Raw genomic sequence first — 72,089 nt, forward strand, 5'->3', positions numbered from 1 at the left:
ATCCACGGGAAGGAAGAAAAAGGAAATCTTTGACTGCCTAAATCATCCCGAGTTTGCACAAACATTTTGTATGTGGAGCGACAACAAAGCGGGATCCCGTTTGTTAAGTGAGAAGTGCAGAAGACAAACAGGCTGAGCTCGCACTTTCTTGTTCTTGTAGTTTTACAGCAACATTAAGTCTTGGTCTCTTTGCAGCGGAAGGTGTTTCTTGGTGAACAGCTGGTGCCTTTCACTTTGGAATTGAGTGAGGGATCGGGATTTTGCTTTGATGGTGCTCCACATACAAAATATTCGCTGCAAACTCGGGATGATTTAGGCAGTCAAAGATCACCTTTTTCCTTCCCGTGGATCAATCCGGCCCATCGCCTTCACCTTTCACTATTTTTCAATTGGGAAGGGAAACAGTTTGAACGGAGGTTTGCAGTCACACAGATCTGATTCCCTTTTGCAGTTATGGAGTTCACAAACACGTTTCTCAAGCCGTTTTCCACTGTTAGGATCCAACAACCACACAGTTAACAATGTCCGAATCCCAAAACTAAAATATGACAATATCAGAATCAGAAACAAAAGCGATATGATTCAAAAGACTAGAAAAGATTGGCTTTGTCAATAGACACATCCCACTGGGAAACAAATATGGTGGTTTGATGCTCACTTTTTTGGAAAATCCTTCCCAGTATGCACTGCGCAATGACGGGAAGTTCGAGATTCTTGATGCGTGTATTGTCAAGAGGAGACAAGTTGCCCTCTCTTGACAACTGGCCACCAAATACCCGGGTATTTTTAATAACCTTTCTTACAAAATTTCTGGTGCTTTCTACTTATGATAATGTTGATTGAAAACAATTCTTGAAGAGTGCTGTATAACCTGCGTGATATATGTATCGTTGACTACACTCCAACCTATACAGAACAATGTTTTTTATCTGTTGTGTTATGATGATATGTTGTCATTACACTTGGATTCAACATGTATACACTTTTGGATATTTAGTTTTTAATTATCACATGTTTTAGGTCAGCCCTGATGAAGACTAAGTAGTTGAAACACATTGTCATGACAATTAATAAATACGCCGCAAACGAGAATACCTTCTCTGCTATCCTTTTTTCTGCTTAACAAGAATTCAAGACCTGGAGTTGTATTTTCTTTCATTCACACTAAAACAGAAAACACTCTGACCACCTTTTGATGTCATGTCCAGTGTTGGGCATTTTACTTCAAAAAAGTAATTAGGTACTGTTACAAATTACTTCCCACATAAAGCAAGTTAGCTACCATGTACCATGCTGTAAAATTAATTCATTACACAGTAAAGTAATTTTCCAGTTATTTTTGTATGTTATGTACTATTGCCCGACAATTCGAGTTTGACTTTGATGCAGTGGCTCCGTCTCCATGTTGGCTGGAGCTCAGGCTCACTGCACCAGGGCTCGGGGTCAACAGCAGCGAGAGGTGTGTTACATGTGACGATGTGAGGCACAGATTCGAGTGACTTGAGGCAAACACGGACAGAATTTTTTTCCCAGGGCAGAGTTACACTTAACATACACGTTCTTGCCCTTTATATCAAAGAGTGCGAAACAGTGTTGGTATTTCCAGTTTGAAAACGCTGCTTTTAAATGTCCATGGCTCGTCGTTGCCATTGTCGCATTCTCGTTGAGTTTGTCTCATTTAGCCTGAAGTGTGCGTGAGCAAAGACTCCACCCACCAAACTTCTTAGGCCCCATCCACACTAGTACGTATTCAAGTCATTTTCGTTGTGGATGCAGTGTTCATCCACACTAATCCGATGGAAAACAGCTCCAGAGATGGAACGATCTGGTGCTGCCAGCTCCCACGAATTCATCTGAGTAGGGATCTGATCGGGCTTTGTGTGGACGCCTGAAAAGGTTGATACACTGATTTAGGAGTTCTAGTTGCCGTCTTTATAGTTGCTGGTGCCCAGAGTCAGGACTAAACAAGGGGAGGCAGCTTTTCAGGTTCACTCAGCTAAAACGTGGAACCGTCTGAACATGTGAGACAGACTCTTCTTTGACGCTGTTTAAATCCAGGCTCAAAACGGTTCTGTTTCACTGTGCATATGACTGAAAGGTTTTCATTCCGCACTCTTCTCTCTAATTTATGTCTCTTTTTTAAATTTGTATCTTTATGATTTATGTTTTGATTTGTTTTTATTGTGATTTTAATGTTTTTCTTATTCTGTAAAGCACTTTGAATTACTTTGTGTACCAATTGTGCTGTACAAATAAACTTGCCTTGCCTTTATTGGACCACGTCACTGTGACATGCACCTTCCTGATTCGCTGGATTTGTGACATCGGTCATGTGACGCTATTGCGGAAAACAGTTTAAACAAACCATAGACAAATGGGAAACAGCGTAACTAGAATTACTTTCTACGTCCACGCTTGCCATCTTCCTCTGCTCAAAATCGCTTCCTTGTTTTTATCGCCCACGTGACATCGTGATGTCATGATGTTGTGATGACCTGACGCCAGTCTAGTCATGTGACTAGCGTTTCAGGCGGTTTTGCGTTATGGAAGGCTTTGATTGCGGACACAGAAACGACATGTCTGGATGCAAATCGTTTCCGATACGGTGATTCATTTCAGTGTAAACGTAACCTTAGCCAATCATGTTGGCTCTGCTCTGTCCCTCACTCTCTCTCCCCGCTCCTGCTGATGATGTGTTTCTGTTCGCTGCATGATGCCTGACACCGCGGCACCTCATTCAACCCAACTGTAACGGTAACTGCATTATAACGTTGGGGAGTCTAATTAATTAGATTACTCCATTACCGAAAATGTAGCGCCGTTATTCTTTTAAACACCGTTATTCCCAACACTGGTCATGTCATAATACAGGAACGTGCTGCACTGTGTTTGTAAACTCCACGCACCTTCACAAGAATCATTTGGATGATTTCAGCCGTGGAATTGCCTAAAGGTCAGATTTAACTGTAAACTTAAAAACTACTGTTTCATGACCCACTCCATGAACCCACTTTTATTCTCTGGCTTTTAACACTGTGTGAGTTGTGTTGTCCTCTGTGTCTTTTATTTATTTTACTTATTTACTGCAATTTTATGATGTTTATGTTTTTATTTTTTGATTTGACTGGTTTTATTGTTTTAGGACTTGTATGACCAAATTTTTGCAATTTACCTTTTTGTTGTCTTCATTTTCTGATCTCTGTGCAGCACTTTCGAAACTGCTTCGAAATGTGCTATAGAAATAGAGTGGATCTGGATTTGGATTGGAATGACATCACAAGGTGGAACAGAGCATTTTGCACTTTGGAAGTGTAGACAGATTAGTAATAAATCTGACTCAATGATATGTGAATGAAACACAACACAATGAGGTTTATGATTTTGACGTTTAATTCATTAATAGAGTTGTGTTTAGAGTGATTTGTGTATGTCTGAATAATCTTTATTGTCCTGCTTTTGAACCTGCTTCTTCAATATAAACTTTTTTGCTCCACACCAAAAGTTGTGGACTCGAGCAGATCAGCTGGGAGCCGTACAAGATGAAATCTCAAACCTTGTGACAGTCCATTTTACAGAGCAAGGTGAGCTTCAGATTGTTGTCGGATTAAAAGACTTCAAGCCATAAGATCAATGTGGCAAGTTTGTGGCCCAAATAAGTGGCAAGGTGTCCTCAGGCCTTGTATCCACTGCACATTTTTCTTTTCGCCACATACACTAAAAAAATGGTCTGAAAGGCGTTGCTCAAATCGCAAACACAAATATGACAATAACATGACTTTTTACTATTCTCTGTCCAGCATGTTTACATCTTACAAAGGTCGCCTGCATGTTTTAATCAGGTTGAGGAAACATGATTTTGTCATAATCTCCGGTGAAGCTCCTCCCTCTGGAATTCCCCTCCCCAAAACATTTGGAGGGAAAATTCAACAGTAGCAGGACATCGGACAGATACAGGAGCAGAGGAAACGCAGTGTGGAGCAGAAGGATTATGAGAGCTGATCTGGAGGTAAGACTTTATACTTTACTTGATGTTTCTCTGGCCTAGAATATAATCATTGTTAAAACACGTTTGTGGTGTTTTATTTGAAATTAGGGTTAGGGTTAGCAGTGTTGGGAAGGTTACTTTTAAAATGTAGTTTGTAACGTAATCTGAATACCTTGGATTATTTGATATTGTCGTGCTTTTTAAAACTACATGAATGTAGCCACCACATCCTGAAAAGTCTCTTCAAATTGTCTGTTGAGCCCAAGTCTCCATGAACAGGTAATTGTTTGCGGTAGAAGAAGCAAAGACTAGGATATCTTAACGTAAGAAGTTTTCTCTGTTAAAAGACAATAAAAAGCCCAGTCTTTCCTTAACCATATTAAAAATATTATTGATAGAGAAATGCTTTCTATATGAGATCACTTTTGCATTAAATTATGTCCACCTACTGTTAGCTGTCATATTGTTTAGACCTGGTTTAATCCTGGTTTAGACCTGGTTTAGACCTGGTTTTAGTCCTAGTTTAGTCCTAGTTTGGTCCTGGTTTTAGTCCTGGTGTTAGTCAGGGTTTAATCCTGGTTTAGACCTGGTTTTAGTACTGGTTTTAGTCTGGGTTTACTCCTGGTTTAGACCTGGTTTTAGTCCTAGTTTAGTCCTAGTTTGGTCCTGGTTTTAGTCCTGGTGTTAGTTCTGGTTTAGTGGAGCACAGGAGGAAGCGTGGTCTATGCATACGTGAGAAAACACGGTCCACACACGGGAGGACGGCGGTGTTCACTCTGTACAGAAGGAGACGTGGTCTGCACGTCAATTGTAGTCAATTTTATATTTGTTATTTTTTTAGACCTCACGTCAGGAGACATGGGCGGTAGGTGTACCCCCGCGTACCACGCCCACCACACACCCGTCCCTCTCTTCTTGGAATACAAAATGATGTCTGAATTTCCAAAACACAATTGCGTTTTTACCTGTGCTCTGCTGACTCTGTTCTACTGGCTCCTCGACCTCGTCCATTGTCAGTGTTGGGGAGTAACAGATTACATGTACCGGAGTTACGTAATCAGAGTACAAATTATGAGTAACTGTATTCAGTTACAGTTACTGTTTCCATGAGTAGTAATTGGATTACAGTTACTGTATTGAAATACATGGATTACACGGCGGTATTTTCCTGTTTTAACATTTTGGGCTATATCCCCCCTTTTTTTTGTTTTTTTTGGTAATTCCACTCATTGCCGGAAACTAAACCAGGTCTAAACTAGATCTAAACCAGGTCTAATCCAGGTCTAAACTAGATCTAAACTAGATCTAAACCAGGACTAAACCAGGTCTAAACTAGATCTAAACTAGATCTAAACCAGGTCTAAAACCAGGTCTAAAACCAGGACTAAACAGGACTAAACCAGGACTAAAACCAGGTCTAAACTAGATCTAACCAAGGTCTAAAACAGGTCTAAACCAGGGCTAAAACCAGGACTAAACCAGGTCTAAACCACGACTAAAAAAGGGCTAAAACAGGTCTAAAAACAGGACTAAACCAGGACTAAACCATGCTGGGCGGACATGTCTCCTCATCTTCTATCAATAATATCTTTAATACGGTTAAGTAAAGAGTCTTTTAGCAGACTAAACATCTTACGTTACGATATCCTAGTCTTTCAAGTAAAAAATCAAGTAATCCAAAGTATTCAGATTACGTTACTCACTTTAAGTAATTTAATTAATTACGTTACAAACTACATTTTGGGGCATGTAATCTGTAATCTGTAGGGGAATACATTTTAAAAGTAACCTTCCCAACACTGTCCATTGTGAGACTGACGCGACCAACGTTAACAAGACGTTTACATGGCTCTTGGGTTCCCGGCAGTGAGTTGAATTACCGAAATAATAAAAAAGTGATATAGCCCAAAATGTGAAAACAGGAAAATACCGGCGTGTAATTCATTTATTTCAACAAAGTAACTGTTAATCCAATTCCCACTTCATTTAAACAGTAACTGTAACCGAATACAGTTACTCAGAATTTGATCTGATTACGTAACGTTGGTACATGTGATCCGTTACTCCCCAACACTGTCTACAAGAGTGTGACAGTTGTACTAAGCTTTGAATGTGTTGCTTCCAGAGTCATCTACAAATTTCATCTTAAATAAAGTTATTACTCAAATTAGACTTCCTCAATACACACAAAAACAAAACATAATGTGAATAAACATGATTGTGTGCCACACAAATCTGGTGCCTTTTTTTTTCCTTGAGATTGCTCCCGCTGTAGCTTCAGCAACAAAAAGCTCAGACAGCCTTGTTGCTAAGCGCCTGCTCCCTGCCAAGTCACCGCCGCGAGTGGGAGCGGGTGTCTCACTCCTGTTTGACTCTTCAGTTTCGCACTTAGATTTCACTTAGAATATTATCCCTGGTTGCAGAGTAACTGCCATAGCTGCCGGCCTCGATGAGTTTCATTTGGTTGCAACAGGACACTTCCTTAGTCCACTTTTATTTAGTCTTTGAGCTGCACAGGAGTTACACTGAAGCTGCTGACTGTTTTTCCAGACTATTGAGCGCACCTGAATATAAACCGCATCAACTAAACTTTAACAAAATTTTAAAATTGTACATATATAGGCCACACCTGAATATAACCCGCAGGTGTCCACATCTTCAAGAACGTTTTCAAGTTCAGGCCGTCTGCTTTTATCGCCTCTGAAAGCTTTTGTTGTCTTTTTGAGTCAGTTCGTCACACTGCCGTCGCCAGCGTCTCACCATCGGCTCATTGATGCCGAGCTCACGTGCAGCAGCTCTGGTTCATTCTTCGACATCCAGATCAGTTGCCGTTGACTTAAAAGCTGCGTCATCTGCATTTCTTCGTGTGTTTTCCATGAGGAGGGTCAAACTGGAATCTTTCTTGGTGCATCAGCCGCGTCTCTCCCCACGCTCTATTTGACATGTCTCCTGCAGAAAGAGTCTCTGTTCTGTCCTTGGAGGATTTCAGCAGATTTCAGTGTGGATGGAGTGGATGTCCGGCTACTGAAGTTTGAGCGGTTTCTTAGGTAGTTAGTTAGTTTATTTTCTTTGGTCAATTAACATAATCATACATCATATTACAATTATTTAACACACAAAAAAAATGATGCTGTTAATGCATATCTCTAAGGTTATTCTACCAACCGAAGGGGTTTAGGCTGAAGTTTAACACTTGTTTTGCCAAACTCTATAAACATATAGAACATAATACAAGAACTATTTACAGAAAACAACACAGAACTCATCTTTTGAGTGCAGGAAAGAAAATGTCCCTAAATATTTTAGTATATACTTACACAATACTGAACACAATCCAATATACATTGATGTTCATACACACACACACACACTGATTATGTACATGTTAATATTTATACCTGTTGGTTTATAAATACACTTAAATATATAAATATAATTGAGGGATACAGTTATTCTGTACACTTATTCTGTATTCTGGGCTAAAATATGATTTGTTGTATTTCTCTATATTGCTCTATAATTCTGGTCTTATATATATATTTTTATTTGTAAATTGTTTTAGAGCTTTTTAAAGTTTCATCTAGACTATTCCACAGATGAGCTTTCTGAAAGAGGCCTGATCCTCTCAGACTGTACTCACTATCTCTGGGTTTGAACTAGGGATGGGCATGATTAGTCGATTAATCGATAATTGATCATTAAGAATTTCATCGATTACGTTCATTTTAATCGACAAACTGAAGGTAGGTTGCTGTGACACTAACAGTTGGTCAGTCTGCAACGTGCCGAAGCACAAATGCGTATTTAACGATGACTTGTACAAGAAATTCCACGCTTTCCGTTGCGTTCGGGACAAGTGTGAGGCCATGTGCACAGTGTATAAAGCAGCACATATGTCTTGGTGTCCAGTGGGAAAAAGCTCACCCACCGAAAACATGAAAAAGCTTTTTGTTCACTTGGTTTATGCAAATGAGCCATGCGGTTTTAAGTTTCGTTTCTGTGAGACTTGTGCAAAGCTGCATTAAACACATTATAATGTCAAACGGCTGATGTGGCTCTAGAGTCGTTGCGGTTTATGTCGTAAAGTTGAATTTATTTATGCAGATTAGTACTGCAGATAGTAATAATAATGATGATAATTTTCATATAAAAACGTTAATGATTCATCGATAATCATTCTCCCAATGATCGATTAAGAAAATGTAATCGAATGCCCATCCAGTTTGAACATCTCTTGTCCTTATTGTTACGTGCCTTAAACATTTCTTCTCGTCATTTACGCTCACGGGTAAGATGTATCCCCCTCACTAATGTTCATTTAGCATCATAACTTATTTTATCACACGGCGATAAACTGTTTGAGTGCACTGACAATATCATGTGAGAGATCTTCTGCACTCAGGCTGCGCGTACCTGCTGTGTTGCCAAACTAGGGGTGGGCGATATATCGATATTTTAAATATATCAAGATAGTTTTTAAACTCGATATGAATTCTATATCGTATATATCGATATAATGCTTATATTCAATTCTGATTTCGCCGCTTCACTTGTTTGTCTTCTCTCTCGTCACCTCCGCCGAAAGTTGGTGCTAGTGAAGAACTTCAAGCACCACGAACCTTTTCCACCATTTACAGACAAGAACATCAGCAGCACATCCTCATGTTTCACCGAGTCGCGTCCTTTAGCCCGAAAGAAGCTGAACGAGCTGAGCTGCATGAGAAGTGCTGTTTATGCAAATGAGCCATGCGCTTAAGTTTTGTTTCTGTAAAATGTAAACACACGTGCGCAAAACTGCATTAAACACGTTATTATCGCAAACGGGCTGATGTGGCTCTAGAGTCGTTGTGCTTTATATATTGTAAAGTTTAGCAATGTAAAGTTTATTTATGCAGAATATTTAAATTAATAATCTGTTGCAGTGTCACTTGTACAATAGTGTTTGGAAACGTTGGGTTTGATCTGCAGTGGATTGTGGGATTAAACCTCAGAGCTCCTCACTGCTGGATAATAACATGGATCTATTGAAATAATAATAACATCCTGAGCTTCTTCTGCTAAATGAGCTCATGGCTCTGGTTCTGGTCTGGATAACAGTTAATGCAAAGATGAACTTGTGTTGAGTTGTTTTATTTATGAATGAAAAGAAGAAAATATGTATTATTTCTTTCATTTTACAGTTAAATTATTATTTATGTAATTAGGGTTTTTTGTAATCTTAAATGTTCTTAAATGTTAAACTGTCGACCTCTTACACTTAAATTTTAAAAAAAGGACCTTGTGGAATTTGGCAGATTTGTTTTAGGGGGTTATTTTTTCTTGAACATATATCAAGATGTATATCGTATATCGAGATATAGCAAAATATATCGAGATATATTTTTTGATCCATATCGCCCAGCCCTATGCCAAACCATAGACCGTATATATGAATGGACAATGTGCCAAACGAACAGAACAATAATAATCTGTCCATATATCAGCCGCATCGTTTTATCTGCCGCAGGGTTTAAAGCGTGAGAAAAAAGTAGCAGCTTATAGTCCGGAAATTGCGGCACTTTCCCCATACATGTAGCCGACCGTATATTAAAGATCAAATACCAATATCCGTCCAGCACTTTACTCTCATCTGATCCGCTACATGTCCAGGAGCAGGTATAGAGTCGCACACTCACACGCACACATACAGAGGCGCACTGACCTTCACGCCGTTAAACCAGGTCTATCCAATCTCACAGTGCCCCCGGAGGCACCCATAAAACACGCGACTGTGACACCTCAGGGTGCAGGCCACAGGGCGCGAGTTATTGTGCTGTAAAAGAAGAAAAAAGAAGTTATGATTGGCTGCTGGGATCATATATACTGAAAACTGCAATCACAATAAATAAAACAAAATGTAATGCACTTTGTGAATGTTTTGAAGAACCTATTTATTCATGTGAGTGTAATGAACATGCTTACAATTATATTTTACTTCTCCAACAGAACTGAGGCACATGGGTTATAGTGAAATCCTGTGAAATCGGGTTGGGTGAGTAAATTTGCACCCAGTCAAATTAGTCTTAACCTGTTCCTCTCTGTCTACAAATTAACACTTGGAATATTTAGATAACCTATTTAATCTATTTAGATCACTTTTAATTGTTTTGAAAATGCCATATTAGCTGAAAATAATGTATCAACATTTTGGTCAATTTTGATGCTCTGGGGTCCCTCTTTCTTTGCTCCCTTCACTTCTTTTAAAATGGCCGTGTCGGAGCATGGGTGACGTCGGCTTGTGGGCGGAGCTTGTACATGAGGCATGAGCTCACACTGCGAACCACAAGGACGGATTGAATCGTCCTCGAGAGAGATGGATGACAGATCAAACTACTGTGTTTTTAATGAGGGAATGTTGTAACATGGTAGAAAGCTCAAATTGTGTTTTTTGTTTGTTTGTTTATTCTTTTTATTATATCTTTCAATTATAGTATGACAAAAAGTTGTTGTTTTTTTTTATTTTGGAGATCTCAGAAAAGAAAAGAAAAAACAGGTTTAATAATACAGTAGAAATACAGTAATATACATTATAAAATGCATTATAATAAAGGTTATGTAATAAAATTGTATTAAATAGTAACAATATCCAAATCTCTCAATACAATATTTTCACAATGTGCATCTCACGGTACGATATTTATTGCAATATTTGGTGAAGGCAATATTGTGAATGTAATAAAGTTTCCTTCCAAAATGCCTTGTCAATTTATGTGGCCATATCGGTTTGTCAAAGCCTGATCCCTGATCTCAGAAACTCAGCAGGACCGGGCCTGGTCAGTACTTGGATGGGAGACACTGGGAACACCAGGTGCCACATGGGGGCGCCAGATGCAAAAACTGTCATTGTGTCCTTAGGCAAGTCACTTGACTCACATTGCCTAATATGAAAGTGGTGTGTGAGTGAGTGCTGGTGGTGGTTGGAGGGACTGATGGCCCAGTTTGGCAACTGCGCTTCAGTCAGTCTGCCCCAGGGCCAGTGTTGGGAGTAACGCGTTATAAAAGTAACGAATTACAGTAATGCATTACTTTTTGCTGTAACGCAGTAATGTAAGGCATTACAGGGGAAAAAATAGTAATATTTTACTCGGTACAAATGTGAGTAACGCGCGTTACAATGTTTTTTTTAACCTGGATTGAAGTGGTGGGTTTTTCTTCATACAAATTCGCTAAAATCACCTCGATATCAGCAGCGGTGAAACGCCGGAGATGCGCCCTCGTAGACCTTCAGGTAACCGCGGGCAAAAGGACTGACAAAGAACTCCACGCTGTTTAGACCTGGTTTAGACCTGGGTCGGTTCTGGTTTAGACCCCTTTTTACACTCGTCCCTCCCTCTATCGCAGTTCACTTTTCGCTGTCTCGCAGATTTTATTTATTTTTTGTGCAATTTTGCATGCCCTGTTTTTTTTTTTACATTGTATGAATGCGTATTGCGTTCCTCCCGCTGCGTCCTGACTGGCCAAGGGCAACTCAACTGTCTCCTGCTACATGTCACACAAAAAGTTGGTACAGAATGTGTTGCAGCTGAGGTGCGGAGCAGAGCCCACTCCTTTCTCCTGCGGTCACCTTCGAGCCCTTCCCTACAGTGAGTCCTGTTTTAGTCCTAGTTCAGTTCTGGTTTAGTTCTAGTTCACTTCTGGTTTAGTCCTGGTTCAGCTCTGGTTTAGTCCTGGTTTAGACCTGGTTTAGTCCTGGTTCAGTCCATATACGGCGCAAAAGTTATTTTGGTGAGAGTAACTTAAAGTAATGCAATAGTAATGTAATGCCTTACATTTTAAATGCAGTAATATTGTAATGTAACGAATTACTTTGAAATGACAGTAATAGGTAATAAATAACGCATTACAGTTTCAAAGTAACTTGCCCAACAGTGCCCAGGGCAGCTGTGGCTACAACAGCAGCTTACCACCACTGAGTGTGGAGTGACTGAATAATGTTCTGTAAAGCATCTTTGTGACAAATGTCTGTGAAAAGTACTATATAAACACAAACTTGCTTGCTTTTAAGCCTTAATAACAGAGCTTTATTTCTTCATGTAGTCTACACTGAAATGAAGCAAAAGAACATGGCCATTGTTGTTCCCTCAGTTTTTTTGGGTTTTTGTTTTTTTTAGCTTTTGCTGCACCACAACAATGAATCCAAGCAAACAGACTTGCAAGTCGATATACTGTCATGGCCCCAATGCTGTGAGACTTCTGACAATACGATACCGTGATATATCAGTTATTGTTACATCAATAACTACAATATAATAATAATAATAGTTTTCTATTTAAAGAATTAGCAGTCTTGGCATTGCCTTGATTTCAAACCATTTGTTTCTCAGCTCACAGGTGATAACAGTGGGATGAGACACGTTTTAAATAGGACTAAAACAGTAGCTTCTACATAGCTACATAGATTGCTCTTTGGTATTGGCCAAGAAATAATGTCAGATTTAAACAGCGGAAAAGGCCTGCACAGTGAATATCCAGGTACAGTACCTATTCCCTGGTATCTGTATTCCCCATTTGACTGGGAACAGGGGGATTGGGAAACATGGATTCGAACCCCCAAACATCCAAGTTGGTTATTAGCCAGACATGACTTGCAATCGTTTCTAATTTAACTTGTTTATGCAGTTCTGTTTAATTGGACTCTGTTAAGCATATTACTATAGCAAATATACCATTGCATACTCAAACCTAAACCAAGCCTGTTTAACATTCTGGTTCCTTGGCCCTATGGAAAAGCCAAAGCACGGCTGATAAATAATGCAGAGGTGTGTGGTTTCCTCACAGACTATTACAGTTTAACCTGACACAGTAATGCATAAATGATCATTTCCTTTGGAAATATGATCCATCACCAATCTCTGACAGGATCTTCCTATAGGATCAATGCATACGGAATATCAGCCGTGGCTAATTACACTGCTGGGTACATATATAGGTATCACAAGAAATCAGACTTGAGACTTATAGACCCTTCCAGGACTGTTGTGTTTAGAATAGAATCGCCTTGTTTTATCACATTAATTTTATGGAGGCAGCAGTAAGAAACAAAATAAAATGGTTGTTATTCATTATCGTTACCATTGCCAACGAGTTTAAAAGGGCTTATATTACGCAATTTATTTATTTATTTTTTTTTTATAATGATGTCTCCTCATCAAAAACATACCTGGAGTTATGTTTTGTTTCATTCACATAATCCTGCATATTTAGGCTGAGTTCTTCTCTCAAACATGACGTCACGTGGCAGTACAGGAAGTGCTCTACTGTGTTTCTAAATTCTAAGCAAGCCGGACATCCTGTCTGGTAATCGCGCCTGTGACCTTCTAGATATGACTAAACTTCTAGATATGGTTAAACAAACACTTTTTTGTATAGATTTATTTCAGTTAAGTTGTGAACTGTGGGAAAAACAGGAACAGAGATACATAACATGCAGATAATAACACAATTTTAAGTGGAACTAAACGCTAAGTGGTAGGGGTGTATCTTATCATAAAAGTCCTCACAATAATATCAATCAATAATATATCGAATTACATGTCTCTTTGCTTAAATTAAGAGTTATGGTGCAGTAATACCTAAAAAAAAGACATAGGGAACTACATAGACCATGATCCTTTGCTCCATTTCAGTGTAGATTACATGGAGAAATAACAGTTCTAAGCACTTTTAAGTCTTAGTTGTTTAGATTAAGTCTTGTCAAGGCATTTTAAGAGGAAAAAGTAGCATAACAGTTTTGTTCGTACCCTCTACAAAATATTGCAATAAATATTGTACCGTGAGGTTCATATCGTGATGATATCGTATCGTGAGGATATTGTTACAACTCTTTTAGGTGGGTATATGGTGTTTTGATAGCAATATTTATCAACTTTAGCGCTAACTAGGTATATCTACAGTTTTGTGGTCAAAAACAGTCCAAGTGTGCTGCCTTCAGTGGCTACTACACTTGTGCACATCACACGGGACTGCCCTGATTACAGACGGTGCTTCTGAATACAAAAACCTGGCTGCAGAAGTGGAAACCTGTACCTATCACTGCTCCTTATTCCTCTCCCCCCTCCACGCTCTCCTTTAGCCCTCCATGTACTGCCCAAATGATCACCTCTACTTTTTATCATTTAAATGTTCAATGTGCCTGTTTGATAGTACAGTTGAGTTGCGCGAGTATTGGCTCAGTCCAATCGATACAGTCAAGTCAACGGTCAAAGAAGAGTAAGCCAATCACAGCATCTGACATCATGCCAAACTACAACAATATTTTACATCCTGCTCTATGTTCAGACTTCTGCCTTCCAATCTAAATCTTTTCTGCATGGGTACTCCACTGTATGGCACCGCTCTCTGTCAATCATAAAACAGGAATGAGAAGGGAGCTGTAGATCCACCTGTGTATGGCAAGCCCAACCATCACTCATGAATGAATGAAAAACTCACAGCTTGGTGCTGTAATATTTGAGGTGAAAGATTTTTGTCAAATTCTCGATTCTAACACTGCAACAAAAGAGCAGTTTAGTAGCAGCAGAAGCAAAAATGGGTGGGGTGGAGCAAGGACTATGGACTTATCCTTCTTTTTTGGTTACACATACCTTTTTTAACCATTTCGCATATGCTGTGTGTCTTCACCACCCGAAGCCACTATAACGGTGTACTAACTGATGTCAGCAAATACTTCAGAGCTTCTGTGGGCTCTGCACTAGGTATTCTTAAAGATGGGGATATATGTATATGCAATGCACAGTGCGTTCCAGGGTTTAGTCAATAATACACCATCAGGTTCATTTGTGCTTGCCTTGTCATTTGCAATTTTACCTTTTGAATATTTCATAGCAAATTGCAAAGTTATCACTATAGGAAAAGACTGGCATCATTATCATATTCTAGCATCTGCAACTCAAAATGATTCTCAGTGTCTTGTGTGGCCCCTTCATGCTTGTATGCATGTTTGACAACATCATGGCATCCTCCTAATGAGATGATGGATGTACCCAAACATAATGTCCCAGAGGTGTTTAAGTCAGGTCATTGTGATGGCCATTCAGTCCTTCATCCTCCAGGTTCTGCCTCCAGACTCTTGCTACATGAGGCATTGTCGTGCATCAGGAGGAACCCAGGACCTACTGCACCAGCGTAGGGTCTGCCCAGGGGCACCAGTGGCAGACTTACCAATTCTGGTGTCATCCAGCAAATGCCAATCAAGCTCCACGGTGCTGGGCAGTGAGCACAGGGCCCACTACAGGAAGTGATGCCCTCAAGTTGCCCTCATGGAGTCTGTTTCTGGTTGTTTGTGCAGAGACATTCACACCAGTGGCTTGCTGTAAATCATTCTGTAGAACACGAACAGTTTTCAGCCCATTCCTCTTTGCACAAAGGAGCAGATATCGGTTCTGCTGATGGGTTGAGGACCTTTTAAGGCCCTGTCCAGTTCTCCTAGAGGAACTGCCTGTCTCCTGAAATCTCATCTTTGTTCTGGAGATTGTGCTGGGAGACACATTAAATCTCCGTGCAATGACACTTCTGGATGTGTCATCCTGGAGAAGTTTGACAATCTGTGCAGCATCTGTAGGGTTAATGTCCTCATACTCTTGCCAAAGCAGCACTAATGGAAAACCAGCCAAAAAAAGACAGAGAGGGAGAAACTTGAAATGACCTCCAGTCGTGTTTTAGGGATTGTCTCACTGTTACTGATCTAGTGCACTATTGTTGATTGTGTGATGTTGATTACAACATCACATAATGGGTTCTATGATCTGCATATTGATGTGCAAAAAATAAAGAACATTGATTTTCTGTGTTTGTGTTTATCAACTTTATACAGTCATTTCTCAACTGCTGTCGGGAAATGGTGCCTACTGTTTGTATTTGTGTTAGGGGACTTGGACCTTTGGGACAGGGGATAAAAAAAGCCCATCCTGAGTGAGTTCTGCACTGGAGCAGGTCTGAGCTGAATATGAGGAGGACTGTGCTGTGGCTTTTGGCCTCTCTGGGCCTGGTCTGTTTCACCGCTGTCACTGATGCTGCCCAACTGTAAGTATGCATTATATATATATTGATTTAAATCAAATCTTTAGCAAAAAATACATAAATAAACACATTCACAGACATTGACTAAAGGAATTAGTGGTGATTTGTGTATTAGTAAATATTTATTGCATCAACTTAAGATCAAAATGAAGGGTCAGCTGAGGTGGATTGATATAGATATAAGATAGAATTGTTTCTAAATGATTGTGCCTGCTTATATTTAAAGAAAACTAAGTAATTACAACTTAACCCATTAATGTCCAAATATTTCCCAAAGATGTAATTATGAAATGTGCCATTTGTAGTACTTTGGCATTATCACGTATTATTTTTATGAAAATTGTCAAAAAGACACCAGACCTCTCGGAAGCGAGGTGGAGATGCACTGTCTTGCCCAGTGGCTTTTCCACGAAGCCCCTCCACGGGGTGTGGATTGCACGGGCTGGTCCCTATCCCCCCAGGCGGAGGCCGGCCTTCTGCTTAAGAGCCTCCCTGGCCCGGGGAGCTCGGACTTGCAAACCTACAGACTGCCAGCCGTGGGACAGGCGTCCGGACCCAAACACGGCCCCTGACATCCCTTAACTGGGGCATGGGGGGCCACAGCCGGGACTCGCCCTCCTGGTGCATGCGATGAAATAATTTATATCCCCCTCCCCTGATGTATTTTGAAAAGTTTGTTTGGACCTACTATCTATGGTTCGCTTTCTCAGCAGAGGGAGCATACCAGAGTTTGGTCAAGGGGACCAAGACCTCAAAAAAAAAAAAAAAAAAAAAAAAAAGAGGTGGTCTCGGTCTGCTTGATTTTGTGATTTTATTTAGATCAATTTAGATCTGGGTGCGACTGAAGCTTTCACACCAACAAAAATGAACCAAACTTAGAGCTTCTGGTTTGAAAGGAATGTTTGGTGCGCACCAACTGCTGTCAGTGTAAAAGCACCCTTAAACTGCAGTAGCTGGACCTGACCAATAGCAAGTAGAGAATCTTGACTGTAGCTAAAGGACCCCTGCTTCTAGAGGTCTTTAGATGTTCCTCAGACTTACCCATCATCCAGCTAGAGAACCTTGGATGTTCTTCATATATCTTTAGGTTCTAGAGGTGTTTGGAGGTTCTTTAGACTTATTGCACCTAGAGAACTTTGGATGTTCTTCATATTTTTCTCTAGAGGGCTTTAAAAGTTCCTAAAATTTGCCCTAGGAGCAAGTAGAACACCTTGACATGTCCACTGTGCAGCTAGAGAATCCTGGAAAATCTTCAAATTTCTCTTTAGGTTTATAGTACCTTGGAGGTTCCTCAGACTCAGTTTTTATAGACTCTAGAGGACATTGAATGTTCTTCAAATTTGTCCATCATGCAGCAAGAGGAATGTTCTTCAGACCTGTCCCTAGGTGTTCTTCAGATTTCTCTTTACAGGTTCTGGAGGTCTTTGGTTGTTTCTCAGTATGGCCCATGGCAGAATTAAAAACGTATTTGGATAATTTTTTACAGAATGGTAATGTCTGCCCCAAACCTGCTGCGTGTGGGAACAGTAGAAAACATATTTGTAGAGTGTCAGGACTGTGCTGGACATGCACCCATGACTGTGACAATCTCTGTCTGGAACTTTCCAACAAAAAACACACAATTCAAGTCCACAACTGTGCAACTTGATGCGGCCAACAAATACCAAGCTCTTGCAGAACTTGTGGTAAAGAATAATTCATTTTCATGCATAATATCCTGACTTTTTATAAATCGTATTTCAAATACTTTTAATTGTTTAATTCCCCACTGTCAGATCCCCCCAAACAATTTTAACAAGGATCCTACAGTCAAACAATTCGTGTACCTACAAGCAGCGTTCCCAGGATACACTTTGGAGAAGGTGGTCTTAATCTCGTTTCAATCGGGATACTTGTTCATTCAAACAGACAAGACCCTGTACACCCCTGAAAGTACTGGTAACTGTGACAATTCTTTAAATTGTTTGAAAACTATTACACAGTATAATTTTCAAACTCCATATTATAAAAATATATTATTTTCTCAAAGTTAATTTCAGGATTTTTGCTCTGACACCGGGCATGAAACCAATAACGCAAGATGAGGCAACAGGTCAGCGTGTCTCTGTTGCTGTGGAGATTGTGGTATGTACTTTTGTATTCTTACTTAAAAGTGCTGTATGTAACTTTTTTTTGGTGGAGGGTCCACCACCTGCTTGTGTGCATGAAGATGTTATTGTACTGTAGTTATTGTCTAGCTTTGGCATATTCCACAACATGGCATTAAACCTATGTAGCTTGCACAAACCGTCCATGACAAGGCTTCGGAAGTTTGTAAATTCTATAACTGCAAAAGGGAATCAGACCTGTGTGACTGCAAACCTCTGTTCAAACTGGTTCCCTTCCCAAAACAAAATCCAAAACTCAGGGTGTTCTATTTCAGTCCAGCCATAGCAATAAACATGATCGTGTTTTGCAAAAAGCTTTCTTTTCTTGTGGCTACTCTCTGCAATCTCTGGTGGCACATCTTCAGGTTCAACATTTGCCATCACCCCCAAGCACGCACTTTCTTGTTCAACTGACTTTACAGCAACATCGTGTCCTGGTCGTTTTGCAGTGGAAGGTGTTTATTGGCGAACAGCTGGTGCCTTTCTCTTCAACTTTGACTTTTTACGTTCGTAACCAAGGTTAAGCGAGGGATCGGAATTTTGCTTTGTTGGCGCTCCACATATAAAATGTTCACGCAAACTTGGGATGATTTCTTAAGACGTGCTCACACCAAACACAAATGGCGAGAATAAATCATGTGAAACACCCCTACTTTACTGCTTGACTTTTTTGAGTCATTCGCTTCATCCGAGCATCCTGGTCGCTTGAGTTTGGGAATTTGGTGGCGGGCTGACCAGACCGGGACTGAGACGGGGGCTGAGACCGGGACCAGAGTGGGACCAGAGCGAGCTCCAAGCTTCGACTCCAAACCTTTGCGAGCTCGGAGCTGAGCAAACCGGGACCAGATCAGACCAGGACCAGACCAGGACTGAGACTGGGACCAGGCCGGTTCAGTCCTGGCTTAAACCTGGTTCAGTCCTGGTTTAGACCTGGTTTAGTACTGGATTAGTTCTGCTTCAGTCCTGGTTTAGTTCTGGTTCAGTCCGTATGCGGCGCAAAAGTCCGGCATCGCAGACCAGGACGAAGTCCAGGACCAGACCTGGACCCGGACTGAGACCGGGGTCATATAAATAAAGGAGAGTGGGACCTAGTGTAGAGCCCCTCCCTTTTGGGAATTAATGTGTCGCAAATTCGTGCTGCTCATTTCGCCTATTTGCGCCGCTCAAAATGTGCAAATCGCACCACTAAATTCACATCATTTGCACCGCAGAACTTTATTTGCATGTCAACGCGCCTTTACATTGACATGTAAATCGTTCGCCTTGTTCGCGCCATTCGTGTTTGGTGTGAGCACCTCTTTAGGCATCCAAAGGTTACCTTTTTTGTCCTTCCTGTCTATTAATACTGCCCATCGCCTTTGTCTTTCACTATTTTTCAATTCCGTTGGGAAGGGAAACAGTTTGAATGGAGGTTTGCAGTTACACCCATCTGATTCCCTTTTGCAATTATGGAGTTGAGTTTGCAAACTTCTGAAGTCTGTTTTCGGCTGTTAGGACATCCAACAACCACACAATTATGATGTCTGAATTCCATAATTAAAACATGACAATAACAGAACCAGAAACAAAAGCGATATGATTCAAGACTTGAAAATATTTACTTTGACAACAAACGCATCCCACTGGGAAATCAAACATGGAGGTTTGATGCTCACTTTTTCAGAGGATCCTTCCCAGTATGCATTGTGCTATGACCGGAAGTCCGAAATTCGGGATGCATGTATTGCTGTTGTATGTTGTTGTTGAATGCCCCCCTCCCAGTTCCAAAGTGTTCCTTTCAGTACTCACCTATTCTGACTGTGAAAGTTGTTGTTGTTTTCTTCAGACACCTGAGGACGTTGTCATCCCACTGGATCCTGTCTCACTAACTTCTGGGATGCACACTGGGTCATACAATCTTGGTGAACTAATCAGGTCAGTCATTATAATGGGGTTACATTAATTGGATTTCTTTGGCTACATATTTAATAGTTTTTGTAATTTATTCTGTGTCCATGGGTAGTGTTGGCCAATGGAAAATTGTGGCCCGCTTGCAAAGCAACCCCCAGGAAACTTACTCTGCAGAGTTTGAAGTAAAAAAATATGGTAATTTTCACATGAGCTCAAAAAGACATTGGGTATTTTAGACTAAGCACAGAGATATGTTTAATTTTTATTATTGTATTTTCAGTGCTGCCCAGTTATGAAGTGAAGCTGACATCTGAGAGTCCTTTCTACTATTATGACACTGAGTCTTTCAGAATCAACGTTAAAGCCACGTCAGTAGTCAAATAATTTTGTTAACATATAATGGCGAATCGTTTGGTCTTCAAATGCTGTTAGTTATTTGTGAATCATGGACCTCTTTATGGTTTTAGTTATTTGTTTGGAAAAGAAGTCGACGGCATGGCCTATGTTGTGTTTGGAGTCATGAAAGATGGAAATAGAAAAGTCTTCCCTTCCTCACTGCAAAGAATACCGGTGGGTGTAACATTTTTAGATGCTGCCAGTTACATTTTGTACTCCACAAATATGCTACATGAACCTTAAAAACCAGCCCAAACTCAGTGCTTGTAATGGATATAGCATTCGGAGTCCTAGAAGGGTCCACTTTTGGAGACCCACACCCGCCCCCACCTGCGCAGTACAGCAGCACACCCGCCCGCTAACCCGTGATTATTATCAAAGTTAACGGCACGGTGGCTGAGTGGCCAGCACTCATGCCTCACTGCAAGAAGGTTCCGGGTTCGATCCCTGGGTCGCCTGGGCCATTCTGTGTGGAATTTGCATGTTTCTCCCCGTGTCTGGATGGGTTTCTTCCGGGCGCTCCGGTTTCCCCCATCAAACCAAAACATACTACTACATAGATCTCCAGGAAGAATCACTCTTCACTTGCGTCTAAAAAGTGTGTGGAATTCGATTTGGTATGCATGCCAGGTTTCTGTGTACTGTATGTATGTGACGTAAACGCGTACACGACCTGAGCAGATCTGACCAGAGTTTTGTGTCTTGGGCAGTGTAGACGGAAACGCTACAGTGGAGCGTATTCAACTTTTCCAGGGTGGTTCAAGGGAGGGTGGTTTCAGGCTTTTGCGTTTTTAAGCCCCAAAAACATAGTCACCGTCTAAACAAAAGGCACTTCTAATAAAATATTTTGTCATTTTTACCTGCAAGCGTTTTCGTGTAAACAGGCCCTGAGCCAGAAGGACTAAAACAGGACTAAACCAGAACTGAACCAGGACTGACTATCACGATGGGCCCGGTGTTGTGCCCGTGTAGACCGTCGGGTGACCGCAGGTGAAAGGACCGGCACAGAGCTCTGCGCCCTGTTCCTGTTCTCCTTCTGTCTCAAGTCCAAGATTAGTCCTGGTTTAGACCTGATTTAGTCTTGATTTAGACCTGGTTTAGTCCTGACCCGCCCGTGTGTAATCACTACCTGCCCGCAAAATTCCAGAACGTTAAAACCCGCCCATTTCAGCAACTATTTGCAGGTACAGACTGGGTGCAGGACTCTGATAGCATTTGCATATGAAATAGCTGAGTAAACACATGGGTCCGGTCAAGCAGTAACGGAGGGAAACGGGCAGATTTTTTACATTCAAATGTCTCTTATTCAGAAACTAGAGGGACTATTGAAATAAGTAAAGTATCAGAATGTAGGAAAGAGTTAACACTCCAACAGGGTAAAGTTAAACCTGTGATATTCTTTCAAGTTGTTGACAAAAAATTTAAAAACTCATGTCGGTAACGGAGGGAATGAAATATGCAGCACTTTTTGGTCAATAAATCCAAACAGTGATAACTCTTGGTTCTCACTTACATATCCTTAACAAACTGGTTTGAATATTTGCTTCATATAGTTTTCTACCATATGGTACAAGATTAGGTTGAAAAACCTCTTACTTTTTGAGTAATGAGATTTTTTATTAAGAAAGGTCATGGAGGGAAAAGTAACGGAGGGAAAATTGTGCAAACAAGTAGAAGGTGCATGATTTTACATAATTTGTCACTTTTTTCTTCCGAATACTTTAATATTACTTCAAAATGAAAGGAAACTATTTCTATAAAATATGTCAGTCCTTCCAAGCAAATTTTTATCATTTTAAATGTTTTTATTTTTATTTTTTAAATCATGTATCTTCATCAACAGTTCAAAGATGGAATAACACAAGATATGATGAAATACATCCATTTATTTACATGATTTGCAGGTCTTTGAAATTTGGGAAATAATTTTTCTTCCATGTTTCATACATGGTCTGTTTAAAACGTATGTAAATTTAGAACCAAAAATGGTACAGAAAAAAGGTAAACAGTTTCATAAACTAGAGTACATATCTGTTGAATATATATTTTTATATCAGCTGCATTAACTTGAATTTTTGGCCTTGCTGTATACTTCTGCTTGACTGGGCCCATATACAAGAGGTGTCTGACCCTTTAGATTTCTGAGGGTAAGGGAGAGGCCACCCTGGAAAAGCAGCACATCCTCAATATTTTCCCAAACATCGACGATCTGGTTGGAGGATCTTTATTTGTGACAGCCATGGTGTACACAGAAAGCGGTGAGCCCAAAAGTCAAAATGTGCAAAAATGTTATGTTATTATGTGCCTAATTCCCTCTTATATTTACCGTGCCTTTCTTTCATGCAGGAAGTGAAATGGTTGAAGGAGAGTTAAGAAACATGCAAATTGTTAGAACACCGTACTTCATCAACTTTGATAAAACACCTAAATATTTCAAGGCCGGGATGTCATTTCCTGTCACGGTAACAACTTTGTACAGTATAAATCTCAATGTTTATACTTCTAAGCACATCTTTAACTTTAAGATGTTACTTGTAAATATCAGGTTACTGTTACTAACCCTGATAAGAGTCCAGCAGAGGGCGTCCCAGTCGTGGTGGAGCCCGGTACTGTCCACGGCACCACTCGTTCCAATGGCAGGACCACCCTCAGTGTCAACACCAGGGCAACTGATACAGTTCTGACCATCAGTGTACGTAAACATTGGGAACACGCTAGAATCATTAGGGGGTTTTCACTTCATTTAATTTCCATTTAATTTCCAAATAGATTAATTGTTATCAAATTTTAGGCAAAGACCAATGATAACCGCTTGCCCGCTGAAAGACAGAAAACAGCATCAATGGTGGCCAGACGTTATGAAACAACAAGCAGAAATTACATTCACATAAGTGAGTTTCAGCTGTTTTTCAAGATCAATGCCACATACCACTGTGGTACGGCATTATCAGACTGGGAAGTCAAGAGGGTTGAACTGTTTGTGGTTGCCAGTCACAGTAGCTCACTCAACAACAAATGAGTTTGTTGAGGCACAACTTTTGAATGGAGGGCTTTTTATTTGGTTGGCATTTTGTTTTGTTTTGTTTTTTGTGTAATATATTTTTTTCTTCTCTGTTGTAGCTGTATTGTCAACAGATGTTAGGTTAGGAACTGATCTTAATGTCCATCTAAGCTTAAATGGTGCAACCCAACAATTTGAAATTACATATCTGGTGAGTGACGTTTTAAAACTTAACATTTATTAATTCTTTCACAAGGAGATATGAAAATATAAATCCACCTATTTGTAGATCTTGAGTAGGGGCCAGCTGGTCGACTTTGGGAGACAACTTTCAGTTGGTCAAGTGACTCTTGCTGTAAATATCCCGGTTACCAAAAAAATGCTACCATCATTTCGCCTCATTGCGTACTACCATCCTACTCCCACTGAGGTGGTGTCCGACTCTGTTTGGGTAGATGTCGATGACTCTTGTATGGGCACGGTAAGGTACACCCAAAGACTACAACCTTATGTTTTTAGCATTCAAATAACTGAAAGTCCAGTGCCTTCTTATGAAATATGAAACTTAAGTTAACTTAACTTGTTTAAGGACTTAAACAAGTTTGAAACTGGACTAAGGTAGGACATGTGTAAGTTGTATTGTTTTCGTCCTTTACCTTCATATCAATAAGCTCATAGAAACTGTGGCATCAAATGTATTTAATAAGTGTATACTTTATACAGGTACTCTTCTATTTACCATACATACATGCAAGCCTCTACTACATAATCACATAATGATGGTCACAGCTAATAGTTCAGGAAATAAGATATTATGTAGTGCCAGAACACACTCATATAGGTTGATTGACTACCTTAAGATGGGCTTATAGTGTGCAATTTTTGGGCTGATTTTGGCACAAATCTTAACTTTAGCTTTTTAAATTGGGCCAAATTTAGGCTCCCCTATGGGTTAATCTTGTGCAGTGTCCATATGAAAAAATAGTGCTCACAAGAAAAGATGGTATCGCTTGGGACAACACACACTTGTCGAAAGCTTCATGTGAGTGTGTGCGTTTGAGAATTTTAATGTCTTAAAATATTACTAAATTGCACGGAGTAAGCCCTGCATTAGAAACAAACAATGAAATAAAGTTTTTAAATGAATTATGGTTTTGTTTTTCAGCTGAAGCTAGAACCAAAGAGACTGTTCCCGTCGTACGAGCCACGGAGGACATTTGAGATGACGGTCACTGGAGACCCGGGCGCCACCGTGGCAATGGTGGCTGTGGACAAAGGTGTTTACGTCCTGAACAACAAACACATCCTCACACAGAAAAAGGCAAGTTTTAATTTAAAATAGGGCTGGGTAAAAATAAAAAATATTAATCACATTAATCGCACTCAAACTTATGCGATTAATTGCATGTTATGCCGCTGTCACACCTTGACGATTTAGCCAGCGTATGCCGACGTATGAAAAATTGGGCAAATATGCTGATGTAAGTGGGATAAGTTCTAGGTATGTATTGTATTAGTTATGAGCACACTGAAGTACGCTGGCATACGACGACATACGGCAAGGTCGTCGAAAAATTTCGAGCATGCTGAAAATTTCTCGACGTATGTCAGCATATGTTTATACGTCCTGCATACGCGGGCCATAAGTTTTAGGTAAGTTATGCGATCGTTGACACACGTGGCAGTGTTTAGGAGAATCGGTATAAAAATGGAGAAGAAACCGTCAGTACTCCTCCAGACTTTGTGCTCCCATATATCATGAGCTGATGCAAAACACTTGATCAGAGAATACTTCAGCCATAGAGGATATCAGACAGTGGGAAAATGTCCTCACTGAGAGCCGTGGGAAACAGTCATTTACATTTTAAAAAAGAGCATCATGTAGGAGATCTGCGGAGAACACCATACAGCCTAAATAAATAACCAATCAATTCATTGTGCCAGCTCAATAAGAAGACTTTATTACTCACCCTGTATTAACCATAGAATTTGTCCTCTGCAAATAATGACACCCAGTCGACAAAACCGCGCTATTAATCCATTTGAGTCGTTCTTTGAAAGTAAAAAGGCGAGAGTTGCACGTGTGTTTGTTTATGTTCAGCACAGTGAAGCTGCAGATTAGCGATAGTGACTCTACTTCCTGTGTACTTTATCTCCAGTCTGTATGCTTTAAAAACCATGTATTTGAAGTATTGTACCTCATTTCACAAATAATAATACACAGTTTTGTCTTGTTTCTAAACTAGAAGTGCAGTGGTGAGTGGTTTTACTGCAGACAGGAAACAGCTGACGCCATCACGTTCACAACTTTAGAGCCTGTGATCTGCAGCCAGATCCCGCTGCTCTATAGGCGACCTACCGACCTATCAATCGATCTATTGCATTCAGCACCATGTACAGAGAGAGATTGATATGATGATATATCATATGATATGATTTAAATTGTCGAGTGGCAGTCTTTTAATAGGCGACGACACATGATCGTTGGTGATACGCTGCCGTGCGCTATGCATAGGTTAGACTGTCGTTAGGCATAAATTGTGGACGCTGGCAACACGCCAATAAGTAAGGTATAAGTTATCTATAAGTTATCAAAACATTCTATATAAGTTACTAAGTTAAGTTGGGGCGGCAGTAGCTCAGTTGGTAGAGCATTCGCCCACTGATCTGAAGGTTGGCCTTTCAAATCCAGCTCTCGACATAAACATCACAGGTTGAGCGTTCAGATCCACTGACCCACAGGTTGGCTGGTGTGATTCCAGCTCCCACAGATGAATGCTGCTGTTGTATCCTTGGGCAAGACACTTAACCCACCTTGCCCACAGTGTCTGCGTACACTGGTGTGTAAATGTGTGTGTGAATGAGTGAGTGGTTCCTTGTTTGTAAAGCGCTTCAAGTGCCTTGAAGGTGGAAAAGCGCTATAGAAAAATGTGACCATTTACCATTTACTAATATGCTATGTATATGTCCAACTTGTTATGAATACGATATGTATACACCCAAAACTGAAAAAAAACTTAGATGTTCTGCATTTTAGGGAAAATCTGGTACGTCGGCATACGCTGGCTAAATCATCAAGGCGTGACAGGGCCTTTATATGCAAAAACAATGAATTAAAAAGTAGAGTATAATGCACTTTTATTGGAAATGTAAACGAAAGTGCCACACATCTGTTGTGCAAACAGCATTTTTTATACATATGTTTATACTTATTTTTGGAATCTTACTCAAAAAAAGAACCAATTTCAGTGCAGTTTGTCAATTCCTAGAATTTAACATACTGAACTGAATTGAAAAGTAAAGTGCATGTGATCAGCTGCTGTAAAATAAAGTATTCAGTGTAAATCTCCACTGAAAAAATATAATCAAACCAAATACAACACTGAAATGTATTTGCCACTGCCAGAGCATGAATGTTTTCCTGTATGACAGAAAGATTCTCAGTCAAAAACAGTAACCAGAAAACAGAACACACAACCAGAAAACACTTTGAGTGCAGTTTGTCAATTCCTACAACTTTTTTTTTTTAAGAATGCGATCGCTGGCACAGGCTTCTCGCGGAGCTCTGACATTTTGCATCTTACGTGGTCGGCCGTAGCCTTGTTCCACTTGTTTCATTGAATGATTTGCATCAACAGAGGGTGTTGCATTTAGGTGGTATTTCAGACTCGTGAAATTCCAGTGATAAGACAGTTCAGTGTTGTAGTGTTACAAATAACTTTGGCTGTGTCGACTGTGCCGTCTGGAAGAACTTTAACATGAAAATGACCATGTAAAAGTTCCTTAACCTTCTCCATGTTTGTTTATCCCGCTTTCTTTCTCTCCATTTTCTATGAGCACTGCAGCAGTAAGCAATTCTTGGCTCGCTCGCAGTGGACTTTTTGCAAAATAAAAGCCAGTGAGCAACAGATGTTTACAATAAAAAATATATATATATTAAAAACTGCGTTAAAATAATTTAAAAATAAAGCGTTAATGTGCCCGGCCCTATTTTAAAGTCTTCTAAGCCACCATACCAACTTTATTTACAAAGAACTTTGAAAAAATTTCTGGCCAAAGTATTGCCCAGAAAAATACAATAAACAAACAGAAATCAGTCACAAAGCAGGATACAATGCAAATAAACAAAAAGAAACAAGTCACTCAAATGAATTAACTCTAGGGTATCTACAAAATCTTCTATAACACTTGTTAAAGGTCCTATATTACGGAAAACTGACTCATCTAAGCTTTTAGCCATGTTATAATGCTGTTACCTCCTACCTGCAGTGATGTTTTGATTCATTCACAAGTCTGAGTAATGCTGTGTTATTATGCTGTCCATAACTCAAAATGCTCTGTTCCATCTTGTGATGTCACAAATCAATAGCTTTCAAGTTAATAGCTACCGTTGACCTTTTATTCAGTAGAGATGAGGCTGAAATCATCGAAACAATTCTAGTGAAGACGTACTCACTGGTATCTTGTTCACAGTTTTGGTTCCGATACCTTTCTTCTTTGTTCAGGTGTGGGAGATTGTGGAGAAGGCAGACACCGGCTGCACTCCAGGTGGAGGAAGAAACAGCATGGGCGTGTTTTTTGATGCAGGGCTAATGTTTCAAACAAGCACAGCATCTGGGACTGACGCCAGACAAGGTAAAAAACCATTTAATCATGCCAAATCATTCTCCTAAATAATTGACTCAAGCTGTATTTTGTTAGAGGTGAAATGCTCTGCTCCTGCGAGGAAAAAGCGATCGAGCACTTTGGTTGATGTCATGACCACTATGGGTAAGAAGTAATTGTAAATTATTCTATGTTGTTTTGCATTGTTGATATGTCCACACCATAGACTGTGTATATAAATGGACATAGTTAACTAGCTGCCACATTCCAAATAGGAAATGCGCTTTCAGCTTCCTTGACTTCAATTCACTTTGTTGAGAAATCCTTTGTCTACTGCTGCAGAGACTGATCATTTTGATCTTAAAATGTTTATATTAACCCACTCTACATCCTGATGTTTTTATTTCACTATTTAATTAGTAAATCAAGATATGAAGATTAGTAACACACAAATCAGGACCAAACCAACAGGTTTGACCGACAGCGTTGCTAGGACCTAGCCAGTGTCTCGGCTCAATTTCATTTCTCTCCAGCGACTAGGTCAGGAATCGGAATACACTAGGTGGTTTGCAAAAACCCCTGAAGTGCGAGATTGGTCACCAGCCGATCAGTGAAGAGCCAGGCAACGATTCCCAAGATCGAAGATTTAAAGCCGAAACAAAGAGAATGTTTGGTGAATTTTATCAAGGGGAAAGATGTTATTGCCCTTCTTCCTACAGGATTTGGGAAAAGCTTAATATACCAGTTAGCCCCGTTAGCGGCGCATTACATATGGCACAACCAAATAGCAGTGATTGGTTAAATAAAAAAAAGTACTCGCCTACCGTCGAGTGAACGAATTCCAACGCCGCTGTTGTTTCCATCCATCCATCCATCCATCCATTTTCGTCCGCTTATCCGGGGCCGGGTCGCGGGGGGAGCAGCCCAAGCAGGACTCCCAGACTTCCTTCACCCAGACACGTCCTCCAGCTCCTCCGGGGACCCGAGGCGTTCCCAGGCCAGCGAGAGACATAGTCCCTCCAGCGTGTCCTGGGTCTTCCCGGGGCCTCCTCCCCGGCGGGACATGCCCGGAACACCTCCCGAGGGAGGCGCCCAGGAGGCATCCGGAACAGATGCCCGAGCCACCTCAACTGGCTCCTCTCGACGTGGAGGAGCAGCGGCTCTACTCCGAGCTCCTCCCGTGTGACTGAGCTCCTCACCCTATCTCTAAGGGAGCGCCCAGCCACCCTGCGGAGGAAACTCATTTCGAGCGCTTGTATCCGCGATCTCGTCCTTTCGGTCACTACCCAGAGCTCATGACCATAGGTGAGAGTAGGAACGAAGACTGACCGGTAAATCGAGAGCTTCGCCTTTCGACTCAGCTCCCTTTCAACAACGGTCCGATACAGCGACCGCATCACTGCCGAAGCTGCACCGATCCGCCTGTCAATCTCACGTTCCGTCCTTCCCTCACTCGTGAACAAGACCCCGAGATACTTGAACTCCTCCACTTGAGGCAAAGACTCCCCACCCACCCGGAGAGGGCAAGCCACCTTTTTCCGGTCGAGAACCATGGCCTCGGACTTGGAAGAGCTGATCTTCATCCCAGCCGCTTCACACTCGGCTGCAAACCGCCCCAGTGCACATTGCAGGTCCTGGTTCGATGAAGCCAACAGGACAACATCGTCCGCAAACAGCAGAGATGAAATCCTGTGGTCCCCAAACCGGACCCCCTCCGGCCCCTGACTGCGCCTAGAAATTCTGTCCATAAATACAATGAACAGAACCGGTGACAAAGGGCAGCCCTGGCGGAGTCCAACATGCACCGGGAACAGGTCTGACTTACTGCCGGCAATGCGAACACAGCTCCTGCTCCGGTCATACAGGGACCGGACAGCCCTTAGCAAAGGGCCCCGGACCCCATACTCCCAGAGCACCCCCCACAGGACGCCACGAGGGACACGGTCGAATGCCTTCTCCAGATCCACAAAAACACATGTGGACTGGTTGGGCAAACTCCCATGAACCCTCGAGCACCTATGGAGAGTGTGTAGAGCTGGTCCAGTGTTCCACGGCCAGGACGAAAACCACACTGCTCCTCCTGAATCCGAGGTTCGACTATCGGCCGGATTCTCCTCTCCAGTACCCTGGCATAGACCTTACCGGGAAGGCTGAGAAGTGTGATCCCCCTATAGTTGGAACACACCCTCCGGTCCCCCTTCTTATACAGAGGGACCACCACCCCGGTTTGCCAGTCCAGAGGTACTGTCCCCGACCGCCACGCGATGTTGAAGAGGCGTGTCAGCCAAGACAGCCCCACAACATCCAGAGACTTCAGGTACTCAGGACGGATCTCATCCAACCCGGAGCCTTGCCACCAAGGAGCTTGCCAACCACCTCAGTGACTTCGGCCAGGGTGATGGATGAGTCCGCCTCTGAGTCCCCAGCCTCGGCCTCCTCCTCGGAGGACGTGACGGTGGGATTGAGGAGATCCTCAAAGTATTCCTTCCACCGCCGGACAACGTCCCCAGTCGAGGTCAACAGCTCTCCCCCCGCACTGTAAACAGTGTTGGTGAAGAACTGCTTTCCCCTCCTGAGGCGCCGGACGGTTTGCCAGAATCTCTTTGAGGCCGTCCGATAGTCCTTCTCCATGGCCTCCCCGAACTCCTCCCAGCTCCGAGTTTTTGCCTCCGCGACCACACGGGCTGCAGCACGCTTGGGGCCCGCCGGTACCTGTCAGCTGCCTCAGGAGTCCCCCGAGCCAGCAAGGCCCGATAGGACTCCTTCTTCAGCTTGACAGCATCCCTTACTTCCGGTGTCCACCACCGGGTTCTGGGGTTGCCGCCGCGACAGGCACCACAGACCTTACGCCCACAGCTCCGAGCAGCTGCATTGACAATAGAGGCCGAGAATGAAGCCCACTCGGACTCCATATCTCCAGCCTCCCCCGGAATCCGGGAGAAGTCCTCCCGGAGGTGCGAGTTGAAGGTCCCTCTGACAGAGGGCTCCGCCAGACGTTCCCAACAGACCCTCACTACACGCTTTGGGTCTGCCAGGTCTTTCCGGCTTCCTCCTCCGCCAGCGAACCCAACTCACGACCAGGTGGTGATCAGTTGACAGCTCAGCCCCTCTCTTCACCGAGTGTCCAAGACACGTGGCCGGAGATCAGATGACACGACAACAAAGTCGATCATCGACCTCCGGCCTAGGTGTCCTGGTGCCACGTGCACTTATGGACACCCTTGTGCTCGAACATGGTGTTTGTTATGGACAAACTGTGACTAGCACAGCTGTTGTTTCCACGAAGTGAAACCAGCTATAATCACTAGTCACAGTGAGCATTATTTAACAGGAGCTAAATACTGTGGGTGACGTCACACTCCCTTAGTCCACTTCTGTATATGTTATATTTATATTCAGTCAAAGTTCTTTAAAAAGCACTTATGCATGATCTTAGCTGATCATAGTTAAATGGCTTATATAATGTTTTTGATTGATGGTATAATGTTTCCTCATCAAAACCAGGCCTGTTGTGTTTTGTTTCATTCATACATGTTTAACACACAACTCCTACATATTTAGGCTGAATTCTTCTCTCAAACAGAATACATGCCGACTTGTGCTGTCATATGGTAATACAGGAAGAGCTCCTTCACTAGAATCATTTGGATAATTTTCAAATCAGTCTCTACTGAATCAAGTGTAAAAGGTAGCTGTTAACTTGAAAACTACCACTACACGGCATCACAAGGTGGAACATTTTGAGCTTTGGAGATGTAGGCAGACTAACAATAAAGGATTACATGTGTAAATGGAACAAAACACAACTCCAGGTGTGTTTTTGAGGAGGTAACAGCATTATAACATGGCTTAAAGCTCACAGGAGCCAATTTTGTGTAATATATTTAATATTTTATTATTATTATTCATTGTTTTAAATTGCACCATACCATTGTAATTTGTTATCACATCACAGCTAGTGTATACAAGGACCCTCTGGAGCGTGACTGCTGTTTGGATGGCATGAAGCCCACCCACCTTTCGTACGACTGTGCAACGCGGAAACTCTACATCACCGATGGTGCTGCTTGTGAGAATGCCTTCCTGTACTGCTGTGAGGAGCTAGCCAAGCAACGCAGCGAACTCAAGCAGAACAACCTCATTCTGGCCCGCAGTAAGACACCACCTGTTTTTCTGTCAAATGTTTTCATATATGTAAATAAAAAATGTTTTTTCTCACCTTCAACGGTGGTTGGTCTCTCACCCTCATCCAGCTCGGGTCCTCTACCAGAGGCCTGGGAGCTTGAGAGTTCTGCACAGTATCTTTGCTGTTCCTAGTACTGCACTTTCCTGAACAGAGATGTCTGTTGTTTTTCCTGAGATCTGCTGTAGCCACTCCTCCAGTTTGGGGCTTACAGCCCCGAGTGCTCAGTGGCATCATGGGCACCACTGATGCTTTCCCTTTCCAGACCTTCTCCAGCTCTTCTTTGAGCCCTCAGTATTTCTCTAGGTTCTCATGTTCCTTCTTCCTGATATTGTCATCACTTGGTATTGCGATGTCCACCACCACGACTCTGTTAGTTATTCAGCGCCACTATGTCTGGTTGGTTCGCCATCACTGTTCTCTCTGTCTGTATTTGGATGTCCCACAGGATCTTGGCTCGGTCGTTCTCCACAACGTTTGGAGGTGTTTCCCACCTTGACCTTGGGGTCTCCAGCGTACACTATGCCCACCACTTGGTTATGCCAGCACCTTACACCTGCAGTTATGTGCTGGACTGTCTCAGGAGCCTCTTTGCACAGTCTTCACTGTGGGTCTTGTCTGGTGTGGTAGATCTGGGCCTCTATTGCTCGAGTGCCCAGGGCCTGCTCCTGAGCAATGCCTCTGTGCTGTCCTTCAGACCAGCCCTCTCAAGCCATTGGTAGGATTTCTTGATATCAGCCACTTCAGTAATGTTCCGGTGGTACGCCCCGTGTAGGGGCTTGTCCTGCTATGATGGTCCCTCCAGCACCTCTTCCTCTGGATCCTACTGTCTGAGACATTCTCTGAGCACCTCATCTGTCGGGGCTGTATCCTTGATGTACTCATGAAGGTTGGATGTTTTATCCTGGACAATGGTTCCCACACTCACTAGTCCTCAGCCTCCTTCCTTCCAGCTCGCGTACAGTCTCAGGGTGCTGGATTTGGGATGGACCGGTCCATGCATGGTCAGGAGCTTTCGTGTATTAACATCTGTGGTCTGTATCTCCTCCTTTGACCAGGTTATGATTCCTGCAGGGTATATGTTTGCAGTGTATTGCCTGGGCCTTGTTCTTGCCTTTGAGCTGGCTTCTTAGGACTTGCCTCACTCTTTACAGGTAGCTGCTTTCCTTGTTGCCTCTTGCCATTTGCTTGTGGGATACCAAGGTACTCGTAACTGTCCTCAACATCTGCTATTGTTCCGTCTGGGAGTGAGACCCCCTCTGTGTGTACTACCTTCCCTCTCGTCGTCATCATCCTACTACATTTCTCAAGTCCAAATGACATTGCAGTGTCTGTGCTGGAGATCCTGGTGGTGTGGATCAGTGAGTGGATGTTTCGCTCGCTCTTAGTGTACAGCTTGATGAAGGCCCTTAGAGTCCTGTTGATGTTGTACAGCTCCAAGCACTCAGTGATCCATGTGTGTGGTAGTGTGTCATAGACTTTCTTGTACTCAATTCAGGCAGTTCACAGGTTATTGGCCGATAGTTGGATGGACCTGTACATTTTGAGGGATCCTTCAGAATCAGGATCATACGTCCTTGGGTTAACCATTCAGGGTGAGTTTCATCCCTTAGCAGGTAGTTGATTTGTGCTGCCAGGCACTCGTGGAGAGCAGTGAGCTTCTTTAGTCAATATGTGTGGATCATGTCAGGGCCTAGTGCTGTCCTATTTGTCATGCTTGAGACTCTTTCCTGAATGTCTGCCACTGTGATGGTGACTGGATTCTGTTCAGGGAGGTTGCTGTGGTCTTCTCTCAGATCCACCAGCCACTGTGCATCAAAGTGATGCCTCCCTCTCCCATATGCCTTTCCAGTACCTTTCAGTCTCCAGCCTTGACTGGTCATTACTCTGCCATTGAGCGTTTGTTTGGTAGTTCTGAGTGCTTCAGATATGGGCATCGGCGCTTGCGGGGAGCGGTGTTGGCGCACATGAGGGCCAATCATTGCAGCTTGTGGCTGTATTTTCTGTTATTTCCTCCTCAAAACATACCTGGAGTTGTGTTTTGTTTCATTCACACATTTATTACACAAATGCTGCATATTTAGGCCGACTTTCTCTCTCAAAAACAAAACACTCTGTTTGTCATGTGGAAGAGGAAGTATTCCACTTTTTTTTTAAGCCCATACAGCTTCACTAGAATTATTTGGATAATTTCAGCCCTAGAATTACCATTCTCTACTGAAAAAAAAAGTACATGACATCACAAGGTGGAACAGAGAATTTGGGGCTTTGTAGATGTAGACAGACTAATAAAGCAAAATTTGTTAGGCACCACTGGGGTGGACCACAAAAAATGACTCAAACAGGGAGAGGACTAGAGACCAAAGGCTTTAATAGGGACACATGAAATGAGGGATGAATGTTCATAGATTTAGGCAACCTGAGGCACACAACTGATGGATTGATTATTTTTTCGATGGTGAATGGTCCAACAAACTTGGGAGCCAATTTACGAGACTCTACTTGAAGAGGCAAGTCTCGAGAGGAAAGCCAAACCTTTTGCCCTGGTTGGTAGGTGGGATATGGTACGTGGTGGCAATTGGCGCTCTCCTGGTTATGAACACTTGTGCGTTTGAGTGCTGCTTTAGCTGCCTTCCAAACATTACGGCAGCGTCGCAGATGGGCCTGGACAGAAGGGACTGCGACTTCTGTCTCCTGAGCAGGGAATAAAGGTGGTTGAAAGCCCAGAGACACCATAAAGGGTGACATACCTGTTTCAGATGACACCAAGGAATTGTGGGCGTACTCGACCCAAGGCAAAAAAGAACTCCCAGGTGGTGGGGTTACGGGCCGTGACACAGCGCAGTGCAGACTCCAGGTCCTGGTTAGCCCTCTCAGTTTGTCCATTAAATTGTGGGTGATAACCAGAGGAAAGGCTGACAGAAGTCCCCAGAGACAGACAAAAGGCCTTCCAAACCTGAGAGGAGAACTGGGGGCCTCTGTCAAACACAATGTCAGTGGGAATACTGTGAAGGCGAAACACATGCAGTACCAAGAGTTTAGCAGTTCCAGAGGATGAAGGTAATTTGGGGAGAGGAACAAAATGCACGGCTTTAGAAAAACGATCCACAATGGTTAGTATGGTGGTGTTACCTTCAGATGTGGGGAGACCCGTAACAAAGTCCACTGCTATATTTGACCAAAGCCGGCTGGGGATAGGCAGAGGATGGAGAAGACCAGCAGGGGGTAGGTGACTGGACTTGCTGCGAGCACACACAGGATAAGCAGAAACAAAGGCTCTGGTGTCACGAGACACAGAGGGCCACCAGAATCTTTGTCTGAGGAAAGCTAAAGTGCGATTAAAACCAGGATGACAAGTTAATTTGGAGGCATGCCCCCACTGGAGGACTTGGGAGCACACAGAGTCGGGGACAAACAAACAATTAGACGGACCAGTACCTGGGTCAGGTTGGGTTTGTTGGGCCTCCCAGACTACCTTCTCAATCTCCCAGCTAACGGCTCCAAGGAGGAAACTTGAAGTTGACGGCTTGACTGATGGCTTGTCAGTGATGCAAGATGGAGGTAGGATAGGAGCAGGTTGGGTTTCAGCCTCCTCAAAAGTGGACTGGCGGGACAGGGCATCAGGCTTAACATTCTGGGATCCAGGACGATAAGTTAGAACTAAATTAAATCTTCCGAGGAACAGCACCCATCGAGCCTGACGGGAGTTCAACCTTTTAGCCGAATGAAGATAAGAAAGATTTTTGTGGTCTGTCCACACGATAAAGGGGTACTTAGCTCCTTCCAGCCAGTGGCACCATTCTTGCAGGGCCAAAAAAAACGCCAGAAGTTCTCTGTTGCCAATGTCATAGTTGGCTTCTGCTGGTGTTAATCGCCGAGAGAAGTAAGCACATGGGTGAATTTTCTTATCCTTTGGACAATGCTGGGACAGGACAGCACCCACTCCAGAGTCTGAGGCATCAACTTCAACAATAAACTGTTTGGAAGGATCTGGGTGAGATAAAATAGGAGCAGTTACGAAAAGTTGTTTGAGTGTGGAAAAAGCCATTTCAGCCTCATCGGACCACTTGAAAGGGACTAGTGTGGAGGTCAAACAGGTATGCGGAGCTGCTTTCCTACTGTAATCTTTGATGAATCTCCTATAGAAATGGGCAAATCCCAGAAAACGCTGGAGTTGTTTACGTGTCTCAGGTCTGGACCCCTCCGCAACAGCTTTCACCTTAGCCTGAGTTAACCCTGCTCAATAACGAAACCAAGAAAACGAGCAGTGGTTGCATGAAATTTACACTTTTCAACTTTGCAGAACCTGCCTCACATGCTCCACATGTTCTTTAAGATCTCTAGAGTTTAATCCTTCTTATCCACAAAGAAAAAAAAACAACCCCTACTGGGTATGAGGAGGGCCGAATCAACCCAGCTGCCAGAGAGTCTTTAATGTACTGCTCCATAGTTTCTCTCTCAGGACGGGTAAGTTTATACAAACGACTAGAAGGCAAAGGAGCTCCAGGGAGTAAGTCAATAGCACAATCATAGGGGTGGTGAGGTGGAAGGGACGGTGCTTTCTCTTTACTAAATACTTGAGCCAAATCATGATATATGGTAGGAACAGCTGTCAAATCAGGAGGACAAGGTGGAGCGGAGTTTGAACTTTTACTCACCGTGACGGCTGACTTGAGGCAATGGGAGTGACCGTGAACACTCCAGCTGGTAACCTTATTGGCTGACCAGTCTATTTGTGGGTTGTGCAGCTTTAACCAAGGTAATCCCAAAACCACTGGAGCTTGAGGAGATGGAATGACCAATAACTGCATTTCCTCCCTGTGGTTGCCAGAAAGAATAAGGGTGACAGGCTTGGTGCGGTGAGTGATTTTGGCTAGGTGGCTTCCATTCAGTGCATTAACCTCTCTGGGAAACTCTAATGGTTCAGTAGGAGTATTCACTTGGAGAACAAGGTCGGAGTCAATAAAATTATCGTCGGCCCCAGAATCAACAAAACTATGGAATGAGAGTGACTCACGTAACCACAGCAAGGAGGTCTGGAGAAGAAGTCGGTCCGGAGAAAATGGCGTTGGAGAGGAAACATGGCTCACTAGGACCCCTCCATTCACAGGTGAGTCTGGTCTTTTGGCCGCAAGGGGCAAGTACTGATGTAATGTCCTTGTTGTCCACAGTAAATGCAAAGGTCAGACCTTTGTTGGCGTTGGCGTTGGGCTGGAGTTAGTCGGGCCCGACCCAGTTGCATAGGCTCCTTTGTGTCTGAAGGCTTGGAGTGGCTGGAAGGCATAGGAACATTTATTTGCACAGGTGAATGAGCAGGAGGTGAGCATGTAATGTAGACTGACGTGAGCCTTTTTCCCTGCGTCTTTCTCTGAGTCTGTTATCAAGACGTATGGCCAAAGAGATTACCTCCTCGAGACTGTTGGTCTCATCTTGGGTGGCAAGCTCATCTTTCACATTTTCTGTGAGTCCTCTTAAAAATACACTGTAGGGCAGTGTCATCCCAACCACTTTCATGAGCTAAGATTCGGAAATCTATAGCATACTGAGCAACTGAGGCGGATCCTTGGTTAAGTGCTAACAGTCTCTTAGCAGCTTCTTTTCCCTTTAATGGGTGATCAGACTGTTTTTTCATTTCATTAGAAAAGGCAGAGAAGCACCGAAAAATTTCAGAATTACTGTCCCATGCCGCTGTTGCCCACTGAGATGCTTTACCAGTTAATAAACTTATAACAAAAGCAATGTGTGACTTATCTGAAGCGTAGGTGAGGGGCTGTTGATCGAACACCAGGGAACACTGGAGGAGAAACCGACCACAGGCACCAAGATCGCCAGCATATCGCTCAGGAGTGGGAATATGAGGTTCACGTTGAGCCACGGCAGGTAGAGCTGGAGGTGGTGGAGAAGAACTAGGAAGGACATTGGCTGGTGGCGGAGCAGCAGCAAACTGGGGGGAACGCAGTAGTGAGGTCAGCCAACATGGTCCTAGTTTGGTTCATCTGAGAGGCAAAAGCTTGCTGGTTGCCAACAATTTCTTTGAGTTGATTGTCGTGCTTCCCCAATAATTGACCTTGATTGGAGACAGCTTGAAACAAAGGGTTAGGTTCTGCTTGAGTCAGAGGACTTGGATCCAGGAGGTTTGAGTCTGTTGGGTCCATGTTTTGGCCAGATTGTTCTATTAGGCACCACAGGGTGGACCACAAAAAAATACTCAAACAGGGACAAAAATGCTAAAGAGGAGCCAGCAGCCGGGATGCAGGAGTCTTCAATGGTGGGAACTAGGAGTACAAAAATGCAGGTAAGTATACAGAAAGTGAGGGAAAATCAAAAACTGAGCCGACAGAAAAATCACCATCAGGTAGACGAAACAATCTGGCAGAGTCTGGCAGGAGAGAGGGGCCTTTGTAGAAGGCTTGATTGGAGATGGTGACTCTGCCCATGTCCACACACAGCAAAGACTCAGGTCAGGCAGGGGCGTGACAAAATTACTCTTGTGAATAAAACAAAACACAATGCCAGGTATGATTCAGACTTATTTAGTTAAGTGGTTAGGGTTAGGAGTTAGGGTATTAATTAAGGCTTTAATAAGGAGTTGGGTTTAGCAGCTATGGTTAGGGTATTAATTAAGGAGTGACTAAGCCTGAATTCTTCTCGATGAACTATTTGTTCAGTTATGAATTAAGACTATATTCATACTTTATTAAGGCTAATACGGTTTAGTGATCATAAAGTGTTGCCATTGTATTTTTAATTAAATTCAATATCTATAGGTGAGAGTGACGACAGTTACATGGACAGCAATGAAATTCTTTCTCGGACAAAATTTCCAGAAAGTTGGGAGTGGGTTACCTTCAAAATTCCTCAGTGTGCTGGGAAACAAACTTGGTAAGATAGGCAAATAAATATTAAGTTTCACTCATAATAATAATAATAATGGATCCAATCACTGAGTCAAACTTTGTCTTAATGGTCTGTTTTTAGTGAAATTGACAGGCGCATTCCCTTAAAAGACTCCATCACAACTTGGGTGTTTACTGGCATTAGTCTATCTGAAAATACTGGTAAGAGAGATTTATTTGTACATATGTGTCAAATATTTCTAAAGTAAACTAATCATATTTTTATGTTTGATTTTTTTAGGTATCTGTGTTGGAAAGCCTTTGGATGTTATTGTATTTAAACCGTTTTTCTTAGACCTCAAACTTCCTTATTCTGCCGTGGTTGGAGAACAAATTGAAATTAGAACGATTATACATAACTACCTTCAGGATCCTATCACTGTAAGGTTATACATCATATACACACACACACACACACATATATATATATATATATATATATATATATATATATATATATATATATATATATATATATATATATATATATATATATATATATTCATTTGCTTTGGCACAATTTCTGAAACTTTGTAAATCTGGCAAATCTTTTGCACACTTTGCAAAACTATTAACAGGCACAAAACAAATTAGAATATTTGAAAAAAGTTAATTTTGTGAACTAAATGTACAATACACTTATTACTTTGTGGTTCAAAAATAAGCACAGTCATCAGAGTTATAGACTAATGACACATTTAGACATGTAATGTGAGGCAGTCCTGCATGACCAGTATCACGCTGTTTCTGTTGGTTTGAGAGTCAGAGTGAGTCTGTTGGTTCCAAATTTGTGTTTTTTAGCAGTTGGTGTCTGAACTGTGTCAGACCTGGACTTCAAAGTCTCTCAATAAAAATAAAAAAACAATTCACACAGATTTTCACTTTAGAAGTCTTTTGCGGTGTATTTCTAGTACTTTTATCCCTCTCTAAAATGCCTTCATTGTGATTCTGTGTGTTCAGTTTTGTCCTTCGAGAATATGGTCTTTGGTAATGTGTTATAACTACAATATGTGTTTAAGTAACTGATCATAGTGTTTTAGGTTGTGCAAAAAATGTTTTGGAGTTTTGATCAGAGTTAAATCTTGAAAATGTACATTTGAGTAGTTGCTACTTGAGTGACAAGTTTTTGAATTTGTGTTGAAATTTAGATTTTAGTGTAAAAAACAAACAAACACAAATACAACAAATTCATACGAGTGACTTTCATATTTGCTTTATTCTGTAGGTGCGTATTGAACTCATCGAACACCCAGATGTTTGTAGTGCAGCATCAAAGCGGGGCAAATATGTGCAGGAGGTTAAAGTGGGAGTCTCTACCACTCGCGCAGTGTTCTTTACTATTATTCCCATGAAAGAAGGTCAATTAAACATTGAAGTTAAAGGCGCGGTGAAAGACTCATGGCACAGTGACGGAGTTGTGAAGCAATTACTGGTTGTGGTAAGAACATAATGTCAACAGGGTGTTGCATGCTGTTGTATTTAAACCGTTTTTCTTTACCTTCCTTAATCTTGCCTTCTATTAAGTTTAATTGTCCTTCTTTTTCAGCCAAATGGTGTTCTGACTAAAGTACATAAGATTGTTGACATAAACCCACAAGGTGACTTTATAGCGGAAATGATAATTATTATGTGTTAATTAAGTGTCTCATCTAATTTGTCCCTTACAGGTCGCACACAAGAAGAAACGATCAACAATCCAATTGATAAAACTGAAATGGTTCCACATACTCCATCAAGTGCCAAAGTTTTTGTGTCAGGTACTATTATAAATCATTTGCAATTAAGACAGTTTGTTTCATAATCCTGGCACAGCGCAACAACTAAGACATATTCTAAATGATAATGATATATATATATATATATTTAGAATATGTCTCTCTCTGTGTGTGTGTGTGTGTGTGTGTGTGTATATATATATTACATTTCATGAATTAGTACACTTTTCCCTGTGTCCTCAGGCAGGGAGCAGATGAATGCCCTGGTGGACAATGTCCTTGGTGTATCATCCACCATGGGCAACCTGATCACTCAGCCCTCTGGCTGTGGGGAGCAGAACTTGAACAGAATGGCTAATCCTGTCATTGCCACAACATATTTGGACAAAACCAATCAATGGGCAGCAGTGGGTGTGGACAATCGTAAAAAGGCTCTCGACTATATTAAAACTGGTGTGTATCGTTAGTAGCACAAAACTTAAAATATTAAAGGAAATGTATTTCAAATATGGATTTTAAATATCAGACGTGTGACTTTTCTTTGCCCCCAGATAAAAGGTAAACATATTCAAATCAAATAGAGTTCTACATGGTAACAATGGCAAAGTCGATTTATTCTCAACAACAAAAACATTGGACATGATAGCCAAGTTGTTTGCTTTTATTTGTTTTATGGTTTGTTTTGGTTCTCAAGAACCAAAACAATTAGAAAGCAGAATGAGTCTCCCATTTGGGTTTCCAGGTTCAATGCTGAAATCCAGTTTATCAAAACATAAAAGGTTCAGTTGTAAGAGTACAAGCTATTTACAGCTCCTTTAAACTGAAATTGCATTACCATCTAAGGTATGTTGTAACTGTAAGTTGTTTTCAGGCTACCAAAATGAAATGGAATATGCTAAAAGTGACGGATCCTTTGCTGTATATAGAGGTTATGAAAGCAGCACATGGTAAAACATGAACAATCCTTTCAGAACTGGCAAACTAAAAGTAATCTCCTGACATTAACTGTTATCTGTTGTCTGTAAGGTTGACTGCCTTTGTAGTCAAAGTATTTTCCATGGCCTACAATCTAGTGTATATAGACAGCAATGTAATCTGTAGAGCAACACAATGGCTGATCTTGAACTCGCAGAGGCCTGACGGCATGTTCACAGATGTTGGATTTCTCTTCCACAGACACTTTACAGTAGTAAGTATCACTGAATCAGTCCTGCATTCAAAAATACCCCACAGGCTTCTTCTGCTGCAATATGCTGCTCTTGATAACATCCAATGTATTTTAGAACTCCTTTTTATATTTAATGAAAAATGTACAATAATGTCCTTATTAGCACACTTTCCCAGTTGCCTCTCACAGTGAATCTTCTTATAGGGCTCTCTGTCAAAAGATAATGATGTCGCCATGACGGCTTTCTGTCTCATTGCGCTGCAGGAGTCCAGACCAATATGTGGTGGCAGAGTAAATGTGAGTTTGGTTGTATCTTCTGTCTTGTTCTCTGGCTGTTCTTTTTATGAATTTTTGTTGTACTTCTTTTGTGCAGAGTTTATCTAACGCTATATCCAAGTCTGTGGCATACTTGGAGCGGCGCCTTCCGCATCTCATCAACCCGTATACAGTCGCCATTACATCATATGCTCTGGCCAATGAAAACAGGCTTAATTATCAGATTCTATACAGATTTGCTTCTCCAGGTTGGAACATTTTATGCATTATTTATGGTAATTATGTTATAATAACCCTTAATGAATCACTTTTTATAGACAGGACCCACTGGATCTCACCTCAGGGACACACTTACTCACAGGAGGCAACTGCTTATGCTCTTTTGGCTCTTGTCAGACGCGGAGTGAGTCTTATTATTACTTTATAAAGTCATTTTAAAAGAAAACATCATAGCTTTTAAGGCCTTATATTACACAAAATTGACTATTGTGATTTCAATTTGAGAGAAGAACTCATTTGTTTATTTTTTACATTTTTATTTATTTGACATTGCACAATAAATTTAGCTTCAAAATTTAGCTACAAGATTTAGTTATTGTTCACGTGTGGTCCCTGGGTAGAAGCAGAGCGACAGCAGGTCCACAGTGTGCAGGTGCTGCACAGAACGGCCTGTGTAAAAGTCGAGCTAAAAACAAACCCCAACAACCCATCAGGTCATCAGTACTTCAAATACACATTTACAGATTGAAATATTTACATATACACATTATTGCTAGAGACAGCAGTTATCACGATAACTTTGGCTGTGGTTGTTCGATTGCCATGAAAGTTTGCCCGGACCTGTTTTTTTTACAGGTTTTTAGACATATGTGAGTTTCATCCCAATTTTGGCAACATCAGTCTCAGGTAACTGAGCGTGTTTCAGAACTAAGTGTGTCACTAAGCTGTGGTAGTGAAAGTATGGACCTGGGATTGCAGTTTAGGTTACTGATTAAATTAATGGAAACACAGTTTTGGGGCAAAAAATAAACCAGCTGGTGAATTCAGCATCAAAAAACAAAGTAAAGGACAGCAGGGACAATGGCTAACTGTAAAACACAAAGAACCAAAATTACAAAAAACAAATAGGATTAGGACGACATTCTCAAATAATGTTGCATTTTAGGCCTACTTCTTAACTAACTAAAAAGTATAATGTATTGTTTCAGTGCTGATAGTGAAATCTGGAAAAAAGCTGGATCAAATATCATCGCCTAAATATTAAAATGATATACTGGTTGTAGTTGTATCAGAAAAACTCAGTGTTTGAATTTCTATTTGCACAATAGTTACTGTTGTTCTGTACTTACTTAATAATACATATGGAACAGTTTGGTCTTATTTTATTTTTGTTTTAAGGAAATTAATGCTGTTTATTTGTCACTCTGGTTTTATTGGTTGATATCAGAAATTTATCAGATATCAGATTTTTATTTCCATAGTATTAGAATTGTTATCAGAACTGAAAAAGTTGGATCCCTAGTAACTTGCTGTTTGAAGATGTACATTTAAGTTTGTGTGTTAAACGTGTGAATGAAACAAAACACAACTCCAGGTATGATTCTGATGAGGAAACAACATTATAACATTAATCAGAAACTAGTATGATAGGAGCCCTTTAAGAAGAAATGCACATCTATGAATAACTAGCTGGTTACATTATACTTTTTTTAGTTCTAACAAATTAAATAAGTAAGTCTAAAATGTATGACTTATTATTATAAGTATATTATAGTATACTATATATTTAATCCATTGTTGATAAAAGACATAAACTTGTGTGACTTTTATATTTCAAAAACAGTATCTACAGGACGCTCGACCCATTGTGAGATGGTTCAAAAAACAGCAGGAGTCAGGTGGTGGATATGGATCAACACAGGTACATATGTATATAAATACATGACATTTACTATATTTGAATCATTAACTTTTTTTATAAAATAGCTATTTAAAATTCTAAAATGTTTTCTTCATCCCAGGCCACGGTGATGGTGTACCAGGCACTGTCATCGTACTGGACTGTGGCTCAAGAACCAGACTATAACCTGGATGTGGAGCTGAAGGTCTCAGGACGTGCTGCTCCTTACAGTTTCAGATTCTCCAGAGACAACCAGCACACCACCAGGACATCTAAGGTCTTTGCACACGGTCTGAGAAGCAGCGTCATGTGAGATTGTGTCTGATCTTTGTGTCATGTTTAAACCCCGAAACAGAACTTTGCAGTTGATGAAAATGTGAAACTGATTGCCAAAGGCACAGGAGAAGCAACTCTGATCGTAAAACACCTAAACTTTAAACCATCTCCTTTTGTCCAAATGTTTGTCCTCACTAAATGTGTATTGTGTTACAGCTGCTCACACAGTATTATGCTGTTCCCAAAGAAACTGTGAGTGACTGTACAAAGTTCAACCTCACACTGAACTTCGGTAAATTTGTTTTTTTCTCTTATTACAATACATTATTATTACATATTACAATACAAAGACTGTTACTAATCACATCTGTTTTGTTTCAGAAAAGGATGATGACAGGGACAAAGATATTTACAAGCTGACAATTGAATTTTTGTAAGTAAAAGTTTGACAAAATATTTCACAGGATCATTCACGAACAAATTTGTACTTCAGCTTTTCTAACAAACTTTTTGGCATTCACAAAATGTTTTTTTTACTGAAAATGTTCTTTTGGAAAAACAAATCCTATAAACAATCAGAAGCACTCGTAAGAACAAAAATTCTACTTCCGGGGTTTTTTGCAAACCATCTAGTGTATTCAGATTCCTGACCTAGTCACTAGAGAGAAATTAAAATGAGTGGTGACACAAGGTGGCGCCAGCCTGGCTAGGTTCAAACACCAACTATGAGGAAAACAGCTGTAGAGGATGAAAGATGTACCATGAATCAGGTCCCACCAGGTCTACCAGTGTTGCCTCCTGGGTTATCCTTTCTGGAAACTTGGGTTTACCAAACCCTGAGCCATACCTGTCATTGGAATGCTATGGGTCATGTCACACTCACTTACTCCACTTTTTTTTTATACAGACAGTGATCACTACAGAAAGAGAACAAACTTTAAGTCTCTCATTTCATCTTTGGCCTTTGTGGACATTGGATAATTATGAAAAAAACAAAAAACAAACAAACAAAAAAACACTCAAAATCTTGAAAAAATTGTCATATCTTAGAAAGTTATGAAGATAGAGATATAACATTGGTACCAAAAGATGCGGAATAGCAACATTTATATTCAACTTTCATTGACACCATGGCCCTAAATGCATTATTTTAAAGTTATTTGAGAAAAACTGATTTTTCTGCAACAGCCTTATGGACACCATTAGGATAGAACTTAAGAGTCTCGGTGAACCCAGTAGATTTTATTCAATTGACCTAATATTCCACAAATGTTCTTTTATTTGGTATTGTTTGTGAATTTGGAGCAACTGTCACTTAAGAACATTTTGTGAATCTGGCACAGATTTCTCCCAGCACCTTTTTAAAGTGATTCATGAATGAGGCCCATTTTGTTTTGTTGTTTTGTTTTATAGCTTCAAGAATGAAGAAGAAGATGCGTCTATGTCGATCTTGGATATTTCTTTACCCACTGGCTTTATGCCTGTACAAAGAGATTTAGATGCTGTAAGGTTTCAGTAGTTTTGTCCACTCTTTATTTAACTGTACTAATGTTTGATAACAGCTGTCTGTGTCCTGTGTAATTGTAGTTGTCTGAAGGCCGAGCTCGTGTCATCGCCCAGTGGGAGTTCAACAAGGCTCTGTCAGAGAAGGGCTCCCTCATTCTCTACATGAACAAGGTCTTTGTGTTTACAGTGTTTACGTGCACACCAAATATCTCATTATTATCTGATTTCTGGAGAATACTGAAATGTCATATAAACAGTTACATCTTATTTCTTATAAATTTCTTATAAAGGGACAGTAGTTGGCTCCCTGGCTCACACACTGAGTAGTTTTTGAAACTTATTGGTTTTTGAGCTCAGTTTTTAACATAATTTCATGGGATTTTAACCAACTAAGAAGTGCAGCATGTGCAGTTCAAAGGACACAAGTAAGTGTCTGCTGGATTATATGAAATAAGATGTTAGTTTTTCCTGTATTCATGGAGCTAGCTAAGGAGGTAGCTATAGATCTCTGAGATTTTTATTTTTATTTTTTTACACCAAATATGGCAGAAGACCTTCCAAAACAAATAGTCTGAGACCTTCTAGAGGAAACATTTTGAAGGAATTTAGCATTTAATCAGACCACCACAACAGAGCAAAGGAAGAGTGAGGCTTTCCTGTTCATCTGGCTTCCCCCTAAACACTGACTGTGATGCTGCAGGACACAGAGGAGGGACACTTTTGTCCAGAGGACTGTTGCTCACCTCAAACTGCCCTGACACAGGATCTGCTGACCTACCTAACCAGTCCTCCTGTTAAAGTGCACTGACACCTTTGACTGAGACACAAAGTCGACAGAAAAGTAGAGTGTGTTGGTGCAGCTTGAATTTCCCTCTGCATTTAAAATGTGAATAAAGCAACAAACACACAAAAGCAAATGCACCACAACAACACATTAAGTTTTAGCAAGGACAATTATGCAAAACAGGCAGACTTATGTGGCGCAAATGAAAGCGAAAATGAAAGAAATCTTCAAGATTGAAAAATGTTTAAATACATTGTGCTTTAGTCCAATGAGATTCATTTGGTATTCCAATATTTTATGCTATAAAGTTCTTTTTTTCAGACCTTTTTTCAGACGGTCTGAAAAAAGAACCTAATAACATACATTGTGCTTTGTCTTCTAAATACAACATTTATTTTATCCATTGATTACCTGACAGATGTCGAGATGAACAGACTTCTTTTGTTCATGTTAACACACATGCCCATTCAGTCTAGTCAGATTTGACTGGCTGTAAATGTGCCCAGAGTACACTGTCTGTTTCTGATGGGACATTTGCTCTTTCCACAGGTTTCTCACAATCGAACTGAGATGCTGCCCATCAGAATGGAAAAGACTTTCGAAGTGGGCGTTTTACAGCCTGCCTCTGTGTCTATATATGAATACTATGATGGTAAATATGGATGTTCCTTTACACTTACAAATGATACAAAAGACTGACATTGTAAATGTTTTACAGAAACAAAATGTGTAAAGTATTATCATCCACAACGGAAAGATGGTCAGATCTTGAGGCGCTGCAAAGGCGATGAATGCCAATGTGCTGAAGGTATAAATGAAACACTAAACTTAAAACAGCTCTGGATAACATTATGTAATATGCATTTTTACTGGGTAAATAGTATTCACCTGATTATAAATGTGTTTATTATTTTGTACGCAGTAAACTGTAGCATGCAAAAGAAGGGCAATATCAACAACAGGGACCGCATTGGAAAGGCCTGTGAATCTACTCTGACCAGCAGGATTGATTATGGTCAGTAAATGTTATTCTGCTTCTTAACAGAGGAGAAAAATACAAAAAAAAACATTTTTGTTTTCTCCTTAGTGTACACTGCCGTTCTGGAAGAAGCACAGTACCATGTTTCCTTTGACACCTACATCATGCGAATTGAGAGAGTCATCAAAGAGGGTTTGTCTTTCAATACTATTATCTAATTCTAAATGTCAGATCAGATTTACTTGATTCAGAGTCTGTGTTTGTCTATACACTGTTATTTGCAGGATCAAATGACAAGAATGCTGAAGGTAACCTGCGCAGTTTCCTCAGTTTCCCGCACTGTAGAGAGAGTTTAGATCTACAGGTAAATAAAGGATACCTTATAATGGGAACAGACGAGGACACACTGCACAATGCAAAGAGTCAGACGTAAGTTTTTTTTTTGTTTCTTTTTTCAAAGTAAACACTTAAATAATTTCTTTAAAGTAAATAATTGTTACCAGCTGGATCAATAAAAAGTTTCTGTTGTAAACTGTATTTTAGATTTGAGTATTTGCTTGGTGAAAGGACGTGGATTGAGCACTCGCCCAGAGGAGAAGAGTGCCAAATGGAAGAATACAGACCCACCTGTTTCGGCATAGAATCCCTTATTGAGAAGTATGAGTCACATGGCTGTTTTAATAAGTAAGATTAATGTCTGATGTGTTTCTGTAAGTCAGTACAATACAAGGAACAATAAGCATATTATATACAATAAAATACATGGTTGCTTGCATTGTAACACAGTGATCAATGTGAAAATCAATATATTAAAAGAAGTTAAGTTCAGTTAGAAATTGGTGTACTGTGGCTTTTATAAACGACTGCAAATATATGTGCTGTTTGGAATCATCTTGAATGTGGCTCCTCATCTCTTCTAATCACATATACAGGTCTGGTTTAGTCCTAATTCAGTCCTGTTTTAGTCTTGGTTTAGTCCTGGTTCAGTCCTGGTTCAGTCCTGGTTTAGTCCTGTTTTAGCCTTGGTTCAGTCCTGGTTCAGTCCTGGTTTAGTCCTGGTTTAGTCCTGTTTTAGTCCTGTTTTAGTCCTGGTTCAGTCCTGGTTCAGTCCTGTTTTAGTCCTGGTTCAGTCCTGGTTTAGTCCTGGTTTAGTCCTGGTTTAGTCCTGGTTCAGTCCTGTTTTAGTCCTGGTTTAGTCCTGTTTTAGTCCTGGTTCAGTCCTGGTTTAGTCCTGGTTTAGTCCTGGTTCAGTCCTGTTTTAGTCCTGGTTTAGTCCTGTTTTAGTCCTGGTTCAGTCCTGGTTTAGTCCTGGTTTAGTCCTGGTTTAGTCCTGGTTCAGTCCTGTTTTAGTCCTGGTTTAGTCCTGTTTTAGTCCTGGTTCAGTCCTGGTTTAGTCCTGTTTTAGTCCTGGTTTAGTCCTGTTTTAGTCCTGGTTCAGTCCTGGTTTAGTCCTGGTTTAGTCCTGGTTCAGTCCTGGTTTTAGTCCTGGTTTAGTCCTGGTTCAGTCCTGGTTTAGTCCTGTTTTAGTCCTGGTTTAGTCCTGTTTTAGTCCTGGTTTAGTCCTGGTTCAGTCCTGGTTTAGTCCTGGTTCAGTCCTGGTTCAGTCCTGGTTTAGTCCTGTTTTAGTCCTGGTTCAGTCCTGTTTTAGTCCTGGTTCAGTCCTGGTTCAGTCCTGGTTTAGTCCTGGTTTCAGTCCTGGTTTAGTCCTGTTTTAGTCCTGGTTCAGTCCTGTTTTAGTCCTGGTTTAGTCCTGGTTCAGTCCTGGTTCAGTCCTGGTTCAGTCCTGTTTTAGTCCTGGTTTAGTCCTGGTTCAGTCCTGTTTTAGCCTTGGTTCAGTCCTGGTTTAGTTCTGTTTTAGTCCTGGTTTAGTCCTGGTTCAGTCCTGGTTTAGTCCTGGTTCAGTCCTGATTTAGACCTGGTTTAGTCCTGTTTTAGTCCTGGTTCTGGTCTCTATGGAAGAGTACTGCAGATATCATGAGCCTATGCAGGTTGTTTCCACCATTGCCAATATCTCCAGTTTGACATTTAAGTTGAAGGATTTTTTTATATTTATTTTTTTATATTTCACGTCGGGAGAAGTGGGTGGACGTGGGTGGACGTACGCCGTAACCCCTGCGTAAATCCCTCGCCCACTACGCCCCTGCTCAACAGATCAATGCATTTTAACAGACCAACTGAGATATTGACAGCTGGAGTCGATAATAAGGACTGACAGATGTATGGATAGTGAGTGATGTGCTGATGCGCCGTCCCCGTATCAGGTGAAAGGAGAGTCCTACAGCGTTCAATTAACCCCGTGTGATCTCTGAAGGTCACAGGCCGCAACGATTCTCAGCTCCGGCGAGTAATGATTTTCTCTGTTGATATCTGGCTCAAGTTCATCAAAGTGCATGACAGGTTTTCATGCGTTTTCTAACATGAAATAAAACCCGTGGTAAATATTTATCACAGTTTTATATAAGTTTGTGGGAAATAAACAGCTGAAAAGAAAAGTACAGGAAGTCGCTGTGAGTTCCTCCACTTACTTTAGTTTTTGGACTAAAAGTCGCGCTTTTCATGGTTTGAGTGCTTCCTGCGATTTATATATTAAAATTTTCTCTAGTCTTGTGTATCAGTATCTGCTGCTCCTGTTACTTCCTGTACCACTGTCACTTGGCTCTACTGCGCATGTCCATCCATCCATTTTCTTCCGCTTATCCGGGGCCGGGTTGAGGGGGCAGCAGTCTAAGCAGGGACTCCCAGACTTCCTTCACCCCAGCTCCTCCAGGGCGACCTCGAGGGTTAGGGTTAGGCCAGCCAAGAGACATAGCCCCTCCAGTGTTGTTACGACCCGAAGGGCAACGTATTTAAAAAAGGACACAGGAGTCAAAATATAGCTCTTTAATTTCTTTTATTTGTAGTTGTTTTTTAAAGAAATTTAAAAACCCTCCCGTGCCCCACAAAAAATAATGAAAAGTAATGAACAGAAAGGTGGACTTGGCGAACCGGCCAAACAGAATAAAAAGGTGCGACACCGGGCCAACCTCGTACAGGGCCGTAGAAGCCGGTGCCAGCGCTTGTAACTAAAGATGAGAAAAACCCCAAACAAACCTGAACCCAAAAGAAAAGTGAAAACAGGGTCAAAACAAAAGGCTAATGGTTAAAGGTTGTATAGAGGATTTTCCAAGGAACGAGAAATCCAGCGACTGTTTGTCCTTTTTCAAATGTTGCGCATGCGTGAAACCACCCCCCCTCCCCTACAGCTCCTACGTAGAAACGCCTTCTCCCGCCTCCTCACTACGCCAGAAACAGGTTTGTTTACAGCCGGTGAGCTGCACATGACTTGTAAACAACTAACTACAGTGTTGGTTAGGCAAGACGGAGAAGTGAGGAGCGGGGGAGCGGTGTGCGCGGACATTTCGTTCGCGGACGAGAAGTGAGGAGCAGGGAGAAGAGCGGAGCAGGGAGCAGGGAGAGGAGAGAGGAGAGGGGAGCGGTGCGCGGAGATTCCGTGCCCGGAGAAGTGAGGAGCAGGGGGAAGAGTGGATCGGGCAGCGGGGACAGGAGCAGGAAAGGGGTGCAGAGAAGGTTGCGCGGAGATTCCGTGCGAATGAACTAGCTACAACACGCAGCAGCAAGCGGACTCTTTCTTTGCCTTGAAAATTACGTTTTCAGACATAGGATATCGCTTTCGTGTCCTGAAAAACGTTTGTCTAGCTCTTGGAAATAAAGTACGTTTTCATAATAAGCAGAAGTGACCTGTCCAGGAGTAATTTGTGCGACCAGTGCGTCAGTCTTTAGACCCTGCGTCTGCTTCAGTCGCGCCATCGCTGGAATGAATCTTCAAGAATCACCTTAGTTTGGCTTCGCTGCTTTTCCCCTTGTCTTCTTCTTTCAGCGACCTCAAAAACGGACTTTCTTTTGCGGCGAACTGCTCCTGGATTCTTGTCTGTCATTGCAACAAACTTTGTGCGAACTGCGAGGAAGATATAGGTCAAAAAAAGCCGCTAAGAACTGTTGCGTTGGTGGAGTAAACAGCGTCTGTGCGTCTTGCGTCTGTGGACTGCGTGACAGGCGTACGTAAACCACGTACCGGCGGCGCGCAGGCAAGTCAGTTACGCTAGAAACGTAGGGAGATTGATTGACAGCCTGTCAGCTAACAGATATTTTATTCTCTTTTTTTTGGTCATCATAATTACAAGGCTACTGCACCTCTATAATGCTATCATTGACAACTTGAAACAAAAAAAAAACAAAAAAAATCCTCCATACAACCTTTAACGAAGGCTACATGGAGCACACCCTGCACCTGTCGGGCAGGGGCGAGCGCGCACGGAGTCTGGAGTCTGGAGCGAGCAGGGTGAGCGGGACTGGGCGGAGCAAGGCGCACGGAGCGGAGGAGCGGAGAGAGAGAACCACGGGCAAACAGCCGTATTTATAGGTTCTGCAAAAAGCCACGGAAAAATAAACCATAAACAAAAATTACGCAAAAATGACTAATTACAACTTAAGACAAAAGGGAACAAAAACAACTAATGATCCAAATCAATGTGCCTGCGCGTAACAGTGTGTCCTGGATCTTTCTTGGGGCCCCTCCCGGTGAGACAAGCCCGGGACACCTCCAAAGAAAGGCACCCAGGAGGCAACCGGAACAGATGCCCGAGCCTCAGCTTCTCCTCTCAACGTGGAGGAGCGGCGGCTCTACTCCGAGCTCCTACAGTGTGACCGACCTCCTCATGCTATGTCTAAGGGAGCGCCCAGTAACCCTGCGGAGGAAACTCACTTCGACAGCTTGTATCTGTGATCTCATCCTCGTCATTATCCAAAGCTCATGACCATAGGTGAGGGCAGGAACGTAGCTGGACTGGTAAATCGAGAGCTTTGCACTACTGCGCATGTCTCCTGCAAAAAGAGCCGCTGTTTCAGCAACTACTGACCCCGGTGCAGCACTCCGTTCAGTACCTCGTCTTTAATGTTATACCATGAAACATATAAAGCAAAGCAACAGAATCTCCAAGGACAAAAGCAGGAGGCAAACCCTTCACCAGAAAAAAAAAAACACAGTTCACCTTTAAAATGCAAGTATGAGATGATAAAGCATCTTCCACCAGTCGTAAACAGGAAACTCTCCGCAGCAGCGACTTGTTCGTTAATGCTCTGAATGAGATTGACTTAGGCCAGTGACAGTCTGACCCCAATCCCCTCCCGCACTCTCTGGGTCACTGTTCTGCCCGGCGCTCTACCAGCACAGGCACAGAGCAGAAATCCTGTGTATTATTAGCCGCTGCGTTAGCTCTTTCCCATGGCCTGGAGGATTAGGCGTACTATTCATACCCCCGCTCAAGCTGCGCTGTCCCCCGTCGCGGTGTAGGCAACCTGCGGTCTCGAATAAGTGTTAAGAGCAACGAGCCTGGTAATGCCCTTTAATGTTAGCCTAGCAAAATCCATCAAAAATGCATGATAACAGAAGGAAATGAGGAAATATTGGGCTTTTTTTTTGGCACCTGGCAAAAAAAAAACCTCTAACAAAATACATTTACAGTAGCTCCGAGACTGAGAGTATGTATGCATTGTGGCTTCTTTAAGAGATGTTATTACGGTGTGAGTACTACGAAAGCCGAGAGGGGTTCACAACAAACGCAAACGCCGTAACAAATACAAATGCGACAACACAACAAAAAGCCACAACGGAAATGACTGAGGGACTCTATTTTAATGCAAATGGCACAACAAATACAAACGCCACAACACAAATGCAAATGCAAAACACATGAAAAAGCCACAACACATTTCAAAAAGCCATAACACATCAAAAAGCCACAACGGAAGTGACCGCGGGACTCTATTTTCCGACGAACTGATAAAGCGGCAAGTGAAGAAGAAGAACTACAACGTGAAAAGTAAAGGAACAGAGAAGTTGGAAACGTAAGTAAAAGTATTTATATTGTTTTATCATTATTCGTTTCACGTTGTAGTTCTTCTTCTTCACTTGCCGCTTGATCGGTCTGTCAGAGTCCCGCAGTCACTTCCGTTGTGGCTTTTTAATGTGTTGTGGCTTTTTAATGTGTTGTGGCTTTTAATGTGTTGCGGCATTTGCATTTGCGTTGTGGCGTTTGTACTTGTTGCGGCGTTTGCATTAAAATAGAGTCCCGCGGTCAATTCCGTTGTGGCTTTTTTTGGGTTTGTTGTGGCTTTTTGTTGTGTTGTCGCATTTGTATTTGTTGCGGCGGTTGCGTTTGTTGTGACCCCTCTCGGCTTCCTTAGAGTACCTCTTTATAAACCACATTACTCTGAAATTGTCGCTTTTTCTTAGTTTCTTCATCAAGCACAAGAATTCGACATCAGTTATGATCTACCAACTCTGCTGGCAGCGATATAGAATTAGTCATGGCTGAAGAAATCTCTTGTGCAGAAAACCCCTACACGCTGTAAAGACTAGACTGACCCTGTGACTTATCCACAGTCAGAGCAGAGCACCGTCTCACTGGAAACGGCGTACGGTGAATGGAAAGATGTTGTCAGATGGAATGAGGTTGATACGTGGAATCAGTAGAGTGCGTCCAGCGTTCACACCTATTAAAGATGTCGCAACAAATAGAGGAGTAAGTATTTGTTCAGTGATGTATCTTGAGCCACTGCAAAGCCTATTTTGTTGGTCAAAATTATTGAGTAGCATGATGACCATTCCTACTTTCATGTGGAGTAAGGCTGTAACGGTGCATGTATTGCTGCCAAATCGTTTCAGTACGGGACCTTTGGTTCGGTGCAGGGCTGTGCACGAGTGAATTTGCGCAATTTGTGTGAGTTTACATTCCTCCATGTGCAGCTACACTGAAGGTTCAGCTCTTTAATATTCTTGAGGGAACTCGTCCGTGATTGGGGCAGTGTTTTCCGCAGAGCTTTATAGTTAAGGCGGCCACCTTGACAACAATTGCCCCCACCTTGACTATGTCCTGCCAAACCACATGAACACATGAATCCTTACACTATCCTCACTTTCAGCTTTCGTCAACACAGAATCCCCTTCCCCCCTTCTCAGATCTGCACTTACTGCAGACAATCTGGACAAATTTGTTTTTCTGTCCAAAAATATGAAGATTAGAATAATTAAATAATTAAAATATGAAGAGAGTAAAACTTCATCCTGGAACTGTTAGTGCTGTGTTTTACTTGTTTACTGATTACAATAAAGTGAAATTTATTTTTTTATATTTCATATATTTGTTGCTTATTTGAGAATATTTTATTTAACTTATTAGTATCACCAAGCACCACTTTGCATTTATTTTATTTTCCCGTTTGTATAATTTTAAAACAAAATGTTGGTTTAATAAAAACATAAACAACAAGCAATTGTTTTTGCATTTTGTGCCCATACTGTACTGAAAATGAACTGAACCGTGACATCAAAACCGAGGTATGTACCGAACTGTGTTTTTTGTGCACTGTTATATCCCTAAAGTGGAGGCCTTCCAGATGGACATAGTGTATTAAGAAACTCAGTTGGGTACATATGGTGACCATCAGTGTCAACACTGTTGCAAACATGTTGGCATTTTTTGCCCTAACAACATGAAACTTGGCACTGCACACACCCCACCCTAGGATGACCCCTCCAAATTTGAGTTCAGTTGGATGAGCGGTTTGAGAGTCATGTGTGGAACAGACAAACAAACAGACAGGAAGAGAAACAGACAGATGTTCCTTGCATTAATAGATAAATGTTTAACGTTATGACACCGTTGATGGCTTATCTTATATTTTATTGAAGGCATCAAAATAAAAACTACAAAGAAATGTCTAGTTTCTATAGTGATGTTACTGCTTTGCGAGGAAAATTCCAAATTATGGCTTTAAACGCACTCCTTTATTCCTCACTTACCTTATGCATTCAGAGCATCCTTTATTTATTTACTCACAGCAATGAGTCTATAAACGCTTTCCACAACTCCCAGAGACCAGTGCCAAGTTTTTCCATCACAATAATGCTTACAACAACTAGCATAACACACACTTCCTAATTCTTGGACGGTGAATTGCTTTATAAATAAATGCAGACAACAGGAGACTTATTTTGACCTGAGGAGCTGCTTACAAAGTGTATCTGAACTGGGGCAAGAAGGATTTTGCTCAAAAACACGGGGGGAAAATTGGGTACCGGCCCTTTAAACTTATTTTGCATTTATTCCATTAGCCTACACGTGTTTGTTTTTACTAAAAGTACGTTGCAGATTATTGACATGACCTATAAGCTAAGTAACCATTCCATATCTCTGCTAAATCCTGTTACAAACCGCACATGCTCACGATTATGGGGCTTAAAGCGGCTGATCTGAAAGGCTCGTTATTTTTCTTTATTATTATTTTTAGCGTAGTTCACTGGAGAGCAAAACAAGTTTACACAACCACAGTGAGATAAGGATTAGAGGTGTAGGCGGGTAACAAGTCGTGACATAACACGGCAGCTTGGACAAAGTTACTGTACTTTCAAAGTAAAATACAAGACGAAAAGGTTACTCCATATTATGACTTCAGGAATTATCCACGGTGTCCCAAAAAATGTGACATAACTTTGCAGAATCCATGTATCATTCGTTCATTAGTTTTTCAATATAAAACCAAAAATAAGAAAATGAAAAAACTATTTTCTTCATTATTTGTCTCCAAAACCAAAATGAAAAAAAAATAAAATCGTCATCTGTTGTTTTTTTTTATATTTTTTTTTTCAGTTTTCGATTTTGTGTTTAAATGAAGAATGGAAAAAACGGTTAATGGTCGTTTCCGGTTTCCGTAATTTAAACTGCGTTTCCGGACAGGACCAGACCAGAACTGAGACCAGGACTGAGACTGGGAACAGGACGAGGACTGAGACCGGGACTGAGACCAGGACTGAGGCCGGAACCAGACTGGGACTGAGACTGGGACCAAACTAGGACCAGACCGCGACTGAGACTGGGACCAGACCAGGACTCAGACCAGGACTCAGACCGGGATTCAGACCGCGACTGAGACTGGGACCAGACCAGGACTGAAAATGGTTTAGTCCTGGTTCAGTCCTGGTTCAGTCCGTATGTGACGCAAAAGTCCGACATCGCAGTTCAAGTTACGGAAACGTTATCCGTTTTTTCCATTTTTCATACACAAAATCAAAAACTGAAAAAATGAATCATTATCTGTTTTTTCTTTTTGGTTTTGGAGACAAATAATGAAGAAAATTGTTGTTTTTTTCGTTTTCTTATTTTTGGTTTTATATTGAAAAACAAATGAACGAATGAAACACGGATTTTGCAGGCCAATAATTTTGTCAATTCTCATTGAAATAACCTCAAATTTTCACAGAAAGTATTTGTAACTGGATGGTTCGCAGGGACTATATTTTCCCACTGTAATGTGTCCGTGAATGCATCCACCTTTACGTCGCCCTGTGTGGCTCCCAGTGTCACTGATTACTGATGAGAAAAAGGTGCGTTAAAGTAGCAGGAGTTGTTTCTCTCACAATGTTTTTAGAACCTGTCTTTATGAGACAGTTTACAGTTTCTGTGTTAGTTTCAGAGTAGTTTCAGTGTAGTTACCTCCTTCCTGCAGGCAGATATAAGGTAGGGTGACCAAACGTTTTCCCCCGGACATTTCCATTTTTCACGTCCTGTCCTGGCCGTCCGGGTTTTGTTTTATAAAGTGATGCAAATGTCCGGGCTTTCATTAACTTTCATTGGGCCATTAAACTGAGCAGCTCTTGTAGCTCTTTGTGCACTCAGAAGGAGCGAGACACAAACAGTTGGTCAGTCTGTAACGTGCCGAAGCACAAATGCGCATTTAACGATGACTTGTACAAGAAATTCCCGCTTCCCATCCCAGTCGAGACAAGTGAAAGGTCATGTGCACCGTGTACAAAGCAGGTACATATGTTTCGGTGTCCAGTGGGGGTGCCAGGGACCTCAAAGCTCATCAGGACATGGAAAAAAAACATTAAAAAGCTTTGCCAGGTGAGAGTAGCTCAATGTCGATGACAAGGCCCCACCTTCCACCCCCCTGTACGGTGTCCTGGTTTTGACAAACGCAATTATAGTCACCCTAATGTAAGAGTCTAACAGCATCTGACCAGAACTGAAGAAGCTGCTTGGGTGAGCTGTGAAACATAATTCAACCTAAATAAATGTTTAATGTCCAGTTGACAAATTGAATTTCTCCTTCACCAAGCATTATAACATGACTTAAAGCTCGCAAGAGTCCCATTCTGTGTAATATACGACCAAAATTCTTCTGGCCCCAGTACAGAATTATAGTATAGACAACTTGAGGTCAAAATAAGACAGCTGTGTACTGCCTGCATCTCATTATAAAGAGTTTTATTTTCTGACCATCAGGAAGTTCACAGTTATTATCAGTGTTGGGGAGTAACAGATTACATGTACCAGAGTTATGTAATCAGAGTACAAATTATAAGTAACTGTATTCAGTTACAGTTACTGTTTCAGTGAGTGGTAATTGGATTACAGTTACTTTGTTGAAATAAATGGATTACACAGCGGTATTTTCCTGTTTTTCACATTTTGGGCTTTTTTTTTTTTTTTTGCGGTAATTCCACTCATTGCCGGAAACTAAACCAGGTCTAAAGGTCTAAACTAGAGCTAAACCTAAAAGACTAAACCAGGTCTAATCTAGATTTAAACCAGGTCTAAACCAGGTCTAAAACCAGGACTAAACCAGGACTAAACCAGAACTAAAACAGGATTTAACAGGATTAATCCATGCTGCGTGGACGTGTCTCCTCCTCTTCTATTAATGATATTTTTAATACGGTTGAGTAAAGTCTGGGCTTTTTATTTTCTTTTATCAGACAAAACATCTTATGTTTTGTTATGTTATTTCCTCGTCTTTGCTCCTCTACAGCAAACCAAGTAATCCAAAGTATTCAGATTACATTATTCATGTTAAGTAATTTAATGGATTACGTTACAAACTACATTTTGGGTTATGTAATCTGTAATCTGTAGGGGAAAACATTTTAAAAATAACCTTCCCAACACTGGTTATTATGCTCTAATTATGTTGAATCTAGTTATTATAATTTAATCGCGGTGAATAAATACAGTGCTCAGAATGCATGAGGTAAGTGAGGAATAACTGGACCACTGCAAACTGTTTAAAATGGACTAGGATGGTTTTGTTTTTCACGTTTTTGAGACGGTAAAAATCAGCATCTTTAATATTGTCGTTCACCACATTCAAAGATCCTTCCGTTTACAGATGCTTGTTCATTCGCCCATATCATGTCAATAGGAAGGTACACTAACACAATCGAGCCGATATCGACGCAATCCGTGGTATTACGTTATTGCACATGTCCATTGTATTTTCCATAAAACAATATTCCTGCTGGCGATGTATTCCTTTCCCTGTAGTGTTTCAAATAACACAAGGTGAAAATCAAGTCTCCTTCTCCCACCTCAGTAGGATGTATGACTATGAAATGTATTGATTCCCAATGCGTCGTCAATCTCTCCTATATGCAATTACATTACGTCCGATGGCATGCGCTATAACGAACTCGGAAAATCAATCAAGAGTCTCACTTCGGCTGTTGTCCAATATGTCCCGTTGTCGATACGGGTAAATGTAATTCCATCTATGGCCAAGACTTGTCACGATACTAAAATTTAAAACTTGATTTCGTTACTAAAGCATAGACTCGATACAAGCACAACAATGGTAAAAACATTAAAAATCTCATAAAATATTTTATTTTATATTAAGTGGGGGAAGCTGTTCAGGAAAGATTAATTTCTGTCCTGTGAATGTGCCATTTTAGAATCTGCTCAAACTAATCTTGTTCCAATACTAATTTTAACATCAATTTGTATCAATTTGATTTGCAATATTTTTGACAACATTACTGAATTGAAAGTACAGTCCTTTTAACTGTTATAATGTAGTTGCCAAAATATCTAGAGTTATATTTTGTAGGGATAGGACGATTTTTGGACATAGGACCTCATTTCCTTGAGTGTTGGAGACGTGTGGAGACACTTTTTTAAATTTTCCATCCAGTCCTTGTATTTGCAGAGGTCGCTGGTGCTAGGCTAGTGCATGTCAATGGCCATAGTTATCCTGCCCCTAAAAACAGTCTTACCCACTCCACAAAACCACCGAAGAAAATCTATTATTCCACCAGACTGTCGATGTAAATGTCTTTGTCGATAGAATAATTTTAGAAGTAAAACCAACCTTGTATTTGAAGGATTTATGTCTGAGCAGCAGCAGCGAGTTGAACTTCCTGATAGAAAGTTTGGCAGCGGCGGACTGATATCAGAAACACCTATCTTACCGGCAAAGTAAAATTCCGCTGCTGCTGAGAAAAATAGTCCCTAAACATGTGACAATTCATGCGATGCAAGGTTAGTTTCAACACAGACATTTACATCGACAGTCTGGTGTAATAATAGATTTTCTTCGGGTGTTTTGTGGAGTGGGTAAGACTGTTTTTAGTGGCAGGATAACTATGGCCATTGACATGCACTAGCCTAGCATCAGCGACCTCTGCAAATACAAGAACTGGATGGAATATTTCAAAAAGTGTTTCCACACGTCTCCAACACTCTGGCTGACTAGGAAATGAGGTCCTATGTCCAAAAGTTTGGACTGTCCCTTTAAGACAATTCTGGCTGAATCTAGTGGAGCACATCCTGTTTTACCACATAACATCACAACGTCAAAAAATTCCAAAATACAAACCCCTTAAAATGCATAAAATGTTAATTTCCTGATATTTATGTCTTATCTGGTCTCCTCACAGTCGCATGTTGAGTTTACCAGCACTGTTGTACAAGTTACTCGTAAGTAATTTGTTACATTACAATATTACTGTATTTAAAAAGTAAGACATTATACGACTACTGCAGCACCTTTAAGTTACTCTCACCAAAATAACAATCAGTCAGCGAAGATGCCGAACTTCTGTGCCATATATGGACTGAACCAGGACTGAACCGAGGACTGAACTAGGACTAAACCAGGTCTTAACCAGGACTAAACTAGGACTGGACTAGGACTAAACCAGAGCTGAATCAGGTCTAAACCAGGACTGAACCAGGTCTAAACCAGGACTAAACCAGGGCTAAATCAGGACATAATCAGGTCTAATCTTGATCTAAGACATGAAATCTTGAACCTCTCCTGAGAGAACCCCAAACCCGTGGAGCAAGTCTTCCGCAAAGCGCGATCAGATGACGGCTACGACGGTCTACGCGGGTGCACCTCCGGGCCCGTCCCAACATTCAGAACTGTAACGATAGTGTTTCATTGCTGCTGATATTCGCGATGATTTTAGTGACTTTGTATGAACAAAAACAAAAAATCCACCACTTCAATCCAGGTTAAAAATGCATTGTGGCGAGTGTTACTGACATTTGTACTGAGTAAAATATAATTTTTTTTTCCCCTGTAATGGCACATTACTGCATTACAGCAAAAAGCAACGCATTACAGTAATTTGTTACTTTTATAACGTGTTACTCCCAACACTGTTTACCAGAACCACATTTGCCGGTAGGTGGCAGTATGGCATTTTAAACATTAAAGATTTCCTCAAATGTGCAAAAATCACTCCAGATACAACTTTGAATGAGTAAATGTCGAGGGGAAACAACTGTAACGTGGCTAAAAGCTCTGAAAAGTCGATTTTGCAGAATTTAATAAGGTTAAAAGGTCAAAAAAGCCGAGTTTGCATGACACGTGCCCTTTAAGTCTTTCCCACAATCCTCTGGACGTCCATGGTTTCTGACACTTGATATTACGCAGAGGTATGGTGGAGGTTGCCATGGGAACACAGATAAGAAAAAGTCTCAGTGTATCGCGTGCGGAGGAGTCGACAGGAGCCAGGGGCAGGAGCACTTTTGACACGACACTGAAGGGGACTCGTGCAGATTTGCTGAACAGTTCCAGGAATATGGAGATGGAGTTGGAGTGTCACAAGTGTTGAAGAATAAACATGTGGTGTGAAGTCTCAGTGAAGTGAATTAGGCTTACTTTGGGATGAAAATATTACTTCTACTACTAATTCCGCTAATACTGTGCTCCTTATGCCCGGTGGAACATAGAACCGGACCATAGAGCATGAAAATCCTCAATCCAAATTTGAGATGATCCAAACTGCTACTAATTTATATCATGTGTCCAGGGGTGTAGTGGGTGCATGGTACACGGGGTTACACCGTTCCCACCCACTTCTCCCAACGTGAGATATAAAAAACTAACAAATATAAAATAGCTACAACTTAAATCTCAAAACGAAGCTATTGGCAACGGTGAAAACAAACTGCATAGGCTCATGAAGTCTGCAGGACTGTCATAGAGTGACCTCCAGCATGAGGGACCAGGAGTGAACTAGGACTAAACCAGAACTGAGTGTCGGGATGGGTCCGGAGGTGCATCCGCGTAGACCAGGGGTGCTCAATATGTCGATAGCGATCTACCAGTCGATTGCCAAGGTCGTGTGGGTAGATCGCCGTGTCTCGTCTCGGACTCGCGTTTGGACTCGGTCTTGTCTCTCACTCGAGGTTTGACACTCAACAAGTGCGATCATATTTCATTACAGCCGCTGCTGTTGGCAATAAACTTGTTCCGGGGTGCAGGAGCGTGTGGGGCGTCTCAGTGCAGCCTGTGCGCTCATATCCCTGTAGAGCAGACCTACAGAACAGACCTACTGCCACATTTGGCTGAAGTTTGCCTAACAAAAGTGCACAAATGCATCTGTGTTTGTCATGATGGGTTTGGTAAATGTGCAGAGGCTGGTAAATATCACTGCAAAAACCAGAAAAGAATGTAACTCCAGGTTTCCCCTTTTGTGTAAAGTGCCAGAGGAAGTTCTCTTAAAGAAGGGGTTCTCAAACTGTGGGTGAGGGTCTAAAAAAGGGGCACAGAGTGTTTCAGTGCAGTTTGCTTGGCTTTGTATTAGGTAGACCTTTATGACTTGGTCATTTTGTAAGTAGCTCACATGCTGAAAAAGTGTGAGCACCCCTGGCATAGACTGTCAAGTAACTGCAGGTGAAACGACCGGCACAGATCTCTGTGCCCTACGGGGTAAGCGTAGCCCAATCGCGCTTTGTGGACACCCTGCTCCACAATCTTGGGGTTCTCCAAAATTGGGGTCCAAAATTAGTCCTGGTTTAGTCCTGATTTAGACCTGGCTTATGATATATGGTAACACAAAGTATAATAGTCTCATGTTAATATTATTCATGTCATAAAAGCAGAATGTTTGAAAAACAGTAAAGTGCCGCTACACCGACAATGAAAAAAAAAAGTGTTGTAGTGGGACGCTTGAAAAATAATGTTTATGCCGCTAATCCAACAATTAGACCTCAATGTCTAAATAGTGGCATGTCGGAATAGCAGCATGTAACCTACTACTGCTGCTACTACTACTGCTACAGCACAGAGCAGCTCAATCCCGCACAGGACATGTTGACAGTAGTTTTCCCATCTCTTATGCAGGGAACTTTGAGAAAGACAACCTCATGAGCAGGATTACTGAAACAAGCATGAACGAAGCTAAATACAACTCCAGATATGTTTTTTCGTGAGAACATTGTAGATAACGGCTCAAAAAAAAAAAGTCAATTTCTCCTGACATTTCCCCTTTAAGTCCGTGTCCTTACGGTAAAGATTTCCTCTCACTTGATATAGTGTGTGTTTTTAGTGCTGTATGGATTGTGCTTGGGAAGTGGTTCTTTGACCTATTGATCGCGGACTATTGTTTTAGCAGCGACCGGTGCGTCATAGGCCCCGCTTCTGGACTTTTATGAAATCAGACAAGACAACAGAATGAAAAGAGCAGCCTCGCCGTACTGTGTGTCCTTGGGCGAAGCTTGTGCAATGTACAAAAGCAAAATCTGTGTTGTATTTGTTGTAGCTTAAAGGGAAAACACAGTACATCATGAAACGACTAAAGGTATTGCTTTGGTAATGAAGAAAGGGCATTAAAGAGGGGGTATTACTTATTTTTTATGTATTTGTTTATTTCGTTCATAAAGTATAAAAAGACATTAACGGTGTCATAACATTGAACATAAAGAAATGAAATGAATACATTAACTGCTCACTCTTCCCTTTTCCAGACAATGCATTACCACGAGGGATGTTACAATAACCTAAATATCGTGATATCGTATCGTCAAAGTTCTCAATAATATCGTTGACCATCTCAATATATCAAATTACAAGTCTCTTTGCTTAAATTAAGAGTTATGGTGCAGCAATAGCTAAACAAAGACAGAGGGAACTACATAGACCATGATCCTTTGCTCCATTTCACTGTAGACTACATGAAGAAATAACAGTTCTAAGCACTTTTAAGTCTTAGTTGTTTGGATTTAGTCTTGTCAAGGCATTTTAAAAGGAAAAAAGTAGCATATTAACAGTTTTGTTAGGCTCCACAAAATATCGCAATAAATATCGTACCGAGAGATTTGGATATTGTTACATCTAATCTTGAGTTTTCCCACAATGTCGCAATAAATATCGTACCGTGACATTCATACTGTGACGATATCGTGAGACTTGGATATCGTTACTAAATACCCCTGATAGTTACCGTATTTTTCAGACTATAAGGCGCACCGGATTATAAATCACAATATCCATAATGTTGAATTCTCTCGTCTATTTTCATACATAAGGTGCACGGGATTATAAGGAGCATTAAGCAAAACGAACGGACGACACTTGAGACTGATCCCTTAGCCCAGGCATCCACGATCCATTTGCAGATCGTGGCGTAATTCACCCGCCATAGTCTCTCTGTCTTGGATGGTTGGATCATTTAAGTTTGTTTTTTTTATTTCCTATGAGGACGACTCAAATATACATTGAGTAATCATGTGTTTAATGCAGTTTTACGCACATTTATTTACATTTTACAGAAACAAAGCTTAAAACCACATGGCTAATTTGTATAAACTATAAGCGCTGAAAAAACTGCATCAGCGCACAAGGCTCCTTATACTCCTTCAGTTTTAAGACAACTGAAGGATTTTGAGCTGAGAAAAAGTTTATGATATAAAAATAGGTAAAAATCGCCACAAAAGCCGACATTGAGTGCGTATACATCCACATCAATAACCCGGTTATTCACCATATCCCGGTTATGTCAGTATTCGGGTTACTGCGTTTACATGCGCACTGAGAAACCGGGATACTCATATTCGCGTGTACATGATCAAATGGAGTATCCTTACAAATGCGCAGGCGCAAAAATTAACTTAAATCAATTTCATAAACCAGGAAAAATACAAACCGTGAGCTCCTTTAGCATAAGAAGCTAAGGAGCTACGAGATCTCCCACAATCCACTGTGCAGATTCTTCATTAAAATCTTCTGCATAAATAAACTCAACTTTACAACATATAAACCATAAACACTATAGACACATCAGCCCGTTTGATCAGATAATTCAGCTGTGATCACATTTGTTTACGTTTTTACAGAAACGAAACTTAAGACCGTAGGCTAATTAGCATAAACTGTTAGCGGCGATAAAAACAACTCGCTCCTTGCGCCGCTGATGCGATCAGTTTCTTTTGGACTAAATGACACGACTCTGTGGATTATGTGTGTTATTTCTGTGACAGAAGAGGCGCTAATGATGGTAAGTGTGTTTCGTGCATATAGAGTATAGGAGATAGTTCATGTTTTAGCTTTTCAGCGTCACACGAGTGCAGGTCGTACGAGTGCAGATTGTACGTGTGCAGGTTTAGCGCAGCTCTTAATTTTACAGTCATTTCACTCGTTTGGTCACTTTATTTATGTTGGTCAATTTATTTATGTGACTACTGTTGTGGTGAGAGGCTGGAAAGTGTCTTTTGGACGCATGCGCACTCAGCTTTATGTTGCAGTAACCGGGGTACTGCGTATACACATGCCACAAGTAACCCGGTTACTATCGGAATAAACCATCTACAGTAACCCGGTTTCTAATAACCAGGATACTGCCATAACCGGGTTACTGAAACCGGGTTACTGCGTATACATGCACCATCAAGAAACCGGGATACTCAAAAAACCCGATCATAACCGGGTTATTGATGTGCATGTATACGCACTCATTTTTGAAAGTTGTAGGTCCCTGTCAGCCGAACACGAGCGTTTGTAATTACATTGCATTCGATGAGAAAAATCTTGTCTCAGCCCAGGGATTTTTTTCGCTGAAGTACCAGTGAGTGACCACTACGTCAACTGGAGGCAACTACAAGCTAGAAATACCCTAACCAGTTATTTTAATAGATCCATGGTACAGCTTCATGGCTTACCAAAGTCATACTAAAACATTTTGACAGATCTTTGAGCACCGTGTACCACATAAAAGGATTTTAAGTGCGCCTTATAGTCCGAAAAATATGGTACTTTAAAACATTTCAAATCAATACATACCTATATTTCTGTTACAAATATTAATCAGTTGCAAGGAGAAATCTTTTCATACAAATGCACTGCGCTAGACTTTATGTAATTTTAAATGCTTTTATTGTACTCGATCTTTTGACTTCTTTGTCTAGACTCCTTTCAGAGCAATGCTTAGTTCCCTAAACTTGGTTCTGAAGCTGGGTTTTTTGAACATGTCCCTTCCATTTTAACTGTAATAGCCTGTTCTTATCTCAAACAGTCTTTGAATATTTGATAATACATTTCACTTTGCTTTATACATTACTTTGAGGATACTTAAGTCAACGATATCATACATTTTCAACACATTTAGTTTTACAAATAACGGGTTCTATCACAGAACAATGGACGGTATGACATTAAACATTTCCATCTAGCATTTATTCATTTCTATTCTACTTCTCAAAAATACATTTACAGTCAGGGTTCCCACTCTTTTTCACTGACAAAATTTCAAAACTTTTCCATGACTTTTTCATGACCCTAAAGTGAATTTTCCGTGACTTTACGGCACCTACATGTGTAGAATTGATCAGACTTTTAGGGCTAAATATAAAATGTTAACTCTTTCCACGCACCTTATGGTTTGAGATTATAGTTCAGTACCAAATACATAAAAAATATTTTAATCGAGAGGTGTTCAGCCAGTCCTGTAAAAGCATGCGGTTTGGACCTGAGTTCAGACTTTGGAGGAAGAAATGTGACTATTTTTGTTAAAAGTTTGTTATGTTCTTAAATCGCTCAGTCATTTGTTTAAGAAAAGTGAAAATTAAAGTGAACAAAAAACTGAGATAGATCAATATAAAGAAAAAGGTCATTATTCATTTTTTACTGTCAGTGCAATTATTGTCGTCTCTTTAAAACAAAAGACGCATATGTTCGGAAATAATCATAATAGCCTCATGAAAACTTAACAGAACTCTGTAATTGTGTGAAAAACATACTAAAATTCCATGGCTTTTCCAAAACTTTAACGTAAATATGTTTGTGTCCCTGTCCAATCAGAACCCTTCCCGACCGCCAGACGTTGAGCGGAATTAAATAAAGCCGATTTAACGTGTTTTCCATGTAAACCTTGATTCGGAATTATTATTTCCACGTAAACTCGAAGGAGAATAGTTTAATTCAGAATAATTAAATCAGAATAAAAACAACATCATGTAAATGTGGCCACTGACTTTACAAAATTTCCATAATATTTTCAATTTCCATGACTTTTCCATGACTGTGGGAACCCTGTACAGTTACCCTTCTGTGAATAACGACGACTCTCCACAGATCCGGTTTGTAATCTAACATAGTGCTGTAACCTGCTCGTCTCCCTCATGACAGACAGGTTTAATTACACTGTGGAACATTCTAGACAAAGCAACAGCAGGTAGCAAACCCTCCGCCTGGAAAGTTGCGCATTGCACCAAAATTACAATATTTTTTCTCCCTTTTTCAAAACAACATGGACAAACCCAGACAGCTCCAGCCTCGTCTCTTCTCCCGCCCCGACGTCCATTCTCTGAACAACCTTGAGTCTCCATCTTGCACCTGCCTTATCTGTTCTGTCCATGCACCTGCAGCAAGGTTACCTCCTCCCTGGGCGACAGTGTGCACCTGACACCCTCCTCCTCCTCCTCTTCTCTCTCCTCTTATTCAACCCTCAAGGCTCACTCACATTAATATTACTACAACTAAGATAAGAAGAAGTACAGACAGAGTGGTTATAATCTGGTTAAATTTGCACGAAAAGATCAGAATTAGAACGACATGATGTTGACGATAAAAAGAATGTGACAAATACTACAATACGACTATAAAAAACAAAAACTACAAATATTTATTCTAAAATAGAGACTTGTTTTAAAGCAGAACTATTATGCAAAATTTACTTTAAAACTTTTAAAGGTTGTATGGAGGATTTTTTGTTTTGTTTCAAACTGTCAGTGAAAGATTAAAACACCATTACAGAGACGCAGCAGCTTTGTAATTATGATGACCAAAAAAAAAAGAACGAAAATCTATCAACTGTGGATGTAGTGAGGCCAGATAAACATCAGCAAATAGAAAACGAGGCTCCCTCATTTTCTATTGGCTGTTAGGTTGTCAATCAAACTCCCTAGTATAACTGACTCGTCGGAGCGCGGGGATTACGTGGTTTACGCAGCGGTTCTTAGAGGCTTTTTCGAACTGTCGCTTCCTCGCATTTCGCACAAAGTTTGTCGCGATGGCAGACGAGAATCCACGACCGGTTCGCCGCAAAAGAAAGTCAGTTTTTGAGGTCGCTGAAAGAAGAAGAGAAGGAGAAAAGGAGCAAAGCCAAACTGAGGTGATTCTTGGAGATCTCGTCCAGCGATGGCGCGACCGAAGCAGACGAAGGGTCTAAAAACTGACGCGTCGGTCGCTGAATTACTTCTAGACAGGAAAGTTCAACAGTAATTCTGAATGCGCACAAGGACTGTCGCTGTATTTCTCTTCCCTTAAAAAAATCCTCTATACAACCTTTAAGAGCTTTTAACCATGTTTGAGCAACACGAGAAGGACTGTAGGTAAAACCAACAAAATATTTTATCGGAAGAACCTTTAACGGCATTTCTGGGGCTTAAAAATGCAAAAAATCTGGAACCACCCTCCAGAGTGGAAAAGTTGAATACGCTCCGCCGTAGTGTTTCCGTCGTCACTGCCCAAGACGCAAAACTCTGATCAGATCTGCTCACATCACCTATATGTTTACGTCATAAACATACAGTACACAGAAACAAATATGTCGGATCATTTCCTCTAATAAACTTACAGGAGGCTCCCAAAAAATGTAGAGAATCTGTAGAGATATTATTACTATTAGATAGTATTAGATACTATCAGTGAACAGAGAAGGATCTGCAATCACCTCTGTCAAATTCTGGATGCACCAGTTCGTCGCAGGAGAGTCAGACGGTTATGGACGAGACCTGGAGAACCAGTCGATGGTGGAACAACTTTGTGGAAGGAGTAGATGATGAGAATGCGTGGTGTGAAAACTTTCCTATGTCCAAAGACGCCCTTTTTTCTTTAAGTACAAGCATACACAGTCAAATTCCACACACTTTTGCGTCATCGTATGCACGCAGATTTACTCCCGAAAGCGCTTGTCTAAACGCGGAATAAAAAGTGAAGACGCGACGCCACCAGGTTAATGCCAAGAAAACAATTACCGCAACTGAAAACACCCAATTACAAGTGCCACCACCGATAACTATAAATAAGGTCACCCTCTAAGTGAGCCCCCTCCACACCCAGCGACCTCCAGCCCACACCCAGTGCAGAGCTGCGATAAATTAACAACAGTAACTCAACTAAAACTCAAAAAATGGCAGCCAGCACTGAGCCTGTGAACACAGTGCGCATAACATAAAACACAATCAAAATTAAACAATAAGATAAAAGTTAAAAGTGTACCTCTGATCTGTACTGTTAAAACCCTTCACATTATATTTACAAAAATGACAAATTAGTTTTTAACAAGATTAAAATGTACAAACAAACATTTGTTTGGCTCACCTGAAATAGCCACGTGTTAGGCCTGCTCAGCAAGAGGAAGTCACCTGGTTCCCCTCTGAACTTTGACCACCTTGCCACATTTAGCTGCATAAAACTGAAACTCTGACTCCCCGTGTTTAGTCCCGACTCCAGAGGCCGGTCCCTGAGCTCCTCAGAGTGTCACATGTTCATGTGGCACTAACATGTCACAGATGGACTTAGGTGCTCGGCCATGGAGACACTTGTACACAAGTGGAACTGCTTTAAAGTCTGAGCCACAGGAGCCAGTGCAGAGACATGAGCACAGGACTTATGTGCTTGTACTTGCCAAAGGTGCCGACACCGGGTGCCCACTCTTTTTCTCTGACAATATTTCAAAACTTTTCCATGACCTAAAATGAATTTTCCATGACTTCACGACACCTACATGTGTAGAATTGATCAGACTTTTAGGGCTAAATATGAAATGTTAACCTTTTCCACTCACCTTATGGTTTGGTTTTATAGTTTTTTAACATTCAAAATCCTGTCAGTGCATTTATTGTCGTCTCTTTTAAACAAAGGTGCAAAAGTTCAGAAATAATCATAATATTCAAATGAACTTAACAGAACGCTGTAGTTGCGTGAAAGAGATACTAAAAATCCATGACTTTTCCAAAACTTTCATTGAACTTACAAACTTCCATGACATTTCCAGGCCTGGAGAATGACATTTTCAATTTCCATAACTTTTCCAGGAGTTCCATGACCGTGGGAACCCTGCGACAACATCGCAACTCTTTGCTGTGATCACGTTTACGGCGACGCCAGTTCCCAAATTCGCACCACAGTTTTCTAACCTGAAAGTCAGTGCACTTGTTTCTTTTATCAGGTTGTTTTAGCTGAATATTTGAGTAAAAATGTACAAAGTATAACATAATGGGTGTCAAAGATTATAACTATACAGCAGCTGACCATGACTGTCTTAGCAGGAACTAAAAATTACAGTCACAAACGCGTTATCCAACTGTTTTTTTCATTTAGTCTCTTTCACCTTTTTGTTAAAAATCCATTTTTGCATTTTTTTCCTTCACAAAATGATCACGTTTTTAATCAAAGCGCACGTGCGGCGGAGGTCAGGCTGGAGGACAGTGAGATACGAGCGGTTTCACGAATGAACTGATTTGCATTTTAATGACTTCTCAAAAGCGATCTGCCGCTATAATACGATCCTCATATCTTGTTCTATTGGCCTGAGTGAGTCCCATATTAAACGCGTACACTCTTTACGGCGTCTGAGCAAACAGCGTGTCGTTTTGCACAGTTTATGGCAGAACAGATGGTCGGTGGGTTTAACGCTGCCGTACTGAAGCGACGTGGTTTTGGCTGAAGGATTTTTCTCGCTTTAAATGGCCGGTAGATGTGATTAAAGAACACGGACGACAGGGTTGAGGTCTTTAAAGGGTCCGTGTTACGCTGTTTTCTGATCGGTTCTGATGTTGTTTTCTCGTCGCAAACAGACCTGGAGTTGTGTTTTGTTTCGTTCACGCGTGTTTAACACAAAAACCTTGCATTTTTAAGATGAGTTCTTCTCTCAAATGGAAAAGGGAATTGTTGATTTCTGTTGTTTCGTCCTGGTTTAGTCCTGGTTCAGTCCTGGTTTAGTCCTGGTTTAGTCCTGTTTTAGTTCAGTCCTGGTTTAGTACTGGTTATTCCTGGTTTAGTTCTGGTTTAGTCCTGGTTTAGTACTGGTTTAGTCCTGGTTCAGTGCTGGTTTAGACCTGATTTAGACCTAGTTTAGTCCTGGTTTAGTCCTGGTTTAGACCTGGTTCAGTCCTGGTTTACACCTGGTTTAGACCTAGTTTAGTCCTGGTTAGTCCTGGTTTAGACCTGGTTTCAGTCCTGGTTTAGACCTGATTTAGACCTAGTTTAGTCCTGGTTTAGTCCTGGTTTAGACCTGGTTTAGACCTAGTTTAGTCCTGGTTTAGTCCTGGTTTAGACCTGGTTTAGACTGTTTAGAGTTTCCTGTTTAGTCTGGTTTAGACCTGGTTTAGACCTAGTTTAGTCCTGGTTTAGTCCTGGTTTACACCTGGTTTAGACCTGATTTAGACCTGGTTTAGTCCTGGTTTAGTCCTGGTTTTACCTGGTTTAGACTGGGTTTAGTCCTGGTTTGAGTCCTGGTTTAGTCCTGGTTTAGACCTAGTTTAGTCCTGGTTTAGTCCTGTTTTAGTCCTGGTTTAGACCTGGTTTAGACTGGTTTAGTCCTGGTTTAGTCCTGGTTTTAGACTGGTTTAGACCTAGTTTAGTCCTGGTTTAGTCCTGTTTAGACCTAGTTTAGTCCTGGTTTTAGTGGTTTAGTCCTGGTTTAGTACCTGGTTTAGACTGGGTTTAGTCCTGGTTTGAGTCCTGGTTTAGTCCTGGT

General features: G+C 41.3%; 1 protein-coding gene across 1 annotated transcript; it reads left to right on the forward strand.

Moving 5' to 3' along the window:
- The first annotated feature begins 15,923 nt into the window (after nucleotides 1-15,923).
- Nucleotides 15,924-48,649, forward strand: LOC110154945 (complement C3-like). Its single transcript, XM_055152603.1, has 43 exons — nucleotides 15,924-16,045; nucleotides 17,529-17,727; nucleotides 17,818-17,980; nucleotides 18,072-18,166; nucleotides 20,015-20,103; nucleotides 20,192-20,274; nucleotides 20,360-20,447; nucleotides 20,547-20,649; nucleotides 22,613-22,733; nucleotides 22,822-22,937; nucleotides 23,021-23,167; nucleotides 23,267-23,366; nucleotides 23,596-23,687; nucleotides 23,766-23,957; nucleotides 24,642-24,797; nucleotides 27,982-28,111; nucleotides 28,178-28,246; nucleotides 32,037-32,234; nucleotides 39,032-39,146; nucleotides 39,243-39,322; nucleotides 39,402-39,541; nucleotides 40,386-40,598; nucleotides 40,707-40,758; nucleotides 40,828-40,917; nucleotides 41,119-41,328; nucleotides 41,747-41,822; nucleotides 41,902-42,064; nucleotides 42,248-42,340; nucleotides 42,417-42,567; nucleotides 42,637-42,722; nucleotides 44,163-44,240; nucleotides 44,341-44,496; nucleotides 44,575-44,637; nucleotides 44,712-44,787; nucleotides 44,877-44,928; nucleotides 45,909-45,999; nucleotides 46,083-46,172; nucleotides 47,335-47,437; nucleotides 47,504-47,593; nucleotides 47,708-47,800; nucleotides 47,873-47,956; nucleotides 48,049-48,193; nucleotides 48,308-48,649. Exons 1-43 carry the CDS (start codon nucleotides 15,969-15,971, stop codon nucleotides 48,450-48,452), a joined length of 4,953 nt encoding a protein of 1,650 aa, XP_055008578.1. The 5' UTR covers nucleotides 15,924-15,968; the 3' UTR covers nucleotides 48,453-48,649.
- Nucleotides 48,650-72,089: the final 23,440 nt, after the last annotated feature.

The sequence above is a fragment of the Boleophthalmus pectinirostris genome, unplaced genomic scaffold (assembly GCF_026225935.1).
Source record: "Boleophthalmus pectinirostris isolate CB_2022bp ecotype Guang Dong unplaced genomic scaffold, ASM2622593v1 HiC_scaffold_17, whole genome shotgun sequence".
Taxonomy (NCBI): Eukaryota; Metazoa; Chordata; class Actinopteri; order Gobiiformes; family Gobiidae; genus Boleophthalmus; species Boleophthalmus pectinirostris.

Coding starts and splice junctions, on each gene's coding strand:
- LOC110154945 (XM_055152603.1), top strand. CDS start 15,969: ATGAGGAGGACTGTGCTGTGGCTTTTGGCCTCTCTGGGCCTGGTCTGT. Junction 18,167..20,014: donor CTGTTGCTGTGGAGATTGTG/GTATGTACTTTT, acceptor TGTTTTCTTCAG/ACACCTGAGGACGTTGTCAT. Junction 20,275..20,359: donor GTTTGAAGTAAAAAAATATG/GTAATTTTCACA, acceptor TTGTATTTTCAG/TGCTGCCCAGTTATGAAGTG.